The sequence below is a fragment of the Pelmatolapia mariae genome, linkage group LG23 (genome assembly GCF_036321145.2).
Source record: "Pelmatolapia mariae isolate MD_Pm_ZW linkage group LG23, Pm_UMD_F_2, whole genome shotgun sequence".
NCBI classification, from domain to species: Eukaryota; Metazoa; Chordata; class Actinopteri; order Cichliformes; family Cichlidae; genus Pelmatolapia; species Pelmatolapia mariae.
The window spans coordinates 516379-588467 of NC_086246.1; the positions used below are offsets into that span (position 1 = coordinate 516379).

Sequence of the window (72089 nt, forward strand, 5' to 3'; positions counted from 1 at the left end):
GTACAGTGACCTGTCACTCCATCGGTCTATGGTAATGGTAGAGCCTGAACCTGAAAGCGCTGAGGGTGGGTCTAGCTTCATGAATCAGATCGGGTTGTAGGCCCAGTATCGCATTTGAACAATGTCATTTTTGTACACAAGTTCTATTGTCCATCTCTGGTGTTGGTCGAAGATGCGGTTGCCATTGAATTGCATAATATAGGACAACCCGGAACCGCTTCTCTTCAAGAGACACTTGCTGGTATATGTGCCGTATGTAGCCTTGATGAACGCTTCCTCGGGATTGATCACAGTCTCTTGTCCAGCCCCAGACGGTGGCGTTCGAAATACCAGATCTTGTAGGATGGTGCAGGTCATTGTGCTGTCCGGGCACATTTGGAGAAACGGACACTGGTGGTCATTTGCAGTCGTGTAGACAACTAAAACAAGCCGTATGATGAACAAAGGTTGTGTGTATTAGATTTGAGCTGATGTATACCCCGTGTGGTCCCAGTGAACAGCGCAAAGCCAGCCAACCTGTAGGTTGGGAGCCGCCAACCTGCAGCGACCGTTTTGTATTCAGCGGCGGTTGCGCACATTGATGCGGTGCATGTTCTGAGGTTACTATTGACCTACGCTTTAACTCTTTGTTACGATGGAGTTCACCACACGTCTGCGTGTTGTTGTTTTTATTTGATGTTGAGCTGTGTATTGTGCATGTAGAAAATAAACAACCTTTGAAGCATTTTGCGTTGTCAGTGAAAGCTGTCTTTATTTTCATTTGTTTGATGAAAGACACCACAATTACACAGCGTGATTTATTGCAACACTACACACAGCTCTTCGTTAGGTTGGGAGTAGCCGACCTGTAGGTTGGGGGCCGCCGACCTGCGGGTTGGGAGCCGCCGACCTGCGGGTTGGGAGCCGGCGACCTGCAGCACTGTCCTCGCCGACCCGCAGGTTGGGAGCCGCCGAGCTGCAGCGCAAAGCCGGCCGACCTGCAGCATAACCTTCCCAATCTCTAGTACAACCTTCCCATCCCGTAGCACAACCTCGCTGAGAAACCGCCCTTACATTCACCGTTGTATTGTTGTATAATTGTGATAACCAATACCCTGACCAATAAACCTCGTCGACAACCAGGAACATGACTGATACTGTTCCGCGACTGAGAGAATCATAGCTGTGAAGCCAAAAGGTATAGTCTCTCTAGTAGCTTGCTGTTGTAGTCCCTAGCTACTGCACGCGGCCAGGAGTAGAGTGATATTTACAAGGTGTCAACGGTCCATACTGTGTCGCGGTAGTAGCTAGTTAGTTTTCTCTGTACATTCCGATATGACGGTCGACAGGCCCAAGGTCGTGCTTAGTATTGGACAATGTTACCTTCCTGATATTGACAGGGACACCGCTGTGATTGACAATGTCACTGTGCCTCGGAACAGGAAAGCTCTATTTCTATCAGTTTCCAACGAAGTCGTGCACGACAGTCTGTCGGACGAACTGTCCTCTGCGCTGTCCCGCGTCAAAAAGAGCTACATTCCTCGTTGTGTGGAACATTCCACTCGAAGCATGCTTCATAAACACGTACCGGTGAACAGGCGTGTCATGGATGTCGGGTTGCGCAAAATACGCACACAGCGCAGAACTCCAGATCTCGCGCGCATGTTAGACAGTGGACGCTGTGACTGTAGCCGCAGGAGTGGCTACGACATGCCATGTCGAGGACAATGTTATGCGGCGTATGCCTGCTACTACAATCACGCAGAAACACACCCATTCGTCACAAGCAAAAACGATCACAGTTACTATTTCGCACACTTGTTCCCACAGTTGGGTAAAGTCGAATGTATGAGCAAAGAAATGAAACAGGAGTACGGTGGTAGGGATCAGTTTGAGCTCATAGCGGATATGGTCTTTACAATCTTGACAAGACGCCACTTTGGCGAACGAGATGCAATATATATGGGTTTACAAGAAGTTGTAGATGGGAGTCAAGGCAACGCATCTTCGTCTCTCGGACACCACCTGCCAGACATACATTCACAGCTATGCGGGACAGTGTGCGACGACGGCCAACGGGAGTACGCCAGCATAAAGGTGTACTACACGGCTGTAGTTAAACACCTGTTCTGTGACACCTTGGCAATAACTAGACTGTTTCAAGCCTCGACCACCTTTAATTACATCATAACAAACACCGCACCTAGATACACATTTGAACGTATCATGCTGTTGAACATCACCGGTCCCGGGGAAGGTAAAAGCTACGCTAACAACGTGCTGGAGTATCAATTTCACACGGTGAGGGATTGCATTGAGAGGCTAACGTCGTTCACGGTGCAGGCCTTCAAGTACAAGCAGAACAGGAATGCTTGCGTGGTGATGATAGACGATGCTCACATAACACACGAGAAAAACACCAAATCTATCGACAGAGAACCGAACGTCATCCCCAACACGTTCAAAAATCTGTTGGACACCAGCACCCTAGAAAGCGACGTCGTGACCAAAGACCCCATGACAGGCAAAATCGCCACGGTGAAAGTCTAAGCTGTTCACAACTGTGGGTTTGTGTGGAACACAAACACCATGGGGTTCATGAGCGACGCCTGGGCGGACCTGTGTCTGAAAATCGAATCTGAACATCCTAAAGAGGTCAGTCGGCACTCGAAGCACTGTACAAATTAGGGACGTGGTGGAGAAGCGGAAGATGGATCGCATCACAGCACTCTGTCTATACAGACAGAATCTAATACAGTCTGCTACGATGATGGCGGACTCCGAGGTTGTGCAATTCAGCGCTAGAGACGCGTGCGTCGTCGCGTTTTACGAGACGCACATCGAGTTCGCGGGGATGGTGGGCTGGAGGGTTGCTTTCTCCATAAACCAGCTAGTGTTCGCGGAGGCGATGAAGCTGGCTTGTCATTTTGTGTTTGACATTTGGATCCCTCCCTGGAGTCGTATTCCCGATAAGGCCGACTACCGGGATTGTGAATCGTTCACAAGGACACTGAAAGAAAACTGAGAACGCTGAACAAGCTGTCGTTCGGACAAATATGCTTAGAGACCAACGCCATGTACAAACTGTGCACTGCGGCCTGTCTTCCGGATATATGTCCTCGCGCCCTCGACTCACAGGGAAGGTTTGCTTGTAAGGTGTTGGGATACGTTTTAACACAAGTGTACGAACAGAAGCTCAAGACGACTATCAAAAACGGCACCCTGTCTGTTTCGGAGATAGAGGACATGTTTTTCTCAGCAGAGCACAACAAGGACGACAATGGCACTGCGCACGAGATGCTCATGTTGTGTTCGACGTGTAAAGTGCCGGCGAGGTCTGCTGTCAACAGCGAGGTGAAGACGCGTAAATTGTGCACGTACAGATTGTCCCATAGCCAGTGTTAACACTAGAATTACTGAGCCTTTTTCCCCTGGTGCAAGTCCCTACTACTAGATTTACTAGCCTGCGCAGATTTGCGTAAATTCCCCCCGACCTTAACACCTCTCGGCACCCCGCTGAGATTTTCACAGGTCTTCAGCTCCATTGTTCTCCTGCTTTTGTTGTGCAAACAAACCCTCCCCCAACCCCTAACCATGAGAGATTCAGGTCTTTCCTTCCCTGCAAGGCTACTTTCCTTCCTTACCTGCAGCGTACTATACACCATGGTAGCTTCTATGTGCAATATTTCTCATATGCAATATTAGTTCTTGTCAATCCTTGTCACTACATTGGATGCCTGGCCATAAACATATATACACAGAGTTGTACCTTATATAATATGCAGAAAGTCTAGTTATACACACAGACACATCTATATCATATATATATATATATATACATATAGATAGATAGATAGATAGATAGATAGATAGATAGATAGATAGATAGATGTGTGTGTGTGTGTGTGTGTGTACATACACCAATATTTTTGAATACTCGTGTCCATATATATGTTTCCAGATTGTTTGCATAGTGCACTTTCTATACCGTGCTCTGTCCACTTTTTTGCAATGACAATGCAGATTTTCCACTTGTGGGACAAATAAATGCAGATTTGCTGTGTGTGTGTGTGTTTGTGCAACATTGGCATTTGTTTACTCAGATCCAAGGCAGGCCAAACCTCTGTGTTACAACCTACATACAAAAGACACACATTCACAATATATGGGTACACAAGTCTGTTTTATTTCAAAGTGTTTCAAACTTTACAGCGTTTGCAGACCCAGTGTCCATCATCCCTGCATTTGGCACAGGTGAACTTCTGACATGTTGCACAGGTAAACCTGCTGCGATTCCTGTTGCAGCTCTCTTGCACCTGGCACTGCGTTGTCTTTACAGTCCCCGGCACAGCAGCTGCAGCAGCCTGCCTCTGTGCTAATATTTCCTTGTGCTGCATGAATCGGCAACGAAGTTGCTGAGCTAGAAGACTCAGAAACAATCTTCTTTTGCCTGTCCACCCTGTACATGCCTTGTACAAAATGTAGGCATTCACTGCCGCCAGGTCCAGCATATTGTAGAAAACCGCTACTGGCCACCTGCGTGTTGCTGATCTTACAGAATACATCCATGCCATTTGGTCCAGCACGTCTACACCACACTGTAAAAGCAGAGAGAGAGAGTCATGAGTATATGTTTTTTTCTATAGGCCTGTATAGCACACATCAGAAAACATTGTAGCACTGGTGTAAAATTGTACACACATTCACATACCTTCATGTGGTTATAGTCTGTTATCGTGTTGGGTTTCCTCTTTCTGCCGTCACCGATCGTCACGTCTTGGTGCATGGAACTTAGAACACACACAGTCTTGTTTTTTTTAGGTGCATAAATTGTCAAGGAGACACTGCCACTTCTAAGCACTGAAGTGGAGAATACCTCTCGCATTGCAGTATCTTTTGCAAGTTGAGGAAGTTCACGCCGGACTTTATTCACCGTGCCCAGTAACGTTGTTTTACGCTGCAGCAGTTTGTGCGACAGTAACAGTGAAGTAAAGAAATTATCCGTTGTGACATTTCTCCCATCATCCAAAAACGGCTCCATCAGTTTCATGACCACGTTCTCTGCCAGTCTCTCTCCCTTCTGATGACTGGGGTCCTTTCCCAAGTAAGGAGATGCACTGCAGACATATTTGGTGTCCAAATCCGTGGCCATCCAGAACTTGATCCCAAATTTGTCTGGCTTAGTTGCCATATACTGTGTGAATGGACAACGAACCTTGGTAGGGAACAGCTGTTCCCTACCAAGGTTCGTAGGGAAGCTGGCAACAACGGTCGTGCATTCAGTATAGCTGTGACTTCCGCAAGAAATGTGGTCAAAATCTCATGAGTAAGTTGAAGCATTTCTACCAGACATTTCTGAAAGTTGTAACACAGAGGTTTGGCCTGCCTTGGATCTGAGCAACTCTGAGTGAGCAAATGCAAATGTGCCAGGCCTCAAGGATAATGGGTGGTTTGCACAACAAAAGCTGTAGGAGAAACAAGCTGACGACCTGTGAAAATCTCAGCAGGGGTGCTTAACACCTCGGGACTTGCACAAGAAAATAAAAAAGCCAGTAATTCTAGGGGGTGTTGGGTTTAGGGAAGTTACGCAAATTTGCGCAGGATAGTAAACCTAGTGTTAAGGTTCAAAATTGGAGAAAAGGAGTACGGAGGGCTCTCAAGCAAATGACAAGACTGGTCCAGAGATATGATCAAAGCGACGATTTATTGGTTACATGCATGGAGTTCAGCACCGAGTAACTTCAGCATTGAACTGACGTACAATAATCATAACAAAGCCTTTATAGGGGTGAAACAGTACAGCCCCTCTCCTGTTGTTGTCAGGCAGATCCAGTAAAACATACGTCAATCCAAAACCACAACTGTTCAGTTAACTTTTGACACAGTTTAAAAGAACATCGAGTCTCGTCTCCATCCAGGTGTCGTCCCACAAACGGCTCTTATCACTAAGACATCTGATGTCTTCTGGGAACAAACTGACAGTCTCGGCACAATATGCAAATACAGCAAAACACATCTTAACTTCTTACCTACTAAAATGATTCTACTCCTCTGTTTTTGTATGGGTGTATGGGTGTATGTGTGTGTGTGTGTGTGTGTGTGTGTGTGTGTGTGCTCTGCGTATGTGTCATGACCTTTTCTGCATCTCGGCTCATCTCACACCTGCAGTCATCCTGAGACAGAAGGCCCGCACGTACACAGGCTGAAACTATATGTGTAAGTTCTAGATTAAATGTCACACTCAAATGATGCTACTCAAAACATAAATGAAACTGCTTAACTCTTAAAACTTAAAACTTAACTCTAAAGAATATAAGTAATAAAGGATAATCAAATAACTGAAAAATATGACATGTAAGCCGGTGTTGCAATTTCTTTCAGAGCTCCGTCATCCTCACCATGTATTGGCTGATCATTATCACCTGCCAAGAGTTTCTGACCCTCACTTGACCAAGAGCAACAGCTCCTTTAATAAGCACAATGCAATCATGTATAAAAGATTAAAATCATTTTCATTATAAAGGGATTTTCCCCAGGTTATCAAGATGTTTGCTCATGTCACCTACAGTCTAACTTTTGAAAGTTACTAAGGACAGCATGCTCGTTTAGAGGTTGCAAATTATATAATGACAGGGGCAGTTTATCTGACCCGATACCAGCTTCCCTCTCACGTAAAGAGAGGTCGGGCGAAGGTGAATAAAAAAGTGAGCAGTGTCACGTTGTCACTTGAAATGCTGTACGACATGCTAGCAACGTACGCACCCAAGTCTCATGCTGCATTCTGGTCTCAAGTCACCTCGGCTATGCTCGATTCTTACGAGCAGAGCGTCGACGAAGAGAAATGTGAGAATGCTATGGGACAGTGTTGCGAGGACGCGAACGAGCAACCTCCGCAGTGTCCTAGTCGGTCATTCACATTAGACTTCACAGAGGGTGAAGTCTGGTGTTGGAAGCTACAGGGGTGTGAAGGCATTGGACGGGCTAACCTTTCACAGATGCGTGCTGGGCGGCGAGATGTTTCAGTGCTCGGCGCCTTTGTATTACGGAGCTGTTTTACTCGAAGCACTGGGGTTCATCTTTTGATTAACCCTCTGGGGTCGCCGGACGCGCCGGCGCGTCAAAATCACATGAATAATTTAAGACGACACAGCTGTAAACGCTGTTCCCACATGGAAAACTGGACTGATGCACCTCCTGCAGTCAGACCTGCAGCGTTTAGGCCTGTGGTGTTCTCCTCTGTCTTATACTGAACACAAACTACATTTTTTGGACTGGCACAAATAATTTGTGTGCCTTCTTATTTGATGCAGCACACCTGATTGTTCTGTAAATAGTTTTAAATGGTTATATAAAAAACGCCTGAGGCCTTGGCTGCATTTTTAGGTAAATAGTACCATATAACTTTGTTGTTTGCAAAACTTTGTACATTTCTAAAAATTTCTATTTGCATTTCAAGTTATGAAAATGATTTGTTAAACATGTTCGTGAGTTTTACAGTAAAAAATATAACTTTTTTCTACTCGGATTTTGAATTTTTTGTCTGAATTTAGATCAACTGTGCTAATGTAGTATACCAAAATGAAGACATAACTCAAATTTCAGATATTTGAGGTTGTGCTCAAAATAATGATACCAAGCAAGGCAAGAAAAACATATTTTAAAGGTGAAATATAGAGGTAAAATCAAAAGTAGTAAAAAACTGCCAATTATACCCTGGACCCCAGAGGGTTAAATGTGTCTGTGCACACTACATCTTGTTGTTGTTGTTGTTGTGGTATATACTTTCCACAAAATAAAGTGTCGCTGCTTCCTTACTACACACATCTAGGTTGTTTCTTTGTTGTATGAAATGTACACTTCACATACAGGCAGTGTACTGAGCAGGACAAAGAAGAAGGACAAGAATGTGCAGAAGACCAACACACCTCAACATCAAGGAGATTCAATACAAAAGTCAGAGTACAGCTTTTTGGCGAATTCATTTACACAAAGAACATATACACACTTGTACACCATATATACACATTTACACCGCTTCCCTGGTAGCTACACGCTGGTACTTTTGCTCATAGCGCGCAGAGTACCGTTGGACCTTCGGTTGACGATTATATACAACACAGGGTTTGACGGGCAATACAAATGACCGACACCAGTGCAAATGTTCAACACTGTCGTTACTTTGCAATGTCTATGTGAACAAAAGTACAGCACACTGACGATCCACGGTGTCCAACAGCACACGAACGATGCAACAGTGACCATCGGCAATATCTTTGCCCTTTTGTATGTGCATCTTACGCGCTTCCCCAGCGCAGTGTTTTGTAGATACAAAAACCCCGCATGTTCGCCAGACACCGTTACACGTAACAACGATGAACCGCAAGAGAATGCCTGCGTTAAAGCCGCTCGTGACGAATGGCAAAGACATGTTCGCGGCAAAACTCTCGCCCATGTCCGGTGCCGCAGCATTGTCCATGGCGAGATTCACAGGCCCCCTCGGAATCTCAAATGCTGTCATAACATCTCTCATCGTCGGGTTCCTGACACTACCAAATAACATCATGTATTTCCTGGACCATAAACATTCGTCCAAGCTGACGCACGACGACGACAGTAACCAAGAGCACAGATACGCTTACATTCACGTTGGGATTGCACTGGTCGTCCTAGGGTTCCTTGCTATGGTGGTGAGCATAGTGCTAAGTTACTTCGCCGCAATCAGCAAACGGAAGGTCGATGCTTCGGCTGGCACTTCTAACAACCCTGTCACACGGAGCACCATGACTGTTTACGCTGGCTTGGGGATGATGAACGTGGAACTGTTTATGGCTGTGATCGCCGGTTGCATGGAGTTGCTATATCGTCCCCTTACCAGTAACGAGCATAGGTCGCATAACGTTGAAGGTGCTATCGCGGTGTTCAACATCATCATATACGTGATGTACGTGGTCACCATGATACTCACAGCGACTGTACTGCGAGGGAAACATGAAAAAGAACATACTGACTCTGACCCCGTGGACATGACGGACGTCGTGACCAACGTGTCAGCGCAGCAAGAATATGTCACTAGAGGTGCAAACCTGTACAATTCACCGACTGGTTATATGATGTAGTGCTATTGTGATTTGTTTATTTGTTGTGTGGAACTGAGCAATAAAAACTCACCGGCATATGCACGGCCTCACGCTCTCTTTTTATTGATGTTGGTTTACATGTGGAAGTCTAAGGACCTTGGAAAGAAAAGCGTCTGGACTTCTTTGAGTTGCTTGAAGACTTCTTATCTTCCTTCTGTGATTCTCTAATGTTATTTTTCCATTTAGAAAATTCACAAAATACACCAAGACCTGGTTTCTGATGTCATGTAGCTCTTCCTTTGTAATCCCACTCCCTTCACACCGTTTTTCTGCTTTCCAACTTCCCTCTTTCACTGATGTCTCAGATCTCATCTGTAAGTCAAAAGGTTCTACTTAACTATACCCCATTCCTACAGTTTTGGTCAAGGCATGTCTACCCTCTCTTCTTCCCCTCACATGTGCTAGTGTCTGTTCTTTACTTACCACTGTAACTGTTCCTGCTTCCCTTAAAATTGCTGCCTTCACCCCAGTGTTGAATTAAACTGGTCTAGATCCTAATGATTTTGATCATTTATGTCCTATTTCCAATCTACCATTCCTTTCAAAAATTCTTGAGAAGACAGTTGCCACACAGCTCCACTCACATGTAACTAATAATGAGCTGTGTTCCAGTTCCAGTCTGGTTTTCGCCCTTCTCATAGCAGAGAAACAGCGCTTATGAAAATAATCTTCTTATGGAACCTGACTCCGGTTTAGTTTCCATTCTTTTTCTCCTCCATCTGACTGCTGCTTTCGACACTATTTCTCACTCCATCCTCCTTAGTAGGTTAGTCTCCATCGGTCTCTCCCATACTCTGCTAGCCTGGTTTAAAACATACTTGTCTGATCACAGACATTTGAGATTGACTCAAATCCTTTACTTACCAGTCCTTTCCTCCTCCTCCTTCAAGCAACTTAAAGAAGTCCAGACGCTTTTCTTTGCAAAATCCTTTGACTTCGATCAAGGACGTGTATACGTTACACAAGCTCATGGGATTTTGAAAAGGACTACTGGATAACAACCTGCCACTGGAGCGGTTCACCGAGACGTACCGGGAACTGCAATGTGTCGCACTGGCAAAGTTTGCGAAAGTGTACGACTCTAAGCTAACCGAAGACAAGCACCTGAACAAACGACACTCATGCGTCACCGCGAGCCCCGAATTGTGTGCGACCTGCAGTGCTTTGTTTCAAAAGCTAAGGGTGTCGACCAAGTCTTCTGAGCAGTCTCCCATGCAAGACGCCCCTCTGTTTCTGGGCGTCAATGTTATCATGGTGGACGAATACGGCCTGATGACCGCGAACCTGTTGGAACGTACGTTACGTTGCATGGAGTTGTTTTACAGACCAGGAAAGGGACCCTTGGTTATTTTCTCGGAGAGTGTTTCACAGCTACAGCCGGTGGGTTCTTCTACACGGATATGGGAAGACGGCAGATTCGAGGTGTTGTTAGCACACTGCACGCCACTGTTTGTCAACAGAAGGCAATTCCAAGACCCCAAGTACGCCGAGGCTGTGACATATCTTCAATTCAACACTGTGACAGAGCAATCCAGATGGATATTCACCAGCCAAGCGACTATCAGCGAACGAGATGCGATGAACCCTACGTACCATCCGGAGAGGCTGCGTCATCAGGATAAACAGCAGAGGGAATACACGGCGGCATACATCACGCGTTACACGAAAGACGTACGCACCGGAGACAGGTTTCTCAAGGTTACACGTCGCGGCGCCTCGCACAAAGGCCCTAGCGCCTGGTAGGAGGTTCTGAAACAGGCCGCTCAGGCACTGCCGAAACTATTCTCACTACCGCCGTACCGGCCGGGTGTTCGGCCTACGGAGAGGGATTATTTCACCGTGGATCGACTCTGGATTCCCTGTAGAACGGGATACAAATAGCAAGCAGCCGAAGGCCCAGCTCTCTTCTGCCTTCCAAAGAGTCTCCGCGGCAGGCGAACGAGGCAAAAGTCAGCGACCCCGAGGGCGTGATAGTCGACATTACATTAAAACCGAGTCAGGGATTCAACGTGTTTCACGTGAGGGGAACACAGAGCGGCACGGTCTACAGAGTGAGTCCCTCTGAGTGACACTGTCACAACTGGCTGGTGGCCACCCACCCGCTGGCGTGTTTGTTGGCCATGAACACATACGACTGTCAAGGCTGTACAGTTCTCGGTCAGGTGCTGTACCACCCCCCTAAGTACTTTGCGAGCTCACCTATTAAACCCTCGGTGTATGTGGTGTTGACCAGGGTGGTGAATCGAGAAAACCTACAGATGACAAACTGTAACTTTGCTAACAAGGTCGGACGTGTTGATTTTTACAACGACAACCTGGTGACGTATCGTAAGAGAGTGGAGATGAACTACTCGTGCTGAAAGGGTGCTTGTGTGGGGTTTTTGTTTTTGTTTTTTTACAAGGCCGAAATGGATGGATGGATCGTCAAAGTGTCGCACCAGTACAACTGCACTAGAAGTACTTACGGCGGTGGCAATCGTATTGACTCGGCCTAACCTTACACAGCGACCGCACAGCTGCGATCGCACTCTGGCTAACAGGTTGTTATTCAAAGATTGAAGTGTCCACGGATAGCGCTAGCAAGCCATGTCTTCCACACGAGTACATCGACCTATATGGATCTACACGCACGGTCTCACTGAGCGGAAAACCCCCTCCAAGGATGATCCTTTCAGCAGTTACAAATACAATTCAACGACCAATGACTTACCCGGAGGATTTTTCCACTTTGTTCGCGACGGAGACCTATATATGCCTACGCTACATGGACTGAACGCGTAATACATTCAAACTCTAAAGGATGTGGCCATGTGCTCCGCCAACAGTTCCACGGCCAGTAGGCCATTTCTCAACACGCCTCACATGTACGAATTCGAACTGATCAACACGGGCCACGAGCAATTGCAAAAGGCGACCGATTCACCGTACAGCTACCAAATCAACGCGACAGGACCGCTCAGTTGGAAGCGCCCTTGGACCCCGGGTATGATCTACACGTCAATAAGGGCATATGGGTAGGATTGCTGGCCACTAGGCGGGTGAACACCGAAACAGGAGGAGACTGCATCGAAGTGTTGCTACGTGCTATAAAGGACGACGAGGCGTTCGACGCGTTCGAGCTCATGTTGCCTTACACGCCAAATAGCACGCTATCGATGCTTACCCTGGTAGCCAAGGGAGGTGGCTACCACCATGTACCAGAGCCGCGTCGTGCGAATGCAGCGGATGCCGCGAACAGAGAATTCAATCAGTTGAACGTTGAAGCAGTTATCGACAACACTCACATCAAACAATATTTGAGAACTGTGTTACGCCATGCCCTGACCATAGTGGAAAGCGTCCAGGGGTTTGCCTGCGGACAAGTTATTAGAGCTTGTAAAGGATACACAACTAGTCCTATTCATACCGGGGAGAGGTTCTGTGCACAGCTGAATGTAAACTGTTGGCTTTCGTGACAAACACATTTGTGTGCTACCAATATAAATGTATGTATGTGCATGTGTATGTGTTGTGTGAAAAGGAGGATGTTTTTTCTATTTTTCAGGTTCTATTCATAACCAGTATTATCACCACTATCATCATTCATCATTATCATTTCATCAAAGCATTTATTGAATCTGTTGATGTTATATTATAATGTGTATTTTAGGGGGAGCCTAATCACATATTAATGGCAGAATAATCTTTCATTGCAGGTTTAACTGCATTCATGTAATCCATAGTGTTCATTAGAGAGTTGTTAATTGGGGGGTTGAAGTTATGGGGAAGTGAGAAAGTTAAGCTAAAGTTAAGATGACTCCATATCTGTTTACAATACAACACATCACTTATAATAAAGTTTACAGCATGGAGGCCTGTGAGCCCAGCACAGCTTGCTGCAGGGGAATCTGGAGGAGAAGACACACATAGTGGGGGCCTGTTCATACACACACAGTTTCTCAACTTGTTTTGCTCAAAACTGCTACGTGACTTGTCCAGTGTACGTGACTGTTTACTAGACAGAGAACATCTGGAGTAGGGAGTAAAGGGTGTTAAGGGTCCGATGTACTGGAGTGTTCTTAGATTACGAGAATTGATACCTAGATTTCCAGTTAATCCAAGTGTTTTGACGCATATTATTCGTCATCAACTGTTATATATACCACTCCTTATTTTTGTTCGGGGGAGACTGCCTTGAAAAGTGTAACGATACGCTTCTTCCCCACATATATATGTGTTTAATAAAATCACTATTTTGACATCTACTGGGACTCTGCAGTCGTTTGTCTTTTCCTCAAAATACGAACCGCGACAGTTGATCTCAAGAATAAACGACATGAAAACAACCCACATGTGTTGAGTGTACTTTATTCACATTGCGAGATACACCATCCACTTAGCGTGTCACGTCAACTGAACTGTGCGAGTAATTCTTGATGTAACTTGGGTCGAGTCGATAGGGATGGCCGTGAGACAGCCGATCGCCTTGTAGGCTTTTGCGATGGCTTTTCGATTTCTGTTTCAGGCGGTGCTCCACGGACCTGTCCTTTGGCCCCACTGTTTCCTCTGGGGCTTCTCGTTGCTCTGAGTTGACATGGGTACAGTCTTGGGTTGTGCTCAGTGGACTGTCGAGCTTGGAACGCTCGGACGGTTCCCCGCTGCTGGTGCTTGTGCTGCTACTGCTCTGCAGATAGCCTTTTGTGTCCTCTGTATGTAATGCTTGTAACCATCGAGATGTCAGCGGTTGCGTCGCAAAACCCCAGCGGTGTAATCGCACTTTGTCTTTCAGGGTCTTAGAATACCAGGGATTTAGGTCCCAGGGTAAGGATTCGTCATTGTCGTCCAATACAGTGGGCCTGCATCGTAGTCCGGTGAATGTGCCGCAGTTGTGGTAGGAGGATGCGATGCCCAGGTGCCATCTGCCTTTCTGTGTGTCACCGGTCATGATGCTGGTGTCACCCTGAACTCACGTACTTACAGATAGCACTTACCGAACCACAGTATAGCATTCACCAATACCAGGGCACGCAGAGTTAATGCTATGAAATCCAACAGCGGCTCCTTGTACCTTTGAATGCCACTGGCCATGGTGCCAGGTGATCTGTAAGCACGTACTTGCAGAAAGTACTCGACACTCATACCAGGGGCCCGCAGAGTTAATGTGGTGGAATCCAAGAGCTGCTCCGTATTGTGAGCACAGGTTTCAGATTACACCGTATCCGGGCACTTTCATTGTAGTAGTACTATCTGCGTGAATCTGATGATCACCACGTACATCGCAATTGCTGGGATGCCAACAACAGGGCAGATGAATCTGTCACTGGATTAAACGCCAGATGAGCCGTATTGTAGAGCAGTAGGAGCAGTGATAGGATAGACCAACGGACAGGGGCCGGATTGTACTCGTCTCGACTTATTATCGGCATCTCCTTCTGTCTACGGAATGCATTGTGCTCACGTCGTTCGTCGAAAGTGGTGTGCAATGCACGATCTTCTCTGCAAAGTGCTAAAACCTCTGCGTTACCCGTTGTCGCTACGGCAGAGTATTGCAATTGCCTGGTCGTCTCGCTTAGCATCTTAAGTTCCATGGTGCAAAAGGACCACATGGCTTTCAGTTCTTCTAGAAGAAATAGTATCCTATATCCGTAGTACCAGTCGTCCAACGCTGGAGCGGTTGCCAATGTCCACAAGGCATGCATGCTACATAATCCAATGGCGCACATTTGCATTTTTACCATAACTCCCATTATGGTGCTCTCTTGCCATTTCTGCGCGTAACGCTCGTTATATGTGCCTAAACAGCCGGACGAATCCAATTGCGTTAATCCACACAAACATACCGATCGTCCACACGTACAGGTGTGACTCCACTGCGTCGGCGGGAGTAGATTTGCCTTCGTGGCAGGTCCTCCAATACAGCCACGTGCACATGTAGGCCACGAGCAATTGAAAGCATAGTGCAAACGAAGATGTTTTAGATACGCCGAAATCAGGATGCAAGCGGCCTTTGTTGTGGTCATAGTCGTTTCGTCTCGAGACGCACGTGGCACCGATGTACAAACCCCAAATCAGGGCTGTGCACACCGATAGCGACCAGATCGCAGCTACTCCGCTCAGCAACTCCCAACTGTACAAACGCAGAGCGTGGGCAACTATAGTGATAAGAGTAACACATGTTGAAAGTAACCGTAAGACCATGTACAACTTTAGCTTCCAAAAGCGGACCTGTTCGTGCATGGTATAGCCAACATACCACAGGAGGGAGGTATAACGGGTGAATGGCCGACGTCGTCATGTTTTTATTCAGTATGACAGATAGCACTAACTCCTGATCGGGTAAATGCACTCTGGGAACCATGGTTGTTCTCGCAATGCACGTTTTGGGGTGTTATCACCGTGAATTAATACCGCGTTGACCACAGTCAACAGGCATGCCTTAAGAGTCTAGCTGAATCTGCTGTGTTGCCGGATAACTCAGAGTCCTGGTAGCGAGAAACCCCAGTATCAGCTACAGCGACCATCGTCTGGAATCCGACGTGATCTGAGCAACGCCACAAGCAAGATCCAGTGCATCGGAAGGTATGGCCATGTTCAGTCCCGATGTGCACATAGTAGCATCGTCCGCTATTCCAAAGGTAATCGCAAGGGAGCTCGCCCTCGTCTACGGCCCACACGAGAGTGAGGGTGACACCCGCGTGGTCTTCTAGAAGAACGCGCTTCCCCGAAGAAGACGATTTGGCCACCAGGTACAATTTTATAGCTGACAGAGCGCCCTTGTTGCGGGGCACGGTCGTAGCCTGAACCTCGCCCTTCTGACACATATCGCCGAGGACGGATCCGATCGAACCTACCAGCTGTAGCACCTCTTTCACTAGATGCGGCCTAGCTATGATACAGTGTATTGCAAACCAAAGGTGTTCGCTTGACACCGGAATGTTTTTGTATGCCATGTTCATCAAGTCAGCTCTGCGGATGTCGAGAAAGCGAGCTGAGCGGGAAGCGTCGTCGCATCTGATCATTTCGTGGAAGCGACTCAATGATTTGTTCCATTCTGACACCAGAAAGTGTATTGGCATAGGAGGAACGTACAGCTCTTCCATACCGGCGTACCCGCACATCAACCTTTTTGCCATCACGCTGCTGGGTTCCGCGACGTTACTGCTGTACAGGTCCACGATACCACAGTGCTGCCCGTCCCCGGGTCTGACCGACATGAACCTCACACACATGTCTCCAACGTTCGGCCCCGAGGAAACGCCGTCCATTTTTTATTTATTTTTTTATTTAACCTTTATTTAACCAGGAATGTCCCATTGAGATTAAAAACCTCTTTTCCAAGGGAGTCCAAGATTAAAAATTACACAAAACAATTACACATTATTGAAGCAGTCTGTAGGCCTTTGAGTTTAGTTTTAAAAACCTTTAAAGACAACAATTCAGTCAGTTTCCAGTCTTTCTGTGACAGGTGTTGGGTCTAAACTCAGACCCCGCTGTATCCAGGACTTATTCCCATGAAAGAAAAACAAGGCAACAGCGATCGATCGTTTTTACTTGCGCAAGGGAGGCCTTTGGTCAAGAACCAGCTCTTGGAGCTCACGCTCCTAACCTGTCTCCAGCCCAAAGTCCTTCAAAGAGCAGCTTCCCTCGCAGCTATTTATTGACAAACTGTTACAGTTCACACAATAGTTTACAACACGTACCTCCCCTCTTAACCCCCCTTGGTTACAAAGACGAGGCATGTATATGTGTGTGTGTGTGTGTGTGTGTGTGTGTGTGTGTGTGTGTGTGTGTGTGTGTGTGTGTGTGTGTGTGAGAGAGACCTCCTGCTGGGCAGGAAGCTTACATCAAACAGACCTTCCAGATAGGATGTGTCTGTAATCAAACATTACAGCCCCTCACCCAAAAACTCAAGAATCTGGGGAGGGGGACTGTGGAATTGCTTTACAATGTAGAAATGGATGGTAAGCATAAAAATGACAAACATTTAACAATTCACTCTAACATTCCCTCCTGTTTTGTTATTTTTATGCTCCAAACTATTCCTATGTAGTATATTCTTATCCATGCACCTCTTGCTTAACATTTTCAGTGCAGGCGTCATTCATACACAGGCTTCTGTCATATCATTCATTTCAGTCAATTCATACTGTTGTAAAAGTACATAATTAACAAATGTATTAGAAATCACCTTAGTTCGCATTGATCTTATACAAGGTAAAATGCATCCTATACATAAGCAAATCAAATGTCAACAGTCCAAAAACAGGAATTAATATTTTCAAAAGAAGATGCCACCAAGGACCAGACCTTAACCAAGTTATCCAGCCTTGTGGTGCATCTACTCCTGTCGTGCGATTCATTATGTATTCCTGCAAGTAAACAACTGAATGTAACAGTCAAACAAGAAGAATCAACATTCTCAAAAATCATATGCCACTACAATTCAACTGTATACAGACATAGACATTCAAACACATCAGTTGACTTTATCGTTTGTCCATGTGGCTCTCAGCTAACTTCAAAGCTGTAGCCTGGTCAACACCCTTCTTTATGACTTTATCAACCCCCCAAATCTTCTCACTGTAGGCATCCTGTGGGGGTTAGAGTCAACTAGTAAATTATCCACATTTACAACTCTTCTCCTGTCCTGTTGTCACCACAGGAAAAGATTTGTAAAGGAAATTGGATCAAGCTGTTTTGATCTTCTTGGCTCAAAGCCTCAACCAGCTTACAGAAGTGTTCATGATGCAAATGTAGACAAAAGGCTTCTCTGTTTGCATCCTTCTTGCAGAGGACACAAAGAATACGTGATGTTGCACAAATTCCATGGTACTTGGACTAATCCATTGCCCTTCATACACATAGGCAACTGGCCTTTTCCAGTTCGTTTAGCTGTTCAATGTCCTGCAGCAAGTCAGACACTTTGAGTCAGACTATCAAGTCTGTCTTACCAGAGCAGTTCACCTTTCCAGCTACTGGTGAATCAACCGTCCATTCAGGTTCAGAAGTTGAAAAGTTGGCAGTGTTCCAAGTATGTTCACTCCTGGATGTGTTGCCAAGGCAACCAAACAAACTGTCTCGCTCTCAGTGATGCTATATGGCCACAGTCCAAAAGAATGTGTAGACAGTGGCATCAAAAGCATAACCACTGGTCTCGTTCTTTATGTGAGCGGTTGTGTTCACAAACTGCCACCAGTAGTTTGTTGAAAACCCATACGGGTACTGGGTGTGATTTGCTTTGTCCCAGTGCGCTTCCTGTCATCCCACTCTGGGTCCACAGGCACAAGAAGGCGCACAGCACATTCCCAGCCATTCTGATGAGTACCTGTGGCTCAGTTGGTTTCTTCACCGGATTGAGACGAGGGGCCCTGGAGGCTTTCCCCCCCCTTTGTACCCGGTCTTCCTGCCACTTACCCCGAGCTGGCCTGGATGTGTGTCACCTTCTTGCAGTGCGCTTGATGTATCCAAGTAATCCTTTCAGCAATCTTCACTGCTGTGGTTGTCGTCAGCAGCATCCGATAAGGACCTTTCCACCGTGAACTGGACCAGCACTTCCTCTCCATGGCCTTGTCAACGTCCAATCTCCAGACTTCAGACTCTGCTCCTGCGGAGAACAGAATCATCTGGCAGATCATGTGTTCTCAAGACTTCTTCATTTTTAAACATTTTAAGCATCTAATCTGCTAATATGCTCTCTCTTCTGCTCTTCTATCATCACTACAGAAGACTAGACTCTAAATGCTCTAACATATATAATCTCAACGAGTCAGACCATTCTCTGTTGGAGTAATCCGCATGTACATTCATATACATCTTAACTAATACTATACCGTTTAACCATGTCCTGCGTCTCTTCCTAAGTCTTAACTTTACTGTTCCATTAGTTCTCTCTATCAACCCTGCACTTTGTGGGTGATATAAACAATGATATTTTTAGTGTTATCCCTAGATGTTGTGCCATTAATCTAATCACTTCATTTACAAAGTGTGGACCATTATCACTATAAATGGTCTCGGGAATCCCATGTTCCAAATGATATTCTTACATATTGCTTTGGCAACCGAAATGGCATCTGCTTCCCTAGTTGGGACGCTTTCTACCCACTTTGAAAAGGACACACTATCACTAAACAGTACTTATAGTTATTACAGTTGGACAGCTCTATAAAGTCCATGTGAATAACTTGAAATGGGTGACTAGGTCTGGGGAATTTCCCTCTCTTAGGTCTCAAATTACCCCGAGAATTATGCTTGAACATATCATACATGACCTACAAAAAAGTTTTTTTAAGGGTATTTAATCTTAAAGTATAAACTACTCATTATCTCCCTCCTGTTGCGACATGGCAAAGCCCATGGCGCAAAATAGCAGCAGTCCTATATAAATTCTTAGGCAGTATTGGGTTATCACACAGATAACAAACACCATCCTGCAAGCTCGCTCCTTCTGTAGATCACATTTTTTTTCCTGCAGTAGGTGAGTGGCCCTGCATGTCTACCAGTGCATCCCGCATAATAGCCAACGTCTGTTGGTGTTGCATTGCTAAAACGTTAACACCATGTTCTCATAAAGTTGCCTCTTTTGCGATCTTATGTGCAAAAGCATTCTCTAATGCAACTGGATCTTTCCCTCACATGTGTGCTACATATTTACAAACGGCAATTCTACTGGGTAAAAATTCTGCCTCCAGCAGATTTTGCAAGAGTTTGGCGTGTTCTACAGGTTTCCCTGTAGAGGCTGTCACACCTCGTCTCACCCACTGCATCACAAAGAAATATAATGTAGCAAATGCATACTGGCTAACAGTGTATATTGTCACATCTTATTTCTCTGCAGCTTTACACGCTTCCATTAAAGCTAGCATCCCTGCTGCTCAAGCAAATATGAAACATGCTAGTTGTCCTGTACAGATAACTTTCTCACTATCTACTACAGTAAAACCTGTTTTAGTCTGTCCCTCTGCTGCTGTAAAGCTCAAACCATCAACAAACCAAACCTTTCCCTCACCAAGTGGCACAGCTATTAAGTCATCCCTCAGCTTACACCCCTTCTCTACGTGCTGTCTACACTCATGAGAAGTGCCCTCTTCTTTCGTTGACAAAAGGTGTAACGGATTCAGAATTGTGCATCACTTTATGGTTATGTATGGTTATAAGAGTAACAGTAACATTAAAAGTGTTTTGTAGGTGACAGAAATGTAATTTTAGTCTGCAGTAGTAGACATCTACCTCGTGTTGAACTAACAATGTCAAAAGGTGAAAAACTATATCCTGAAACATATTACAGCTTAAGCTGCTGCACATACTGATCTCACGCATGGAAGTAAAGCACAAGCAACTAGAGCTAATCTGGTAGGATAGTAAGTTACTGTCTTCACTTGTGGAAAAAGTGCTGTTAGGTATTTCGCAGTCACCTGGCATTTGTGCTGTTCACAGAACCACAAGTCCATCGCTGGACCTCCTCTGTGCTGTCACTTTTTGGAGCCTGGCACGCTCCCTCAAGCTCTCATGATTCAACATTGCTGAAGATTTTAAAGGCAGAGCACGTCGTACACCTTAGTTGTCTTCCTCAATGTCAACGTCGAAACTCTTTTATCTTATTTAAGATTTTGCTGTGCAGAGTCTCCTCATGACGATCTCCTGGAAGCTCAGTAGCACAGCTCTCTGTGCTGAAGGCGATCTCTGATCCTCCTGAAGACTCTCTCCAGGCCTCAGCTTCCATCTTATGGACGATCCTCTCAGTCACTCCATCTCGTCATGGCACCTCACGACACCTGCAAATCAAAATGACACTCCTCTCGCCACATGGCTTCTGCCATGTGTCAACTCCCCAACGAGACATGTACAAGAATGTTGCACAGTCTCCCTAAAACAATCTCCAGGGTTTGTCCCTTGGAGCAGCTTCACTCCAACCTGTAACCCTGTGTAAAAACATTAGTCAGCAATTAAATGTTTAGCTTGTCTAACTCCCAGCTCCACCTGGAGCTTGTATCCTGGAAGACAAAGTCTTTAAATCAAACTTCACATTTTCAACCAATAAAGTAATAAAGTATTCAGCATAAAAGACAAATATCATGTGCAGGTTTTCTCCAGTCATTAAATCACTCTTATTATTATCATAATTTGTCCCAAATCATGAATCATCCCAATTTATTCCATAATTTAATCGGTGACTTTCCATAAGCAATGTCACTCCACTTACTATGAGCTCAATAGTGGCCAGCTAGTGAGCCCATATTAAACTATTCTGTAACCACTGCACAGTTGTTCAATTGTCACTTGTCTGTCTGTGCTGAATCCTTTACAAGCACTCTTAAAGAAAAACAAACATTAGCCAAACACACGATTCATCCTGGTGGTCAGGCGTCGGCCATCCAGATTCCAGAGATGCTGTAAAAAGAAGTAGCACTGGTCTCAAACACAGTGTCACACTGTATTCACTTCTCCCTTGTAACATTCATATTTTCTCCACAACACAGTGTAATTTCATCATCAACACACAGCCTGTAACCACAGTTTTCTTCACACAAAATCTCAGTAATCCTGTGATAGAAAAACATCATTAAGATGTGTCCTGCTATAAATCACATGATCGAATCACATGATTAACCATCTGCTGTAAAAAGAAAGGTAAATGTTAGCGCTGCGCATTCGTGTACACTCTTTCTCACAGTAATTTCTGTAAGCAACACAAGGTAGTGAATAACACACCCATGGTGAATTCACAGACACAGAAAATTTTAAACTAAAAGGTTAAATTTGCAGAGTTCACATAGTCATGTGACCCAAGTTTCCTCCTGTGGTCTCCTTCTGCTCCTGCAATAGAGACACACACAGAGATGCATCCACACCTTTGTCAGGTGGGGGTTAACTTCACACAATGGTGTTAAGTCAGTCAGTCTTGTCAGCTTTTGTCAGTCAGTCTTTCCACTCATTTTTTATTTGCTGATAGTGGAAATTATCGTTTCATTTCAGCAAAATGACATCATTTCAAAAGGAAAAGAAAAACTTTAGAATCGGATTACCTCGGTGAATCCTTTTTGGCAGGGACTTGTTTTCTGATTGTCCCAAATAAGTGGCTTTCTCCCAAGCCCATTTTAATTTTTGGAGAAGCGCACTTTTGCAACAGTTTTCTCGACGACGAGTCGTATAGCTCTTCTGTTCTAATCGTGCATATCTGCTCAAACAGAGATCATCAAACGAAACTTTCAGTGCACCATGAAAGTAACAAAATAAAAAGAAAGGAAATAAAATAAAGGAAAGCAAAGGAAAGAAAGGCCTTGTTTAAGTCATGACACGTGTTTTTCATGCCAGGGGGATAAATCGTTCCAAACCTAATTGGCAGGCTCAACTTAGTAACAAAAGACAAATCAACAGCCAGTTTAATCTCAAACATTCATCCAATCAGCCACACACACAACATACAGCATAACCCTGTTGTCTCTGCACATAATAAGTTTCTTCTCATGTAACCAAATGTGTGCCATGGTAAAACTTCTTCACACACCAGAAACTCACAATCAGCTCACTCAGCTCACTCATGTAAGACCCCTCATCAGCATTCTGTTTTCTCCTCTATGATGCAGTCATCTGTCCTCCTATAATATTCAGTCCACTAGTCTATGTATCACTTTCATCTTACTAGTGACTTGGACAAGATGACAAACAGAATCTCATGCTTAAGATGCTGTCTGGTCTTCATGAGTATCATTTATTGTGTATACATGTAGGGTTAGTATAGTTAATGTATTTTCTGTATGTTTTTGTGTTCCTCTCATCACATTTTCATTAATCTCATCACTGCTTAAAACAACACACATCTCTCTCTCTCTCTCTCTCTCTCTCTCAAAAACAGAAAGTACATTACAGCTGTTTCAGGCTGAGAAACACCAAACACTCTTCGTGTTATCATTCACCAACACAACTATGTTATTTCTTTGTCCGCTGGGCAGGTGACCTGCAGAATCACGTCTGCCCCAGCTGGATACCTTCACACACACCGTGACCTCAGACACGCTCACACTCACTTCTGCTTAGAGCACAATTTCACTTCATTCGTCAACGATCCACACACCACGTGCTGCCCAATAAAAACTTTGCAGTGTATTTCATCCTCTTTCAAGGCAGACTTACTCAGTTTAGTCTCCGATACAAGACAACAATCAGCCACACTCACGCAGACCACGTCTGGCCCACACACACACAACATAGGCCTATCGCTTGCGTCTGCACGCACAGCTCTCATGGACCTGCGTCCTAAACGCACAGTCCAACGCACTCCCGTGCTCGCGTGAAACCGCGCAGCTACGGAGCCGTGTCTTTAGTAGCCTGCGACTTTCCCGCACGGCTGGCGCACTCCCGTACCTGCGAGAAACCGCACGGTCACGTAGCCGCTCTCTATTGTTTTAGGTTCGCGTGTAACCCGCGCAACCAGCGCTCTCCTGGACCCGCGTCTACCCGCGCAGTCTCAGTGACGCATAAGGCCTTTTCTACTCACTGTTCGTGTTGTTTTTGTTCATGGGAAGAGTCTCTGGTTCCCGTCAATCGCCATCCATCCCGTGGGGAGTTCAGGCGCAAACTGTCCGGCCTGGAACAAAGCAAAGTACCAGGGCTTTCGTCAATCGTCCCAGACGATGGCTGCTAGCAGACTGCGGTGGCGTCCTCTCCCTCTCCTCGGTGAATGCGATGTGTTAGGCTCCGGCTCTCGAAGGACCAAATAAATGTTGGGTCTAAACTCAGACCCCGCTGTATCCAGGACTTATTCCCATGAAAGAAAAACAAGGCAACAGTGATCGATCGTTTTTACTTGCGCAAGGGAGGCCTTTGGTCAAGAACCAGCTCTTGGAGCTCACGCTCCTAACCTGTCTCCAGCCCAAAGTCCTTCAAAGAGCAGCTTCCCTCGCAGCTATTTATTGACAAATTGTTACAGTTCACACAATAGTTTACAACACGTACCTCCCCTCTTAACCCCCCTTGGTTACAAAGACGAGGCATGTATATGTGTGTGTGTGTGTGTGTGTGTGTGTGTGTGTGTGTGTGTGTGTGTGTGTGTGTGTGTGTGTGAGAGAGACCTCCTGCTGGGCAGGAAGCTTACATCAAACAGACCTTCCAGATAGGATGTGTCTGTAATCAAACATTACAGCCCCTCACCCAAAAACTCAAGAATCTGGGGAGGGGGACTGTGGAATTGCTTTACAATGTAGAAATGGATGGTAAGCATAAAAATGACAAACATTTAACAATTCACTCTAACAACAGGTTCCACGAAAAGGGCGCAGAGTGGACAAAGGCTTTCTTACCCAACTCTGTGCGGACAAGGGGAACAGACAGCAGCAGCTGATCACTTGAACGCAAGGAGTAAGAACTACTATTTGTCCTTGTGAGCAAAGTACAAATATAAGGAGGCAACAATCCAAGCATAGCTTTGTAAATAAAAGTGTACCAATGCCTCTGTCGTCTAATGGCCAAAGAAGGCCAATTTACTCTTAAGTACAAGTCACAATGATGGGTCAGATATCTACAATTGGTGATAAACCTCAAGGAAGCATGATACATCGTATCCAACATTAGAAGACATGAAGAAGAAGCGTTCATATACAGAATGTCACCATAATCTAACACAGATAAAAAGGTTGCAGTGACAAGACGTTTTTTTGCTGCAAAAGAAAAACACTGTTTATTACGGGAAAAAAAACGAAGTTTCAGCCTCAGTTTCTTTACAAGTCTCTCTATATGTGGTTTAAAGGTAAAGGAGTCATCTATCCAGACACCAAGGTATTTAGTCCATGACGTGGCACTCGTAAAACCGTAAGCTACAGCGCAAACGATCTGGCGTCCTCAGAGATCACAATAGATGGCAACGTCTACAAGTACAGATCAAACGAACACGGACGATCGTCTACCATGGAACCTCGACTGTGTCCGGTTCTCACGCTGGCCGCGGCGTGCAGCATCGCAAGCAATTCGGCCGAGACAGACAAGGAGCGTCTCGGTAACATAACAGGCTTTTACCTCACGTCTGCTACTAGGGTTTCTGATCACTTCTACATTGCCGGGAATCTAGTGGGGACCAAAGGACTCCTGAGTGTGAACTACAGACCAGCTATAGTCAATCTCAATGATCCGACATGGCTTGAACTGCCTATGTACACAGAGGGTCTATGGTGCTGAAGAGTGTCTAGAAAGCCCCGCGTCTGACGGACCTCAGATCGGTCCTTGGAGGGTAAACTACACGACAAAAGTCCTGTGTTTATTGCATTTTAATTGCTGCTGGTGGTGTGTGTGTAACCTTATATCAATGCATATTTGCAGTATTCTCACAGCTGTTTTGCAGTTAAATCAGAATCCTGCAGTAGCTACATCACTGTGCACCTACATTAATAATAAATGTGTTTCGTCTATCTGAAATCAAAGGAATTGTTGTAAGCATTCTGCCACGCTGTTGTTCTTTCCCTGTGCTACCCACCACCTACGCGTAATACCATCAACTAACTGGTTCGGCTTGTTATGTTTTCACTGCCTTTCGTGCCCACAAAGTCCATGAAATCTCGACTGAACAAATTTTAGGAACACATAGGAGCACACACACGAAAGTGGATATACAACACAGCACGGTCCTCACCGACCCACAGGTCGGTCCTAGCCGACCTGCAGTTAGGCCCTCGCCGACTCACAGCACAGCCCCCACCAACTCGCAGGTCGGACCTCGCTAAACCACAGGCGTTTTGACGACGAAGAATAAAGCCAGCTATTTGGAATGTTATGCAGCTGATTTGTGTGAGTGCTATTGTTTGGAATCCATGGACAGCAAGGTCGTGGTACCTGTACAGAGATACCATGGTAATGCGTTCTTCGTTAAAACATGCCCGAGAGGTACGGGGCGCAATACTCCAACATATGATAACATTAGCGTCAAGGGACCCGTGAACATTGGAATCCACCCAAACCTCTGTAAATCGGATGCCTACCCATGTTCACCCGAGTGGGAACTCACCTCATCGTCGACCGACATTGTAGTGTCCACATGCAGTGGGAGTGTGCGTTTGAGAGACACGTACCAGATTACGGCAAAAGGTAACGCTGCGGTAACTGACAACCTGGAATTACTTCCAAAAGGCCAAGCTAAACATGATGAACTGCGAGTGCACCTTAACAAGGACGAAGGCTCCTGTGTCGTCTACACTGCCTGCGAGGACCCAGATCAGCACGACCACGGCGTATGCATTCTCGCCTCTAACTTCATAGAACCGAATGGCAGATCGGTGGGGGGGGAACTCGTGGTGATGGAAAGAACTGGGTACGCGAAACTCCTACCCCAGCCTGGGGTGAACATTGAGGTAACTGGCTCCACGGCAGTGCACTTTTACATATGCCCCATCACCCCGGAGTTACAATGTCAATATAACAAGTTCTGGTATTCCCTTAACCCTGTTAGCGAAAAATGGTTCCGACCCCCAGCTAATGTGGAGACGCGCAGGGTGGAAAGCCCCGGTCAGTCGGCCCGTGGGGGGCTAACGATTTGCAGAGGAGATGCGTCTGTGTTCATAACGGCAGCAGGCAGGCTTCACATTAGCGGACCTGTGTGGGTGTACAATGGTAAGCGCACGGACAAAGAGAGCCGTCGGTGCCGTGGAGTCAGAACGGTGGTTGTGTTTGAGTGAATGTCTTCCTTTTGTCAGTGTGATCTCCCAAACATATGACCAATATACAATATATGTTGGTCATGCAAAGAGCACATCTGTTGTTACTACCCCAGACTGTACATAAACCCAAATAAAGTTTGTCTTGTACGTACTATAAACCGAGTCTGTGACTGTTTTGGTGTTTAACAGCACACACTGTTTTTTATTTATTTGACAAATGGTGATTACAATGTCAACACATACATGTACAAACATCACAATGCGAGCAAACACATGCCTATTCTCTCGCTAACAACTTAGTAGAATACAGGTGCGCGAGACTATGTCTATGCGTGACACATGTTACACTGAAAGATACAACCTGACCGTTTCTCCGCGTGCACACTGTGAACACACAGGATTAGGACATTAGCAGCTAGCGTGACCGCAAGGCTTGATGTAAATCTTAGCCTTAGCACAATCCGAACAGACATCCTGTGACACGCTACTCATACGGAAGAACCGGTACCACGTCCACCGGATGTTACAGTAGAAACACCTTCGCATCCCTGACACTGTCACGCTTTTCAGGATGCAATTCTCATGTGTGTCCACAGTTAAACACACACTTGTGTGTCCATTCGTAACAACAGGGACACGTGTATAGATCCGTAGGTCTTCCGATTGACACAGGAGGCATAGAGGACGTTGACGGTTGGGGTTCATTGAAAGATGCGTCGATTGTTGCCTGCAACACGGACGGTCCGTCAACGTCGATTACCTCCTGCGGCATGGACGGTCCATCCGCCCTGTAGCTCCCAGGCTCAGGTCTTTGTACCGTGGCGGGCACTGTAGCAGAAGACCCCCGCCGGGGAGGTAGCCCCATTTCACGTCGGGTATAATCATCCATGTGAGGTGTACGCGTGGTCTCCCACAAGTAAGGACATGTAGTGGGCACGGTTCCATTGTAGCTTTGGATCTGTAAGCCGAATGTCGGCTCAGTGGAAGACCTTTCGGCGTAATCCGTGTCTCTTGGATCGGGGCCGGTGAAGTCTACGGTGTTGATAAAGTAAGCGGCCCCGCGATGAAGTTCTCAGTCTAGACTGTCTTGAAGCGATAACTTTGAACACAACATCTTGTTGTACAGTGGTAACCAGGAGAGGAAGTTTTTTTGTAGTTTTTCACAGTAGGAAAATAGCTTCCGTTCGGGCACCAATGCGTGCACCACCGCCAGCGTCTTGGTTCGATCATACTGTCCGCATTTCCATTTGCTTACATGGAAACGCTTCACGGCCGGGGGTAATGCCCGCTTGGAGTCCAGGCTCGTGGGCTGTACAATACCGGCCATGATGTGCTTATTTGCCAAGGACATGACTGTAGACACAGCGCAAGTCTGCTGTCCTCTGCTGTCCTGTTAACAAGCTCCTGCTCCGGGTCGGCCGGCTGTGCGCTGCAGGTCGGTGGATACTCTTCTGCTGTACTACACTCCTCCAGGATATAAGCCTTGTCTTTACACCAACTTACACACACACACACACACGACCGACTGTCAATACAATGCGTTGGTTTGCTGCGATTGCTACTCTTGGCCTTGTCCTAGTGGGACCTGTGTTGGCTCAGCCTGCGTGGAAATCTCCGTGTCCACCACTAGACTGCAGGCCTCCTGTGTTGTCTCATCTGATCACAGACGGTAGCAGGCGGCTGACAGTGATACACCGGTACACTGAAAAAAATGTGTACTACAAGCCAGAGGTTGCAGTGATATCGGAGGTTATGTGTGGAACTGAAGAACACCAATGTATACTTGAATACGACAAAGACGATGGGACCCAACGGAGTAGTAGTAGCTGGCGTTATGGGGCTATGAAGTGTGATGTGGAACTCACAAGCCCTGATGCGTTACAACACAATTGCAGGGTACATCTTAATATAGCTGGCATACGAGAAACAAACAGCCGTGCCAGTCCGCAATGTGGAGTAAAGATGGCCAGCCCCACTCTGTCCGTAAATTTGGACAAAGTGACTTTGGGTCCATTTTCTACGGTTTGGGCTGTGAACTATACCGTGGAGATTGAATGGACCGTCACCGGTGCCGATGAGCCGAGCCAGGTGCATACCGTCCAATGTGAGAATGGCAAGAGTTGTGTAGCTCACATCCAAGATCTTCGGACCTTAAACTACACCATTAGAGCACACGTCCGACCGCAACAGAACACCGCAGGCATACTGTGGAGTGAGTGGAGCAGGGTTCTGTCTTGGTCTGCGACCTGTACACACCCTGTACGTTTCCAATGTAACAGGGATGACCAGAGTGGAATCCACTGTGTGTATCGATGTTTTCCACCCGCACAGGACACTAGTTTGATACTGCAGGTCACATGCGGGACCGAACGTCGTCAGTGCACGATGAAGTCTAGAGTGCACGGTGACATTTTCAGCTGGAGGACTTCTGGGTACTACACAGTGTCACGTTGCTGTGCTGTTCAACCACGAAGAAGCAGACGATGGCACAATGTCCATCTAATGTGCAACTATGATTCGTCTATATCAAATCACCCAAGGAGTTCATACAGACGTGATAACATTTCATTCGTATCAACAAGATACCATGCTTTGTGAAAACAGTTACTAACACTGTGGTTGTGTTACTAAATGAAAATAAAACATGCTCCTGTCAATGCACGTTGTACGATATACTGTGTAACTGTTTGAAATTAAACACTTGGCAATGACAACAGATTGTTTGTGTCTCCACGCACACGAACACAACCAATCGCACATGCATTCGTTGTAACGCTAGTACACAGTGTACAATCCTGACCGTGGTCTATGTTGCAGATGGTCACTGACCTCTGACTGTATGCAGCACAAACCACGACAATAATTACCTTACAAATAAATCTCATTGACAGATGGTATTAACCATACTATATGTGTGTATGGGCAAGTCCTGACATGTAAACAGGGCGCTTTATATGCTCATTCTGTGATTTTCGCGACAAGGAGCAATGGCCCTACAGTGGCGATGTGCGGGTTTGACGTTTGTTCTTGCTCTGGCTTACATGGACCTGTATCAGGCTTAGTAAATTTAACAGAATGTAATGTTCAACCTTAAGTGACGTTGTTACTTATTGTACATTTGTTGCTTAGTACAGTCTAGGAGAGTGTCTGTTTTATTACGCTATTACGTTAACCTCACTGCAGCCATACACTTCCCTGTAGCTGCATTTACACCGGGACGCTGCGCTTGCCCCAGGACTCAGGCAGTCAAAGGCAGACTGTTGGATTTCCAAGTCTTCCAACAGCGGTCAAGTTGTCACAGAGAGGAGTTGGTGTAAGTTTCCAAGTGCGTCTTTGCACATTTTACAGTTCGAGCTTGATCTACAAAACTGTGATTGATATTATACGTTTCTTGCCTCAGTGTCACCAGGATAAACCCAGACAATTCTGCCCAGCTGTTGTGCATGTCCACTGAGGGGGTTAGAGGCAAGCGGATGTTATCGTGCTGGGAAAGGTGAGCTAGGTGCACACGCTGAACCTCGCGCGAGTCTGTCCGATGTGCAAAATACATATTGGTAGAATGCTTATCTCATGGACCATTCATATCTGACAACGTTCCTTCTCACCGTTTGTTTTGTAGCATAAACAGAAACGAGAGTCACATGTTTGAGTGCCTGCACGCACAGCCGATCCGTAAACCATCCCCACCTACCCCTACAACTCCCTGTACCGGGTGAACGGTACATATCCGAGGCCGATGAAATGAACTGTGAGCTGTGTTGACTTGTCTGTTCCCTTTTGTTGTAACCATACCATATCTACAAAGGCATTACATCGCAATGTGTGAGCTGACGGTTCAATGTGTCTGTGACAACTCTTATGTGTAATGACGTCTGTTTTGTCATGTGGACGGTCGCTGAAATAAAACTGTGTACACAATCTTATGTGCAACCAACCATGTCTATGACTGTGTGTTTCACAACAACACTGAACCACTTACCTCTTTCTAGTCTCTGCTAAAACCCCACCCATGGTTAAACTGAATACATAAAAAACCGAACCCCTGGTTCTACGTTCACCGGCATTCGAACAAGTCACACCGTCATAAGCAGACATAGGAGTTTTGCAGAGGATAGCACCATAACACGAATACACTGAGATGAACCCGACCGGACAGCTAGTGCTCTTGGACGGTGCGCACTGATCAGCAACTTCTAATGCAAAACGCCAGGTCTACTTGGACACGTTCGCAGAGTTTGCCAAGACGGTCGAGCCGTTTACTGTAACTTTCAAAGTCATGATGTCTGACTTTTGTCTGTATAGACACTCGCTGACTGCTACGGGGAACATCAGCTGGTGTTTGGCTATGCTCCGTTACATGCAAGAACGCCCCATTGACCATGCCGAGTGCGCCAAGGATTTTTATGTCACCGCCAGGACAATTGCAAGGTTTGTTGACAAGTTACACGAGGCTTCGGGCGATCCCAGATGCAAAGGCCACGACAATGCGGGATTGTCCGAAGACGATTACGAAATTTGGTTCACCCTTGAAATGGACCACGACTTCACGGTGAGAGTCAAGGTAGAGCCTACTGCTAAGTGTCCCAGCGAGACCGCTCGCATCTTGAGACAAGGTGTTGTGGACATCGACCCAGTCTGGAATATCATGATGGAGGTAACGGGCTATATCTGTGTATGAATGTGAGCGTGAATGAATAATGTCATTGTAAAGCGCTTTGGGTGCCTTGAAAAGCGCTATATAAATCCAATGCATTATTGTCATTATTATTATATCTGCCTATACGCTCTGGACGCAGAGCTAATGGCCTCCGATGCGGCTGACAATGCTGAGAAGCAAACTGCCTCCAAGAGCACGGACACCGCAGCCAACCGAGCCATCGCCGAGCCCGACGACACCACCAATGCATTGCGGCTGAACCAAGCTGCCTCTAAGAGCACCGACACTGATGACAAGCCAGCCATCGCTGAGCCCGACGACATCAACGTATTGCAGCTTAGGAATCACAAAGTCCTCAGAATGCCGGCTAACGCGAGACGCGGCGCTCTGCATTAACCTCCTCTCTAGCATAACCTTGTTCACCAAGCGTACAAACAACTCACATAAAATGTTGTAGTCTTTGTTTATTGTCAACAATAAAACAATCATGAACAAAAGCATGCAACATTTGTGTTCTTTCAGGCAATGTAACAATACAGCACACATGCACGCATTTCACACGTCGGTTGTTATCATCTTTCACAAAATACGTTCGGAGAACGTCTTCTTGTTCTTCTCCTTCGTGGAAAGCATGATCAGCAGTCTCCTAAAAATGCTAATGAAATCCATGAACAAGGTCACACAGTGCCAGATGTAGTCCTTGTCCCCGCTCTCTGCTTTGTCGATAATGAGCTGAGTGTCAAACAGGACAAAGCCGCACATGACGAGCAGTCCCAGGTATGTGTTCGCCTCAAACAGAAGCATAGATCCGAAGAACACGTTCGTCAGATACACCAGTAACAGAATAGAACAGCTGGACATGAGTGTGCCTCGGAGGAACAGGTGGCCCCTGTGTGTGTCGTACAAGGCGCTGAGAGTGAAGCAGATGAAAATCACAGAGGTTCCCACGAAGGCGGTCGCAATGACATTCAGATCGACAGCGATGACACTGTCCAGTATGGGTCCAAGGCTAAAACCTGTGAGCAATGCAAATCCTTCAAGGAAAGCAAGTCTTTTCCTTTCTGTCTCAGGGTTATGGGGGGTCACGGCAAACCAGATAAAAAACCCCAGTGAGGAGAGGGTAGCCACCGCAAGACCGATCAACAACCCCAGGACTGCGAGGGGGGACACCGCACTCACTGTAACCAGGCGTGTGTCCAGATAGATGTAGACGTAGGACCCGACAGCAGCCAGACACATGTGGTGTCTGAAAACACAAACCTGTACATATATACAGGACTGCTCCTCTGTCACCGAGAGAAGTGTTATCTGCAGGGCAATGGCAAACATATGACATAGACGTCACACGTTTCTTGTGATTCATGTTTATTGTGGCACACTGCACAAAGCGGCAATCGTAGTACATAGGAAACATGGCAGGATGTTATATTTGTCTTTCCGCGGCGTTGCTGATACACACTTGTATAAGTCCCTTCTTCTGTGTACGTTGTGTTAGTGTGTACATTCAACATACCCGGGGACGGAAAGGCGGCCTCTGCTGGCCGCGCACCATAGAGCCTGCGCGAAAATGCAGTTATTTCAACTAGGCGGATCACTGCCAGGAAGGAGAGGCGTGGCTCGTCCGGGATTGCCCTTAGGGCCGTGCGCAACAGGGTAGTGCGTTTTAAAAACGCACCCCCTGAGGCCGTGATGGTGTTGATGATGATGATGATGATAGTGATAGGGTGTGGGGGGGTCGCTAGGACCCCCTCGGGGCATATGTGTTATGATGATGAATAGTGTGGGTTGGGGGTCGCTAGGACACAGTTGGTGCACACGTACACTCGGCACTCGTGGCACAGGATCTTGGTCTTGACGTCTTTGCTCCTGGGACACACGCGGCACCTTTGCCTCTTGACCGGAGAGCAGTCGTGCGGCGTAGCATCGGCGGCGGTGGCGGTGGTGGTATGAGTAGTACGAGCAGCAGCAGCAGTAGTAGCAGCATCGGCATCAGCATCATCAGCCTCAGTAGTAGTACCTCGGGCAGCGACTCGGCCTCCTCCTCCTCCTCCTTCTCCTCCTCCTCCTTCTCCTCCTCGCACTAACGCCCTGGCTTCGATCATGGGGCGCGCGAGCGCTTTGCCCAGCCGCTCGAGGAAGAGACTTCGTTTGTTGAGCTTGCCCGCCATCCAGTCAGGGTGAATTTCCCTCCAGAGCACGAACGCGTTACAACATTATAAAGGGCCACGGGCCAGCTGCAGGTCTTTCTTCTGCAGCTGTACATGCTCATGACCTTGTCCGGGTTTTCGATGCCTCCCTTGGTGCGGTTGTAATGCAGCACCAAGGGAGGTTTGCCACCTCCGCCGTTGCCGCTGCTGCTTCTGTTGCTGTTGCTTTTGCTGCTGCTGCGGCTAGGCCGGGGCTTGGGGCCGGAGGTGGTGGTAGCTAGGAGCGGTGGTGAGGAGCAGCACGTTCTTGTTCTTTTTGGCCACGTAGGAGAGGATGATCGTGTCTGGCCCTCTTCCTCCTCCTCCTCCTCCTCTTCTCGGTCCCGCGGAGCCGCCGAGTACTACGGATTCCACGGAGCCCACGGCCCTGCCCTTGACGCAGCGCAGCTCTCTGGGGATCTCGGGTCTGTTCGCTCGCAGAGTGCCCAGCACCGTGTGGCCTCTTTCGCGAAAGAGCATGTCGGCGAGCTCGTGCGAGTTGAAAAAGTTGTCGCACGTGACGTTGCGTCCCGGCGCCAGTCCCTCGGTGAGGTCCACGACCACTCAAGTGGCCAGGTGCTTTTCGGGAGGGCCGCGCTTGTCGGGCTTGCCGGTGTAGACCTGCATCTTCCACGCGTAGCTAGAACACGCGTCGCACGCCACCCATATCTTGATCCCGTACCTGGCCGGTTTGCTGGGCATGTAGTGTCTGAACGGACACCTTCCTGATAGCGAGAGAGAGAGAGAGAGGCAGACGTAGAGGGAGATAGAGAGAGGTGTGGGAAAGTGGGGAGAGATTGGGGCAGAAACGGACAAAGAGACGTGAGTTTGACAGAGAGCACACGTGAAAGCGTGGAAGATAAAGTCATTTAAAAAGCACAAACGCAGAACCCAACACAAATACAACAAAGCAAGCTAGCGTTGTCATCGTTCCCGCTCCTCTTCCTCCTCTCATCCCCGAGTCACGCACGCACACAACACACACACAACACACACCACGTACGTACCACTGAACGGCACCAGTCTCTCGTCGACAGTGACCTCCGGTCCCGGGCGGTACATGGCGGGCAGCCTCGCGCACCACTCGTCCCACACGGCTCTGATGGGGGCCAGTTTGTCGTAGCCGTGGCCGCCCTCACCTCGCCTGGCTCGTCTGGCCTCTCTGTCGTCGAAGCGCAGCGCGCTCGAGTAAGCTCGAAAGATCTTGAGCGCCATCGCGGCTCTGAACACGGACCTGCCGCTCTCGGCGTCCCACAGGCTCTCGTAGGCCTCTCGCCGGGACCTGTACATGCTGGCGAGCACGAGCAGCCCCACGTAGGCCCGGAACTCGACGCGGCCCATGGGCTTCCACCCATCAATGGCGGGCCTGCGCCTGTCCGCTTCCAGGTTGGTCATGGCGATCACCGAGTCCTCTATCTCTGGCGGAAAGTAGGCCATAAACGAGGAGGCCTCGTCTCGCGCCGCCGACACGGCCTCTTCGGTGGGGCCTCGTCCTCGCAGGTTGAGGTCGTCGTCTTCTTCTTCTTCTTCTATTTCTTCTTCTTCTTCTTCATAGTCTGTTTTCTTCTTCATCGTCATCGTCATAATCATCAGCGAGGACGTCTTCTTCTTTTTCTTCTTCTTCTTCTTCATCGTCATAGTCATAATCATTGGCTACATCTGCGTCACGGGTGTCACCGACAGTGCCGTGGCCGCGATCGCGTCCAGGATCATGAACGCCACTTGCAGCATGGCCGGCGTTGTCCTCTTGCCAAAGCTCCCAAGTCCCCCTCCCCGGTTCAGCGGCTGCTTCTTCCTCTCCCTCTGGGCGGTTCGACTCGCCTTGCGAGCCACCTTCCTGGCAGAGTTGCAACGCCATTTCATAGTCGTGCTCCTCTTTCGCCGCATACCTATGGTCCGCCACCCCATCGTTTTCGTCCTCCTGATCCTCCGAGTACCGCTCCTCCTCTGAGAGCGTTCGGGCTGTCGAGTCGTTATCCCCCTCGGCCTCTTGCTCTTCTTCCTCCTCCTCCTTCTCCTCCTCCTCCTCAGAGTTCTCATGCTGCTGCTTCTGCTGCTCTTGGTCTTCCTCGACCCCTAGACCGTCACAATAACAGAGCGACCGGAGCCGACCCCGCGTACACCAAACGCAATGTTGACGGTGATGTTGATGGTGAGCAGGAGGAGGAGGAGGAGGAGGACGACGATGACACCACCGGTGAAAGCGATCCGCCCGTGCCGACCTAAGTGCTCTTTGGGTCCCACGGTCTAGTGCGTGACATTGTCTTTGTCTTCTTATTTCTCGGTGGCACCTTGTTGTTGTTGTTGTTGTTGTACGGCGCGCGCTGGGACACCGCCTCTGTAACCAAACCCTGACACACTCTTATCACTTTGGCGCGCGACACGCTGCGCTTTCGTCGGCGTGTTTCTCGATCCCCTGTGCCCGTCTCTCTCTCTCTCTCTCTCTCTCTCTCTCTCTCTCCCATCCCCTCGGGGGGGATCTCGCGACCCCAACCGCCTTCCTCCCTCCGCGGGTGGGAACTGCATCCCCCGACCCCGCCGCTCCCCCTGGCGGGAGCATCAGGATTAACCACTTCAGATCTTCGTCTTGATGCATTCTAAATCATCCAGGAAAGTAAATCTCCAAAAGTTCAATCTGTTCATCTGGACGTAGCGTTTTGTGGGAGTGATTGTTCAATCAATGGTGATGGGAATTTGCATAATTATGATTAAGGAACTGACCTCACAGCCCATTGTTCCTCAGTGGGCTGGTTTCAGTCATTATGCAAATGTACTGTTTATAAGGTTTGGGGAAACCTGCAGTCAGCTGAGACTGAAGAAGTCACTTGGATGAGTGACGAAACGTTTCTCCCACAAAACGCTACGCCCAGATGAACAGATTCAACTTTTGGGCACTTCAGATCTTGCTAAACAAAATGCTCTTGCCTCAGTGGCAGCTTCTCTCATGAATTGCTTTGCTGAAGGATCCCAGATCGCTGGTACAGTTAGCACCCATGTGAAGTCAGAGGCTGTGAACTTTTTCTCTGGGTTGGCATTTATGATTTTCAGTGCATCTTCCTTCAGATACCACAGTGCTGCCGTAAACACCTTAAAGGCTGTCATTGACTTCCCATTTGCAGCTTTAATCATCACATCTCTGTTGAGTTTCTGGAGATGATTGACAATGTTAGCTTGTATGCATGCAATTCTGAGATTGTTAGTTTCACTAGTCTTGAAATAATGCAGGTGAGAGGCCAGTCCACAGAGATTTTTTTTTTTTTTTTTTACGTGGACTATTTTAGTCCATGAATCTTTTCACACTCTTAACTCTGACAGAGCCATTTCAATGATACCCAATGATTATTCTGTTTAGGTCTGTCGTTCATTTAGTAAATCTTAATGTCCATAGACTTGAATACTTGATTGCTTAAATTGCAACAATCGTCTGCAATTTATATTAGGAAGACCAGTAAAGATTTCTGCTTCATTGATGATCCAGGACAAGTTAACAGTCCGTAACAATGCTGAAAAACAGACAGCCATTCACATATACATTCACATCCATGGACTGTGGGAGGAAGCCACAAAACGTCCCCACAGAAAGACTCCTAGCTGTCCAGTTGATTAAAATCCAAGACTTTCTGGGGTCGTCTTATCAACAGTGTTAACCAACACACCACTATCCTGTCTTCAATTAATCAGACATGTTTAAAGAATCTGTTCTACCGATTTACGTGATTGGAATTCGTCCTATTCAGTGTTTGTAGAACATATGAAGAGAAGAGATTTTTAACTTACTTTACTATAGAGCGCCATTTTAAAGTTTTCAAAGAAGTAGTGTTTCTTTGCTTCTTCTCCATGCATGTTAATATAAGTTGTTTTGCTTTCATAACCAAACTGCAGAAATTCTTCATGTGCATCAAAAAGAATACAAGTTGGAGTTTTTGGGGTGTCCAGTCCATGCTCTTTTCCCCATCTCTTAAAAAAATGGTTCAATTACTTTCCCTTTGGGTCCAATATTGAAGGCATAGCCACTGTATGCTGTGCCAAAATCTATGGCTATGATACAGTCAAGTGACTCATTCATTGCTGAAACTAACCTGGCAAGTTGAAGAGATGAAAAAAAGCTCAAGTGCGAATAAGCAGCAGCCACAGAGTATTTATTCTTGTTCTTAGCCCCGCCCCATTTTTGTTCCTTTTTGCTCATAGTGGCCATGATACTTTTCAGCACAAAAGACTTTAAAAAAAGGACAACATTATAAATTCACTGATATTGATAAATAAAGGGTGAAATGACTACACATTCTAACACTATGACAGGAGCTATATACAAGGGCAATATTCAATTACACTGAGATGTGGGCTAAACACTATGGCGGTTACAAAGACTGAGAATTGACATGCACAAATGAGATACTGTGGCTATTTACACAATGGCAAACTAAGAGACTATAAACTATGATGTGTGGGCAAAATAGAGTGGGTAGTTATGCTAAGATTAGTTATCAGGGGGAAAGAGTCCAAGAGCGGGGACACCGGCAGGAGTAACTGGAGCTCGCTGAGAGGGGCAATCTGAGATACTGTTTGCAGGCAGAGGCACGCAGGAGGAGGAGGAGGTAATTTTTGTGATTAGTGGTACTGATTCGAGAGGCTTACAGTGTGCGCAGGGAGGCACACAGGTGGGGTGAATAATTCCGAGTGGAAGAGGAGATGTACAATAAAGTCCAGCGACCGGGTGTACTTGATTGTAGCCTACACCATTAAAGCAACTGTAATGGAGGACTGAATGTCCCGTGGATCACAACTAGGCACATGAAAAACACAAGGTAGGTAAAGGCAAGGATTTCTAAGCAAGACATGAAAATTAGCCGACACCAACCATGGTTAGTGCACATTCTGGCGGAGAGTTGTTGTCAGTGCTGGATTTAAATGCTGCAGCATAATTAACTCCAGAAGAGACGAGCCCTAACTCCGCCCTGGAGAGCAGGTGCAGCAGACTATGGAAAAACACTGGCACTCACCCGGACCATGACACATTTGAAAAACTTGACTTTAATTGCCATGTTGCAATACAGGTGTATGAAGACTGAGGGATTATCCTTTTATCCCTTGATAGAAATATGGAGCACATTCATATATGGGATACAGTTAGGTTTAGACATGGGCTGTCCACCATGGGCTGTCCACCAGTGTGTCCTCTGTTGTTGACTTGGCTGTCTCTGACCACTACTGTGTGTTTTTTAACATCACCGGTTTTATTCAGCGGGAGACCTCGGTGCGAACTGTGAGGAGGCGCTTTCTAACCTCTGAAGTGGCTGCAAATTTTACCAGGATTTTAGACGAATGCCTCCCTGTGATTCTACCTGCACCCTGTGATTTAATTTTTAATCATTATAACCTCAAACTGAAGAAAAGCCTTGACTCGGTTGCTCCACTCACCACCAAAAAGATTAACGTAAAACGTGTATCACCCTGGAGAAACGAAGAAGTCAAAAAACTCAAAAGAAATTGCAGGGCAGCAGAAAGGAGATGGAGGAAAAAAAAATGAAATCAACTATCAAATACTTTGCGAGCAACTTAAAATTTACAATAATACACTAAGGAATTCAAGAAATTCATACTTCGCCAAAATAATCAGTAATAACAAAAATAATCCCAAGGTCCTCTTCTCCACCATAGATCATTTATTTAACCCTGATTTTAACAGCTCCCAAAGAACCCCCATAGACTCACTCTGTGAGCAGTTTGCAGACCACTTCAGGGGAAAAATCAGCTCCATCAGATGTGATATTTTATCTTCTCGTGTTATGATTTTAAACACATCTGAAGGCTCGATTGTACCTGAGGAGACACTGGACAGCTTTGTCCTGGTTAATGCTGACAACCTTAAGAAAGTTTTCTCCACAGTGAGACCCACCACATGTCTTTTAGATCCAATCCCCTCTCCACTTTTTAAAACACTTTATGGATTTTTTGAAGCTGAGCTTTTATACATGATGAATTGCTGTCTTCAGTTGGGTGTCTTCCCTGCTGACTTTAAAACGGCGGTGGTGAGGCCCCTTCTGAAGAAGAGCAATTTGGATTGTAATGATTTTAATAATTACAGACCTGTATCCAACTTACCATTCTTAAGTAAAATTTTAGAAAAACTTGTTTTTACTCAGATTAATGATTTTCTGAATGATAAACAGATCCTAGAAATATTTCAGTCTGGATTTTGGGTGAACCACAGCACAGAGACCGCTCTCCTAAAGGTTTTAAATGATATTAGATGTAACTGGGACTCCCAAAAGCTCTCAGTCCTGGTGCTACTGGATCTAAGCGCAGCCTTTGATACAGTAGACCACACTATACTTTTAAACAGCCTGAAACACATGGTGAGCCTCTCTGGTGCTGTACACAACTGGTTCACTTCCTATCTCTCAGACAGAACTTTTATGGTGAGTATGGATACATGCTCCTCTAAGATCCATAAAATGACATGTGGTGTGCCTCAAGGGTCGGTTTTAAGCCCTGTACTTTTTAATTTGTATATGCTCCCTCTTGGAGGGGGTCATCAGGAGGCATGGAGTGAACTTCCACAGTTACGCTGATGATACTCAGCTGTATATCTCTGTGTCTCCTGATGACACCAGACCAATGGATGCCCTTTCTAACTGTATTTTAGATATAAAATCTTGGATGGCAGAAAACTTTTTACAGCTTAACCAGGACAAAACTGAAGTTTTAATCATCGGTCCTGAGGCTCAGAGAGAGAAACTCTTGTCTAAATTACAGGCATTTTCACTATGTCCTTCACTACAAGTGAAAAACCTGGGTGTTATTCTTGACTCTGAGCTTGGTTTTATCCCACATATTAAACATGTAACCAAAATTGGATTTTATCATCTAAAAAATATAGCCAGAGTCCGCCCTATTCTCTCTCGGGCCAACACGGAGATGCTGATGCATGCTTTTATTACCAGTCGCATTGATTACTGTAATGCCCTGCTCTCTGGTCTCCCCAAAAAGAATATTTCACCATTGCAACTTTTGCAAAACTATGCAGCTCGTGTGCTGACGAAGACCAGAGGGCGGGCCCACATTACACCGGTTTTACAATCGCTGCATTGGCTCCCCGTGTGTTTCAGGATCGATTTTAAAGTTCTTTTATTGGTTTTTAAATGTCTTAATGGTCTTGAGCCTTCTTATCTTTCAGATCTGCTTTTACCATATGAACCCTCGCGGACCCTGAGGTCCTCTGGTACTGGCCTTTTGATTGTCCCTAAAGTCAGGACACATACTCACGGAGAGGCAGCTTTTCAGTGGTATGGTCCTCGACTGTGGAACAGCCTGCCGGAGGAGCTCAGGGCCGCAGAGAACGTTCATGTTTTTAAAAACAGGATCAAGACCCACCTTTTTAATTTAGCTTTTAACTAACGCTTATTTATTTAATGCTTATTTATTCTATCATGTTATTCTATTTATATTATTCATTTAGTTTTACCTAATACCTATTGATTGTATTCTTATTCATTTTTTATCTTCTTACTCTGTTTATACTTATATTTATATTATATCCCACTCTTATTTATTTTATCTTTTTATCCTGTTTATATTCTTATTAGGTCATATCTCCAGTGTTTCCTCGGAGGGGGTTCTCTGCACCGGGGCTGTGATCGACCGTGGCTGCTGGGGCCCTGTGGGTCCTCTGAGCCTGGCTGGGTGGCTTCTTTGCCTCCCTCCTGCTGTGTGCCCAGCCTGGAGGCTGCGGTCTGTGACCGGCTCCCGGTGCAGACGGCTCCCTGTGATAGTGTTTCCTCACTTGGCTAATGCGTACCCAGCCCAATTTTACTCTTTAGGTGTGTGTGTGTGCGTGTGTGTGGGGGGGGGGGGGTGTGTGTATCATGACCGCTTCTGTTAATGACAGTGCGGGGAATGAGTGGGAGGGTGGGGTGCTTTTAGGCATGTAAAGCACTTTGTGCTACAGTTTGTTTTGTATGAAAAGTGCTTTATAAATAAAGATTGATTGATTGATTGATTGATCATGACCTACACTGGATGAATTTGATGTATTTACCTACATCAAAGGCCCTTTATTCTTTGCTTGTGTCTCACATGTTGGGACATGGCTACAGCATCTTTCTTAAAATATTACGTAATTTTCTGTGGATTAGCAGGTTCTAAATTAAATAAGTAACAACAGGATTCTTGCCAGGAGTAGAACCAGGCATCCGTAGAGGGATTGTGGCTTAATCAAATGCACTTTTTTCTAAAACTACTTCCCTACTTCCATGTTATCACATGATTTTAGGGTGTTAAAACACCTTTATCTTCTATGTGAAACATTCATGATTTGGGCACACACGAATCAAGCCTCAGGGGGCCACACGATAATGCAAGCTTAAAGGGGAGATGAAATGCTAAACATATAAAGGCTAACTCACACCTTGAGCCCTGCTCTTAAAAACTGACATAGATGTAATTCTGTCTGTGATAGAGTCAGGGTCTAGGGTTATCCCAGGTCATCTCAGCATAGAGTTATAGGTGGTTAGGTTTAGGATTAACCTCAGGGTTGGGCTTTAGGGACTAGGTTAAATCCAGCACAGGTTTAAAACCGGTTAAGTTTATGATTAACTTAAGGGTCAGGATGTTACCTCATGAAATGCACAAAGAGGTTACATTATGATGATGATGATGATGGTAACCACAGCAACAATAAAAAAAACAGTAATTAGAGACAACTATATATATATTATAGGGACTTTATGCCCTTTAAAAATATTTTTCATTTAACCCTTTAGGGTGTGTAGTGTCTAATTTGGCAATCCAGACTCTCACTGGAGAGTTTGTGAGCATAAAATTAATAACGAGTAATGAGAGTGACTTCAGTAATACTTTCCAGGATTTCTATGTTAGGTAAATTGCCCAAAATATAGTGCTAAGTTATGTTGTCTGTAGAGGGGTTGGGAAAACTTAACTCCCTGTTAGGCTGTTTCCAAAAAGTGATAAACGTAATTAGGCCCTTTGATCAGGAAAAGCTAATTATGTCTGTAGTTAGCAAACAGTAGTTTTTGAGGGGGTCAGTTAATTAGTTTAACTAATAGAATTAGTTAAAGAGGGGGAACTGTTGAAGTTTAAATTTACCATCTTAAATGTTTACATGCTGATTACATTGCTTTATATAAGAAAGGTCTAACTCTGAGTACACTCTGTGCCAAAAAGTACAGACAGGAGACTGCATGCTTTAGCAGCTAGAATGAAGTGAAAGTGCAACCAACTAGGCTGTTTGATCGAAACTTAAAGTGTGGTGTGACATGAGAGCAAGTATATAAATACCTAGGCTTCTGTTTGTGCAGACCTTGGGTTGTGTGTTGTGTGCTAAGGTCTCCATATCCGCATATGTAAAATAAAGATCATTTTATAAAGTAAAAAGACGACTTTTGAGCCGTGTCTTTATTGGCCCAAAAGAATCCGAAAGACCTGGAATTTAAGACTGTATTCAAACAAAATCTCCTCTGCTGTGCTGTCCATCTGGGATTTGCCTGTATCACTGTGACCTTTGACAGATTCCCAGGCATGTGATAGGAAGTTTTTCTCCAGATATGTGTGTTTGTGTTCTTTTTCCTTAACACATTATACCTGTGCTGGGTGAATCTGGTCAGGCGTGTTTTACCTGTCTCACCAACATACTGGATGCCACATTTGCTGCATGTAATCAAATAAAAACAGATTTTAGAGTGTGAAGTACCTTTACAATGTGAGAGGAACACACTGGCATTTGAAAAGCTGCGCAACCATTTTTGATGCTGAAAAATTTGCCCCTCGTCTCTGAGTCTTGGCTCAGAGAGAGGTGAAACTTTTCCCTTGATGAGGAAATCCCTCAGGTTTCTGTTCCTTCTAAAGGCAGCAATTACCTTATTATCCCCCAGCATTTGGGTTTTCTGGACAAGAATTTGAAAGTGGTTTTTAATCACTCTGACCAATTTGCACTTGATGGGGCATATGTGACAATCACAGGCAGAATAGGAGATAAATCAGCGGGTTTATTCTGTATGAATTATTTAAGGCATTTCCTTAGAAAAGAGCAACAGTACCCTCTAGTGGCGAGAGCTGAAAAGAGAATTTGGTCGCTACTCTGAAGTCAGTTTGCTGGGTGCAGATTCTATAAAATCATAATAGTTGGCACTTAATCAAACCAGCAAACGTGTGCTTTGGATGAAAGCTCATTTTAAACAACAGAGCATGTGTGTCCTTGGGTTTAAAAAATACAATTAATTTACAATTTATGGGTCTGTGAGAAATTTGGGCCTTTGAAAGTGGTTGTATCCAAAAAGTCAATTGTGGTTTTGTTAATTGTAGATTTGAGTTTGATTGAAGCATTATGGTTATTAAGAGTGTTAAAAAAGGTTTCAAAATCATGTTCAGAATGTTGCCACACACCCCAGATATCATCAAGAAACCTGTAAAAATGTAATGTCTTTTTTTTTTTTTTTTTTACATATTTTGCCAGGGCCGCAGTTTCCCATTCAGCTATGAATATGTTGGCATATGCAGGGGCAAATTTCTTGCCCATGGCCGTCCCTTTTATCTGCAAAAAGAAGTCCCCGGTAAATTCAAAGTCGTTTCTGGTAAGATAAATTTCTAATAATTTTAATAATTCTTTGTATGGCCTTTTTTTCTCCGGATACCTATGGAAAATATTCCTAATTGCATTGATTCCTCCCTAACACCAATGTTAGTATAAAGGCTATCAGTATCAATAGAGGAAAAAAAAATGATTCAGCGGGCACTTCTATTTGTTTCACCTTTTCCACAAAGTCATATGTATCTTTAATGTAGTTGTCACGTTTTTATTTTGGACAAGGGATTTAAGAAATAGTCCAAATATTCTGCTGTATGGTAAGTTTCATTTTCACAGTCAGACATGATGGGATGGGCCGGGGGGGGGGGGAGGGGGGCATCCCATAAATGGTACAGATTGCTTAGCCGGGTCTTTGTGGGTTTTGGGCAACAGGTAAAACAGCCTTCCTCTTGGCTCAGAGGAGCCTAATAAATAGGTTTTTGTTTCAAATTAATGAATTTCTTTTGATATAAATTATTGATTATTTTCTCCACAATAGGTAATGTTTCCAAACAAATGGGTTTTCTTTAATTTTGAATAATATGTAGTATCATTTAGTTGTCTGTAGCCCTCCTGCAGATACTGATCTCTGTCTAGGATGACTACAGAACTCCCTTTATCTGCCGGTTTTATAATAATTTGTTTGTTTTCTCTTAGTTCTTTTAGAACTTTGGTTTCTTCTCCCGTCAAATTGGGTTTGATGCGATCAATATGAAAATGATTTTGAAAATATTCATAATCAGCTTTCACCAAGGTGGATACCTCAGGTGGAAGCTGACCTATGGGAGGAGACCAGTCAGATTTGGGAGTGAAAGGCTGGGGTTCTGTGTCAGGCTTGTCCCCATAATGTATGGCCAATTTGACTCTTCTGTGGTATTGTTGGATATCATATTTGCATTGCAATAAGAAACTTTTATTATAACTTTTTGTCGGAATAAAATTGAGGCCCCTATTCAACAGGGTCCGCTGAGCAGTGGAAGTGTGAAAGTTTTTGGAAAGATTAATGACACCACTGCTCACCCCCTCTCTTTTAGGAGGGCTTATGGGGATTCCCCATTTATATAATCATTCCAGTGTCTCAACATGCACATTGCTTTCTTATCAGTCCAGTGGATATTGTCCTTCTAGGTGTTGAACATCCAAACCTGAAATGAAAGTGTTCAAGTGCAACAATGTCTCCTCAGATTCAGAATGTGATAGAAATCCCTCTTCCAGGGCAGCTAGTGAGGGACACGTGTCTTTGACCTGGGAGCAAGGATGGCCCGTGCATTGGTGTCCCTATTTTATTTTTTCCCTAACCCTAACCCTAATCTAACAACACTCTTAAACTGAGACAGGCTGTTTTACAGCTGGTCAAAAGAAAAAAACAGAAATCAAAATTCCAAACATGAACTCAGTAATGAGTGGCTCCACCTTTATTATTGATCACTTCAAAAATTTGTAGCGTCATTTTTGTTGCAAGCGTTTCCATGAAGTGAGTGGGACTATTTCTCGAAGTGGTGAAGATGGCTGCACGAAGAGCATCTACTTCCCTTGCCATCCATCCCAAAAGGTTCTCAGCTGGATTTAGATCAGGGGAACATGCAGGATGGTCCAAAAGAGTGATGTTAGTCTCCTGGAAGAAGTCCCTCATCCTGCAGACATTTTGTACTGTAGCATTCTCCTGTTCAAAAACCCAGCCGTCACCACACAGACGAGGCCCCTCATTCATGAGTGATACACTCTGCAATATCTGGACATAGCCAGTGGCCGTTTGACGCCCCTGCACTTCCTGAAACTCCATTGTTCCACTAAAGAAGAAAGCACCCCAGACCATTATGGCTTCCTCCTCCACTGTGATGCGTAGAAATCATCTTAGGTGGGATTTGCTTGTAATGCCAGTAATGTTGGAAACCATCAAGGTTACATTTTTTCTCATCAGAGATTAAAACTTTCTTCCACTCTTAATGTCCCATGTTTGGTGCTCTTTTACATCCAAACGATCAGTTCTGTGGCATTCAAGGAAATGAGGCCTTTGAAGACTTTTTTTTGTTTTTGAAGCCCTTCAGTCTCAATTGCCGTCTGATGATTATGGAGCTGCAGTTGGCACCAGTAATTGACTTAATTTGGGTGGAGGATCATCCAGTGACAGCCAATTGATTGCTCCAGCTCAGTGCTGGTGACATTTTTTTGGGTCTTCCACTTGATGTTTTTGTTCCGTAACCCTCAGGATCATTAAACGAGTTCCAAATGACCATTGTACTGCGTCCCACCTTAGGAGTGGTGTTGTTTTTAACACCCTAAAATCATGTGATAACATGGAAGTAGGGAAGTAGTTTTAGAAAAAAGTGCATTTGATTAAGCCACAATCCCTCTACGGATGCCTGGTTCTACTCCTGGCAAGAATCCAGTTGTTACTTATTTAATTTAGAACCTGCTAATCCACAGAAAATTATGTAATATTTTAAGAAAGATGCTGTAGCCATGTCCCAACATGTGAGACACAAGCAAAGAATAAAGGGCCTTTGATGTAGGTAAATGCCTCAATTTCATCCAGTGTAGTTCATGATAAATGTCTAAATCTAACTTTATCCCATATATGAATGTGCTCCATATTTCTATCAAGGGATAAAAGGATAATCCCTCAGTCTTCATACACCTGTATTGCAACATGGCAATTAAAGTCAAGTTTTTCAAATGTGTCATGGTCCGGGTGAGTGCCAGTGTTTTTCCATAGTCTGCTGCACCTGCTCTCCAGGGCGGAGTTAGGGCTCGTCTCTTCTGGAGTTAATTATGCTGCAGCATTTAAATCCAGCACTGACAACAACTCTCCGCCAGAATGTGCACTAACCATGGTTGGTGTCGGCTAATTTTCATGTCTTGCTTAGAAATCCTTGCCTTTACCTACCTTGTGTTTTTCATGTGCCTAGTTGTGATCCACGGGACATTCAGTCCTCCATTACAGTTGCTTTAATGGTGTAGGCTACAATCAAGTACACCCGGTCGCTGGACTTTATTGTACATCTCCTCTTCCACTTGGAATTATTCACCCCACCTGTGTGCCTCCCTGCGCACACTGTAAGCCTCTCGAATCAGTACCACTAATCACGAAAATTACCTCCTCCTCCTCCTGCGTGCCTCTGCCTGCAAACAGTATCTCAGATTGCCCCTCTCAGCGAGCTCCAGTTACTCCTGCCGGTGTCCCCGCTCTTGGACTCTTTCCCCCTGATAACTAATCTTAGCATAACTACCCACTCTATTTTGCCCACACATCATAGTTTATAGTCTCTTAGTTTGCCATTGTGTAAATAGCCACAGTATCTCATTTGTGCATGTCAATTCTCAGTCTTTGTAACCGCCATAGTGTTTAGCCCACATCTCAGTGTAATTGAATATTGCCCTTGTATATAGCTCCTGTCATAGTGTTAGAATGTGTAGTCATTTCACCCTTTATTTATCAATATCAGTGAATTTATAATGTTGTCCTTTTTTTAAAGTCTTTTGTGCTGAAAAGTATCATGGCCACTATGAGCAAAAAGGAACAAAAATGGGGCGGGGCTAAGAACAAGAATAAATACTCTGTGGCTGCTGCTTATTCGCACTTGAGCTTTTTTTCATCTCTTCAACTTGCCAGGTTAGTTTCAGCAATGAATGAGTCACTTGACTGTATCATAGCCATAGATTTTGGCACAGCATACAGTGGCTATGCCTTCAATATTGGACCCAAAGGGAAAGAAATTGAACCCTTTTTGAAGAGATGGGGAAAAGAGCATGGACTGGACACCCCAAAAACTCCAACTTGTATTCTTTTTGATGAACATGAAGAATTTCTGCAGTTTGGTTATGAAAGCAAAACAACTTATATTAACATGCATGGAGTAGAAGCAAAGAAACACTACTTCTTTGAAAACTTTAAAATGGCGCTCTATAGTAAAGTAAGTTAAAAATCTCTTCTCTTCATATGTTCTACAAACACTGAATAGGACGAATTCCAATCACGTAAATCGGTAGAACAGATTCTTTAAACATGTCTGATTAATTGAAGACAGGATAGTGGTGTGTTGGTTAACACTGTTGATAAGACGACCCCAGAAAGTCTTGGATTTTAATCAACTGGACAGCTAGGAGTCTTTCTGTGGGGACGTTTTGTGGCTTCCTCCCACAGTCCATGGATGTGAATGTATATGTGAATGGCTGTCTGTTTTTCAGCATTGTTACGGACTGTTAACTTGTCCTGGATCATCAATGAAGCAGAAATCTTTACTGGTCTTCCTAATATAAATTGCAGACGATTGTTGCAATTTAAGCAATCAAGTATTCAAGTCTATGGACATTAAGATTTACTAAATGAACGACAGACCTAAACAGAATAATCATTGGGTATCATTGAAATGGCTCTGTCAGAGTTAAGAGTGTGAAAAGATTCATGGACTAAAATAGTCCACGTAAAAAAAAAAAAAAAAAATCTCTGTGGACTGGCCTCTCACCTGCATTATTTCAAGACTAGTGAAACTAACAATCTCAGAATTGCATGCATACAAGCTAACATTGTCAATCATCTCCAGAAACTCAACAGAGATGTGATGATTAAAGCTGCAAATGGGAAGTCAATGACAGCCTTTAAGGTGTTTACGGCAGCACTGTGGTATCTGAAGGAAGATGCACTGAAAATCATAAATGCCAACCCAGAGAAAAAGTTCACAGCCTCTGACTTCACATGGGTGCTAACTGTACCAGCGATCTGGGATCCTTCAGCAAAGCAATTCATGAGAGAAGCTGCCACTGAGGTAAGAGCATTTTGTTTAGCAAGATCTTAAATGCTTAAAACTGAACCCTGTGAACTTTTATTTCTTTTCAGGCAGGAATTGTGAAGGAAGAAAATGAAGAAAAGCTGATCATCGCACTGGAACCAGAGGCAGCCTCAGTTTGGTGTAAGAAACTGCCAGCTGATGGCTTCATCACACAGAACCATGATGGAGGATCACTGGATCAGTCTCCAGGAACACAGTACATGGTGGTGGACTGTGGAGGTACTGTATGTGGCTCTGTTACACTCTGATAGACATTCATCCCCAGACACCCTCTAAACAATTTTTGATAGAAGTTCTGCAGTGACATGTCACTTCCTGCGTCTTTCAGGGGGAACTATTGACATCACTGTTCATGAAGTCCTGGATGGAGGAGCCCTGAAGGAGCTGCACAAGGCCTCAGGAAATGATTTGGGGGGGAAAACTGTGGACAAAAAATTCAAAGAGTTCCTCAGAGAAATCTTCTGTCATGGTGTGTGGGATGAATATGAAGCAAACTTTCCCAGTGAGGTCCAGAAGATAATGAATGATTTTATGTATCTCAAACAAGTAGATGATGATGTTTACATGTCCTTCCCATTTAACCTGGGAAAACTGGCTCAGGAAAGACAGGAAATAGAAAAGTTCTTTGAATCAGTGCAAGGCGTTTCCTGGGATGAAGGATCCATGAAAATCTCCAAAGAGACACTGAGGTCTTTCTTTGCTGATAGTCTGAATGGCATCACTGACAGGCTCAGGCAAATTCTGAGCGAAGATCTAAACATCGAGTACATTCTATTAGTGGGGGGCTATGCTGAAAGCCAGATTCTACGTCAACATGTTATTGATCAGTTTGGTGATCAGTGTAAAGTTCTGTGTCCTTTTAGGCCCCAGGAAGCAATAGTAAGGGGAGCTCTAAAGTTTGGAACAAACCCGGGTTTGGTAGCATCTCGAAAAAGTGGCTTTACTTATGGGGTTGGTGTCAGTGAGCGTTTTGATGAGTCCAAGCACAGAGCAGACAAGAAATTCATGAACACAGAGGGTGTATGGTGCAGTGGCATTTTTAAGAAACTGGTGCAAATTGATGAGGATGTCTGCTGGAATGAAGCTAGATATCACACCTTATATCCCATAAAAGCGGATCAGACAAAGATGAGCTTTAGTTTTTATTGCACAGAGAAAGAAACTCCAAAGTATGTGGATGAGGATGGAATAGAGAAAATTGACTCCTTTGTTGTTGAAATGCCCAATATTACAGGAGGAACCAAACGTCAAGTCAAACTGAAAATAAAATTTGGCTTCACAGAAATGACAGCCACAGCCACTGACAAAGATTCTGGATCAACCCAATCAATCAAGCTGAACTTCATGACTAAATTGTAAAAATGTTTCAAAATCAATTCCTAGCCTCTATCACGCATCAGAGATAGATGTAGATGGCAGGAACAGTTTGACTTATACAGGGTTAGATGTTGTTATGAAAGCTAGTAGAAGAATCAAGACGAGGGACAGGCTTTTCCTTTTTCTAAGGTAGTGACATGGTAGATTGTGTTTTTTATCCATCTGAATTAAACTACTAATGATATATATTGACTATCATTTTAATGTAAACATTTAAAGATTTTCAGCAAGTTTTATTGTAGACATCTGCCTATGTTTTAAGTTCAGATACAAGTGAAGCATTTACAAAGAAATTCTTTAGAATTCAGGCCTCTAATGTTCTGATATTTTTATATTATTGACTAAAATCTTAAGCATTTTTGAGAGTTTAGTGGGGCTTTAAATTTTTACCTCTTTGCTTTTGAGATTTACTGTAAATAGAAACATTTCCCATTAAGGGGAAGCGTTTATTTCTTTCCTAATGCGATGCAGCACATTAATCCTCAATACGAAAATTTTCTTGCAACAGAAGATTATATGTACTTGACTTAAACTATGACAGTAAAAAATAAATAACAATACAAATTTTTGATATGTCAAACACATAGCAGCATAGAATATGAATGTTAAGATTTGTTGTCCATTTACTTAACTACTTAAGATAATGAACAATTTCCTCTTCTAATCTCAATGAGTTGAGTGTTACATGGTTTGGGACCTCTAACAGCAAAGGTCTACTCATGCTTCTTTGCTAGCTAAAATGGCCATTAACACTGAGACTGTCTGCTATGAGACAATCAAGAAACATCAAACTTTATGCGTAAAGATTTTTTCTGATTTGCATACATTTTGTATGATTCAATGTTTGAACATATATAACTGTGTCTTTGCTGGAAAATATTTGCTGTATGAAGCTTCAAAGTACTTTCAGGCCTTTTTTTTTTGCACATTGAAATCAGAGGCTATGTTGGAACAGGAATATCTCAAAAACTATTAAAGGTCCAAGCCTCAAATCTGCATTTGTCTTTCTTACGATCAAAACAAATTTGGATTTGTTTTGATGGGGATTTACTTACCTGGATGATTGAACATGCATCAAGACAAGAAGGTCAGATCTTTACTGAAAACTCCCAAGTCATGATACACAGGTGAGACAGAGGTCAAATCTCTCACGGCTTGAGGGATGAGCCGTGTAGAATTTAACAAAGGGCCCAAGATATGGATATCACATTGAAGTGAGGGGGCTTTATTGAGACTGAGTGATTAACACACAAAAGGTAAGTGTGGCAAGAAACTAAAACCTAAACGACGAACCTGAACACGAGTCGACACAATGATCAGGGAGAACAGCACAGGGAGAATTCACAGGATGCCGGAGGGAAATGATGCAGACAAACCAGCAACTAATAGAGGAAAACACAAGGCTTAAATACACAGAAGGAGAACGAGGGAATGAGATACAGAAGGAGAACACAGCTGGGAGTAATTGAAAAGACAAGAGACAGGGGAAGCAAAACTCAATACATTTGCATAGGACACAGACTTTCAAAGTAAAACAGGAGACATAACAGACGCGGACTTGACTAGGAGGGAACAGCAAACATGAAACACAGAAACAGAAACCAAAAGACTAGAAAAGATAAACAATCCAAGTACAATAATGATACAAAAACTCAAAACACTGGGTCACTGACCCAGGACCATGACGAAATCAGGAGGTTTTCAAGGCTTGGATGCCAGATTAAGCTTTGTGGTAGGGATGGCAGATTTGAAACAAGATTAATGGCAGCTGAGACTCCAACCAGAGATGCATCTTTTTTTTTTTTTTTTTTTTTTGCTTAGTCAAGGGTGTCTCAGCTCTATCACTGTCTGATGATCCTCAAAGACATGAACCATTTAGAGCAGACACAGGAAATGGATCTGGGAGAAGAACAAGACACAGGTTCCAGTAAGGTTGTGATGAATTAAATTTTCCTTGCAAATGAATTGATGCATCTAGGGCAGGGATGTCAAAGTCAAATACATCAGAGGGCCAAAAAAACTAATTTGCTACAAGCTGAGTGTCGGACTGGTTCAATGTTTATTAAAACATATTAAAATGATTGCACATAACCTATTGAACCAAGACCTAACACAGTGTACTGTATATTATTTAACGATTAAATGAATAATCCAATATTTTTTATGGCTCTGTCAGTAATTTCAAGTGAAAACAATTTTCAACAGGCTCACAGACAAAAACAAACTTCCTTCAAAGAAAAATCGCATGTCCTGTACATTAAATGAATAAAGCAATATTTTCTGATGGCTCTGTCAGTTATTTTGAAAGAAAACAATTTCAACAGGCAAACAGCAAAAAAGTAAATGTCATTTATAAACAAAATACGCTCCTTAATATCAAGATAAATGCAGAAATGAAATTGCATGCATTATAAACTGAAAGTGCAATATTGTGCTGCTCTGTGATCCTACCAATTACTGCTTTCCAATAGTAAAAAGAGAAAATTGAAAAAAAATAATCAAATCAGTTGTATTCATTCTCATGGCTCTTATCGGCAATTTTCTATTAACTGAAAAATAAATATAAATAAATAAAATACAATAAGATAAAATACAAAACTCTATGGCACACAGACAAAACAATAGTTCCTTCAAAGAAAAATCACATCTTGTAGAAATAAATGTAAAAAATTTAATTGATTTAAAAACTAAAAATACGTAAATGTTCTGCGATGCTCACTTGTCTGAGACTGAGCCTGATACTTGGTGGTGTCTCATCTTTTGTACGAGTTCATCAATGCTCGGGGTCAGGTTCTGAGCTGAGGAAGTCCTCAGGATTGAGTCAAGGTGTTTATCAGTAAGACGGCTCCGGTGTGATGTTTTGCTTAGCTTCATCAAAGAGAACAATTGTTCACACAGGTATGTGCTGCCAAACATGGAGATCGTCTGAGCAGCTTGGATGCGCAGCTGAGGCATTGTGTCGGGGATGAAACGTGCAAACTCAGTGGCACCCAATCTCTCATATTTTTCCCTCAGTGTGTCATTGCACTGGAGCTCAATCAACTCCATTTGGAGGTTTGCTGGTGCGCTTTCCACATCAACTCCAAAAGCATTGGCAAGTAGTTCAAACCTGTTTTTTTGAGCTTCAAAGTCAGCAAATCGGCGTCGGAACTCGGCGGCAAGTATGTTGAGTTTATCGGCAAACTGTGCACTTGGGAACAAAGCAGTAGAGAGCTTCTCTTTCATGGTCTGGCAGCTGGGGAAGTGGCTCAAGTTTTCTTTCTGCATCTGCGTCTGCCACAGACTCAGCTTGGTTTTGAACGCCTTCACCGTACTGTACAGATCAGAGATGACACGCCCCCGTCCCTGCAGTTGCAGGATCATCACATTCAGATGGCTTGTGATGTCGCACAGAAACGCCATTTCACACATAAATGTTTCATCTCGAAGCTCTGTTGTGTCATTCTCTTTGCTTTCCATGAACAGACAGATCTCCTCACGAAGCTCGAAACATCTTTGCAGCACCTTTCCCTGGCTTAGCCATTGCACATTTGTGTGATAGGGCAAGTCACCATACTCTTCCAGAAATGCCTTGAACTGGCGGTGATTTAAACCTTTGGCTCTGATGAAGTTAACTGCACGCGTTATGATGGTCATTACATGTTCCATTTTCAAGGCTTTGCCACATAAGGACTCCTGGTGTATTATGCAGTGATAAGCTGTCAGCTCCTCTGTGACATTTTCATCCTGCATCCTCTCACGTATCCTTGCCACCAATTCACTCCTGTGTCCACACATCGCAGGTTCTCCATCTGATGTCAATCCCACGAGTTTTTCCCAAGGCAGTCCCATCTCATTTACACATCTGGATACCTCTTCATACAGATCTTGTCCTGTAGTCGTGCCATGCATCGGACGTAACGCCAAAAACTCTTCTGTTACGGTCAGGCTGGAGTCCACTCCACAAATGAAAATTGACAACTGGGCAATGTCAGTTGTGTCAGTGCTCTCGTCCATACCAAGAGAATATGCAATGAAATCTTTTCCCTTTTCCACAAGCTGTTCTTTTAGATTGGAGGACAGCTGGTCTACACGTTGAGCAACGATGTTTCTGCTCAGGCTCACGTTTGAAAATAGCTGCCGTTTGTCCGTGAACATGTACTCTGCCTACCACCTGGCTTGAAATTCCCTGTGCTCACTGTACACCTTCCGCTTAGCCATTATTGGGGAGGGGAGTTGCTGAAAGTTGACATCTGCTGTGAATGCTGATGAATAATGAATGAATAATGAAGCCGAGCCCCGCTTCCGGCGCTGCAGTGAGTTCGCGGGCTTCTGTTGCATTGTGGGGAATGAAGTATTGGTGCGTGCAAAACCCCAGCTGGTGGCTGTGACCTGTGGGCCGATTCTAATACTAATCAAATACCAAATCTGGCCCGCGGGCCTTGACTTTGACACATGTGATCTAGGGAATGGACTTGGTCATTAGCAATAATTTTAAAAGGGATCAGTAGTCTGGGGAGGAACAAGTTATTAGAGATCCCACGTGCCAGTATATCCACATTTATTTGCCAGTACAATCATTTTCCCGAAAAGGACACATAGCAACAAACAATTGGCTGTTTTGTCCGTCTGAAGCCTAAGATGATCCCGCTGACTCTATTTTGATTGGATCATTCTATCAAGGTGACCTGTTTACAGGCAGGATTCATACGCAGGCCTATTAGTGTAATATTGTGTTTAATTAAAAATATTAAATAGGCTGGACTCAATTTTTATCAATTTGTTATTAGAACTCGATTTAAATAAGTTACCAGTACTTTTTATGCAAAAATGCTTATAAACTCAATTTATTTGAGTTGTCTTAACTTAGAAAAACTAAGTAAGCTGGAAGTTTTGCTTCTCAGTGCGGAAGGATGAAAGATGTGTTTTGAAAATGCCACATCACTACCGTCTTCCACCCTTGCGGATCAGTCCGCATGTTCATGGTTCCAGCATTTGTTATGGAATTGAGCAAACCTGGAGATATTATTGTTGTCATTGCTGTGGATCTTAACCTGATACACTGACTTGGTGAGTAAATGTTTACTCTTATTTAAACTGATTTTGTGGCTTCTCTTAGTTTAGCACCAGGTTTCTAATCTTGCTAGCTAGTTAGTGTTAGCCTTGCGTTGCTGCTGCCGCTGGGCTCATGTTACTTAAAAATTAACACCACGGCCTTAAAACCCTTACAGAAAACTATGTCTGTGAATTTTTCTGTTGATTGTTTGAAATAAAAAAGTGAGATAAGAGCCCAGGCAAAATTCTTCGGGAGGTGCAGCCGTTAGGGGTGGGGTAGGGTGGGGTGTGGAGGGTATTTTCAATCCATAGCCATAACTAACTAACTATATATATATATATATATTTCATGTTTAACGTGAGTAGCAAAAGAGTGCAGGGGGGTTGAAAAGAATACGCCAGGAGTTGGCTGTGCTCCCGGACTCTATCAAGCCTTGACCTCGCGGTCAGCTATCGCGCTGGTGGATAACAGAGAACCACTTTTGCAAATATGTGATATTTTGATAAATTAAGTAGATATTTGAGCATTACATAGCTACATTCTCACCTGAAAATATCTTAAAAGGTTTTTTCGTGACCCAGAAAGGGTAATCTGGGGAAAAGGAGGATCGCATTTGTCGGACCCTGTGCTTACTTGTAAGCGTGGCAATGGCGGAGGAGCACGGCTAAAAAACTTATTACTTTTTTTGAGTCACAAAATAAACTTTTAAGATATTTTCTGGCGAGAATGTAGCTGTGTAAAGTTCAAGTATCTGCTCGATTTAACAAGACATCAGATATTTGCAAAAATGGAGACGTCCATTTTTGAACATCTGTGGTATCTATTAATGTCAAATCTAGCCTTTATTTAACAACATAAGCAAACTCTATGTTACAATGATTGCACAGCCATTAAGGATCAAATCAGTTTCTGAAAAATGTTCTGCTTTTTCTCCCTCTGCTTGCTTCTTACTGTCTTTGAGGTTTGGGACCAGCACTCCTACTGTTGGACAGAAAGACATCAACTCAGTGGTAAGTATTTTGGTTTTCCAATATATTAGCAACTCTCAGTGACATTAATCAGGCTGAAGTTTAATCATACTTTAGATCAGCCTGTTTTACTTATTGTTTTGTTTGTGCTTTGGTTTGGGGAAGTTGTTTCTTTTCTGATCTTTTCCTGTCTTCTGTTATCAGACTTGAGATATGACTGCACTGTGCTGTTGCTGGTGACTCCAGTTAATTCTACAAGACATGCTGTGTAAGTAAACAAACAACAACAGTTTGGACTGCATTTCTTGAAAGATCACATCCCCCAAACTTAGTTTAGAGGGTCTACACTGTATATAGTGAAGTCTGCAAGTTTTCTAACAGCAAAATTTGTTTTGTGCTGTAGGATTAAAGAAATTATTTTACTGCTACTGTTCAGAACCATCATCTTTGTTGTTGCATTAATTATCATTCATCAAAGCATTTATTGAAGCTGTTGGCATTACGTTATAATTTGTATTACAGGTGTTATCATAATCACATATTAACATGTTTATTACAGGTGCAGTTATAACCACTTTAAATCATTGAGTTAAATCTATAATCTTAAAAGCATATATGCTGAGTATATTGTTACAGTAAAATAGTAGCTGAGCAAATGCCTGAGTCTATTCAACAACATGTTGCACTAGAGTTTACTTGACAACAGGTGACAGAAGGAGGACAAGTCCATGGGGACCTCAAAGGCCTGAGATCATCACCATATTTGGAAGAGGATGCCAGAAAGGGGAACTTCTGTGTCTGCACTTATCTCTTAAAATTGATCATGTCTGTAAAAGAGGCAAATAATGTTCTTAAGAATACCCTGATGTTATAAAAGCAATCTGAAGTGTATTTTGGGTGGAGATCTGATGCTGTTTGCATACATCTCCCCACGCTGCGTGTTTCATTAAAATCAATTGTTTGACCAAGCTCTTCTGGACCATCGTTGTTTTACTCTCGTCCTCAAATTAACAGTGCCCAAATCATTTTGCAGATCATTAGAATGAAAGTTATTGGCCATGTTTGCATAGCCCTTTTTAAAATGATGCTTTCATGACATTATTTTATGTTGGGTGGTGGTCAGGGCTATCCAGACTGACAATTGGGACATTGAATGTCACCTCTCCGGTGGGGAGGGAGCCTGAGATTGTCTAAGCTATATGAAATGCAGAAAAAAAATGTTTTCAGAGAGCAAATAAGTTCGTGTTTTTCCAAAAAAATATGATTGTTTGCTTGCAGGACACCAGGAGAGATGAGTCCTCCGTCACAGATGATGTGGTCAGTGAAGCCTGCAGGTTCAAGCTCACTGCATCTCCAAACCACATCCACTGCCACTGTACTTAAGGGAAGTTAAAGACTTTGTTCTGCACCTACCTTTGGATCACTTCGATCCATGACAGTCATTCAGGCAGTAATGCCTGGACTGGAAACAAGCATCCTTAAAACATTGCAACATTCCAGCTCCCGTGTTGTAATGAAAAACAAATGTGTTGTTTAAATCAGAGACTGCAATTGTGACAGAACAATAAATATTTTATTTTGATTATATAAGTGAGTACAAAACAAACTTGTGGTAGGCCTAAACTTATTTTCAGAATAATTACATCTGAGACTTTGTTTCATTGTAAGATTATAACCGTGATGGCAATATAATTGTTTATCCAGTATGTTGGCTGTTATATTTTGTTGTCTTTGAAAATAAATGATGGGCTGATTTTAACATCATTACAAAAAGTGTTGTTAATTATTTTTAATCATATTCAGGTTACCACAAATTGTTTTTTCATTTAGTTGAACTTGAAATGTTTGTCAGTAGGTAAACAATTAGTATTGTACAGTCAGAAATAGGGATGGGTATCGTTTAGGTTTTATCCGATACCGGTGCCAAACCGGTATTTTTGAAACGGTGCCGGTGCTTAAATGGTGCTCAAACCGGTGCTTAAAGAATGGAGAACACAAAATTGGTCCAAAAACCTCTCATGTTCAGCTGTTGTTTTTTTTTTTTTTTTTTGCAAAAAGATAACAATGTTAGCCTTTTCTGCAGCTATAGGGCATATATGGTATCACTCTTGGTTGGAAGCAGTGCTTAATCAATGGAAAAAACACAAACTTTGTCGAAATACCTATCATATTTAACTGTTTTCCAGTTTTTCTTTGGTCATTTTAGCCTTTTTGGCCAGGGTGAAGGGAGTATCTGCCATCAAACAAGAAGACAGCCGCATGTAACTACGACGGTGTTTGCTAGTTCACCTTACATGCATTAATGTAATAATGTGGTTAGCGTACTCAACGTTAATTACACACGAACAACACTAAGCTACTCACGCAGAGAAGAACGGCTGCTGCTGCCATCATCGGTCATCATTTCTGCTATGCTGACAGGGCTAGGGGCCAGGACTCTACTCTTCGGGTTTTTGGGGGATGTTGCTAACCCCAGGTCCGATAACAGGCACCACACCCGCAGTAGATGTGCACGGTGTGAGGTCTCACAGCAAGCTATCAAACACGGCGCATTTCTCGGCTTTAAAAAAAACCGCTATGCGTCGCCAGGTGATTCATCGGATTTGAGGTGTTACCTCCTTTGACAGTATCACAGTATCAGCTTAAAGCACTTGTTGCAGGCTGCTGAGTTTGCATCTTTTGCTGCGAAGTACAGCCAGACTTTTGACGGCTTCGCCTTGGGCATTTTTAATCTGTAGCTCTGCTCTAAAAGAACGTACGTACCTGGACCCGCCTACTATCCTCGGAAACGTAAAATGATTGGCTAGAATTTTCTCAGGGAAAAAAGCACCGAAATAAAGGACCGAAATGTGCGCTGCTTTTCGGTCTGGTTACTACCGTTTATGTCAGAACCGGTACCATCATGGCACTGGACACCGGTACCCATCGCTAGTCAGAAATATCAAGTTATTCTTAATACTGCAGACTTGCAATGTATAAGTTGTCCTAACAGTGATCTTAAGTAAGCTTTACTTAGTTTTTTTTGAGGCAACGAGTTGTTTTTTTTTTTTTGAGTTCTGGGAACTAACAAGGCTGTACAGTGTACTCAAAATGAGTAAGTTGCCTAACTTGATCATCTTACGTAAACTTTTGCTCAATTTTTTTGAGGCAACGAGTTTCCATAAAATCTTTGAGTTCTGGGAACTAATTAGATTTTACAGTGTGCTGGAAGTGCAACGATCCAGCAAAGACTGATTCCCTGCTGCTTCCTTATGATGCAGGGCAATGCCAGCATAAGTTGCAGGGGCATGATTGCCATTAGATGTGTGCATCAGAATGTGGGACACTCCTCCAGTCCAGACAATACAAGTGAACCAGCATATGCTCATGTACAAACACAAACAGCGAAAGAGGAAGAAGGAAGACACAGACCAATACAAACCAAAAAGTGGCAGGTCGCACGGCTAGGACCCAGGAAACCATGACACATAAAAACTGAGAAATGAAAAATATTTTTTATTTTCAAGATCTGGGTCATAAAGAAAGAAGCACCGAAAACCCCCAGAATTTTATTATATTCATATTAGACTATTTACTGATAATTTTTTGTTGTACAACTAGTAGTATCTGCATAACTGTGTCATGGTCTGGGTGAGTCTGAGTAACTTTCCACAGCATCAGCTCTCCTCCTCTGCGTGGAACCTGACACAAGTTCAAAATATTGGGAATGGATACAGGAGGAAAAGAGGAAAAGAGGAAAACCAAAATAACAACACTGGTCCGGCCGGGTCAAGTCAAACGATGATTTTAATACACACGTGTGGGAGATGGGACACTGTACGCAGACAGCACCAGATCTCTCACCGAAAACCACACAACAATAGTTTTTATGAAAATCAGGGTATTGGAACGCCCCCTCATGCGTAAAGTAGGTACAATACAATCAGTGTTGACAACTTTTAACACATTAAAAGAACATCTTCTTCCCGAGGCCAGATCCTTCCCAGTAATCAATTAACTCTGCTTATCCCCTGGAACAAACAGTCTCTCCTGCAAGCATAATCAAACAGCTACAAGGCTTTGCAGATTGTTATTTAAATATTTGAACTCTCCCCTACACATGAGTTTAACTACTGCTTGTGTGTGTGCGTGTGTGCCTCGACCTCAGCATTCACTCTGTCTATAAGGACAGAGGCCAACTCTGCATGTGTGCAATAACCTAACTGAAACCATACATGTAATCTGTTGAATAAATGTTCTAATCAAATGCCACTACTCAAAGCTTAATAAAAAGAATATAAATGAATAAAGGATAATAATGAATAACATGATATATGTGTTTTGTAAGCGTGTTCTTTCTATAGCTCAAGATCCTTAACACAATAGATTGTTCAGTCCTCGCGCCGAACAAAGTTTCCGACCCTCCACTAGTTGACTGAGCCCCCCTCATTGGCAAGCACAAAAATACAATGCATGTGTATACAAAAGAATTATCACTGCACCTGTAATAGAAAATGTTAATATGGAATCATGACAATACCTGTAATACAAGTTGTAACATAAGGCCGACAGCCTAAAGAAATTCTCTAATGAAGTAACAATTAATGATGATACATAAATGAACTAATGAGTAATTATTGCCAATACACACTACTTTAAAGGTTAACAAAACATATATCTAAATAAAGGATCATAAAATAACATGACGTAAGTGTCTTGTAAGCATGTGCGGCCTTCTACGCTCTACGTCACTTCCCTCAATAGATCAGCCAGACATCCCACTGACTGTAGCTTTTAACCCTTACTGATGTGAGCACAACTCCATAATAAGCACCAAGCGGCAATATGTATAAAGATGATCATGGTTACACCTGCAATGAAAGATTATATGATTATACTAACACCTGTAAATAGAAGATTAACATGAGGTTATAACAATCACTGTAATACAAACGTTAATGTAATGTCAATAGCTTCAATAAATGCTTTAATGCAATGCTTATTATATGATTCTGATGTAATGATAAAATAACAGTAAAATATCCCTTCTCAAACCCTTTTTGCCCCTCCCCGTTCCTCAGCTGCAGACAATTATTCTGGCAGTATTTAGGAGCAGCACACACAATGAGTCTTCGCCAGATTGTCTGCTAACCTCATTGGTACCCGAATTCATCATCCAAACCCTGCCATAGCCGCACTTCTGGATTCCGGTCAGCTGTTGCCCAATTCTTTTCATGCAAATGGCCATTCACACCTACCTGCCTCCCTGCGCACCCATAAAGGACTCAGTACTCACCCGGACCTTGCCTCATCTCCACCTCCAGCTTATCCCCGCCTGCGAGCATGCAAGCGATCTCAGCCTATAAAACTGGGAAACTCTCAAAACTCCTTGGACCATTCTGATTATCCTCTCCTTCGTTTCAGTGACCCTGGTCTGCCACAGTTTCCACCTGCCCCACTCCAGTCCAGACCTCAGCAGTTTAGTGACCTGACAGTTCCATGCTTAGCCTAAGCCCAGCACTTCACAGACCCCACGTTTTTTGCACAGTATAATCTTGTTTTTGTCTTGAGTACCTAAGTTAGGAATTCTGGTAAATAAAATTTTTGTTTTTGCAAATCACTTCAAGCCTCCAGTCTTTTGGTTCTGCGCATGAGTCCATTTCACCTCACGGGCCTCTGAGCCATGACAAACTGCGTGGAATTTGAATGAAAACGAAAAATTTTTTTGGTTTTTGTGCCTAAGAATTTCTTGTTTAAAAGTTTTCTGCGGGTGTCTGTTAGTACTTTCATGAAATATAACTTAGTCACTAAAAGTTTTTATCATTATTATTATTATTATTGTGTGCTCAAATATGGGACTTTCCTGGAGTGGTGAACATTTGTTAACCTTTCCGTGGTGGAGCTGGTCTCCTCCACTCTGAGTCCTGCTGCATCGGTCCTGCTGCAGTAAACTACATTGCATATGACTATCTTGTAGTGTGCGAACAGCTGATCAATTGCGAATTGAAAGTTCATCCCTCATTGCTAGCGCTCATCATTGTCAGGCTTATCTTTGATCACCTGCACACGTTCACCTAAGTAAATTTTTGGTCCTTTCAATACATTACTCTTTTTTTGTTTGGTTTCTTTCAAGGATGACATTAGCATTACATTTGTTATACTCAAGACCAAGGAGCATGCTAGTGTGCAAATAGTGCTTTTGTAAGCAAGACATTCCTTGGTCACGCTGTTATTTACCACAGTTAGCGAACCCACAGCGTACAGCTGTTAATTCAGTTGGTAGAATACTTCTTTGCCCACTGTCTTTTGCTTAGTGATCTTGTGCTGTCTCTTGAGAAATTCTAACTGGTGAAGGATTTTGATGGGTTTGAGACTACCACATGCTTCAAGACAGTCCTCGGTCAAGAACATGCTTCCGCCAGGTCTGATCCTTACCATTTCATTGTTGTTAATGTTGTCATTGGAGTCCATTTGTTCACCTGCTTGCTTTTTGGGTCTGTAGGTGTGTTACACCAGCATTTGGGTTAGGGAAAAGAATCCATGAAGGTCTGCAGTTTTAGGTGGACCTCGCCAAGTATCGGTGCTCTACCAGCCGAATCGTAGAGCTCTGTCACCCTCATTCAGAACAAACTTTGACCTTCCTGCCCAAGAACAGGGCCTCTGTTGCCCCCGGTGCTATCGCAGATGTGATGGCTCTCCGTCCCTGCCACTCGGCAGTACACAACCACTGTCCTATCCATCTCGGGTCTCTTGAACAAGACAGTTGTTTCATGTCACTTCTTTTGGAAACCGAGGGCCAAAGCGTCATCAGATGAGCGAACACAGATTTCCCACTGTTATTGACAAATGAGTCCAGTAATGGGTAGCACTTGGGTGGGCGGTGTGTCTCCACCTACAAAACTGTGTTTCTTTATTTTGTTGTAAGTCTTTGAATGCCTTCTTACAGCATGTGGTTATGACAATGGTGCGGATGATCTTGCAAGCCACCTTAAGCATCTCCTCTCTTCCTTAGCGCACTATGATAATTACCTTACGGTCTGGAATACGTGTCAGCAGAGAGTTTCTTTGCCACAGCTAGTGTTCCTAGAACCAGTCTATGCACCCCAGTCCCTGAAGTGTCTGACGTCCCTTAAATAAGCGCTGGGGTGTACTGTACAGCAAGAAATTACAGGAAGTTAAGGAGTTTGTAAAACTTGACCAACTTCCCATCGTCGCCCACTCTCACTCTAGTCCTGTACGGCAATTTTATGTTGCTTTTTTTATTATGAAATTACCAAAGCCTTATCTTCCTCCTAAAGACCTAGAAAAATACAATGCCCTAACCCTAACCCTATAGACTGGCCAATGCATTTCTCTCTATTTGGGTCTTAATTCATCTCTCCATTGCTTACAGTTAGCTGCAATAGGTGTTAGAAGATATGGACACATCACTCCAGTTTTAGCAAATTTACACTGGCTCCCTGTCCATTATCATGTTGATTTTAAGATTCTTTTACCTTATTTCAAAATTTTAAATGGCATTCCTCAACATATATAACCCCCCAAAATTACTGAGATCATCTAGCCAGATGCTCTTAGTACTCGATTAAAGCATAGAGGAGATCAGGCCTTTGCAGTTGCAGTGCCTAGACTCTTGAATAACTTGCTCCTTGATAATCATACGTCAGCAATCCATACAGTGAGTCTTAAAAGTCACTTTTTTATGCTGACTGTTAATTCAAGTTCAGTTTGAGTACTATCAGGTTTTTTTCATGTTTGTTTTCTTTTTTTATGTAAAATATACTGTCTTTGCCTCATCTCATGTCTTATTTTTTTTGTATTTGTTTTTCTATTGATTTCTCTTGTTCATTAGCTAATTATGAGGCACTTTATTGCTTTTAAATGTGCTATAGAAATAAAATTGAAAATGACATTGACATTGTTGTCATCGTTGTACATGGATGTGAAAAAAACATTCAAATTTAATCTCAAGACAGCGACTGAGTATCGCAAATGTTGAAACTTGCCTCCCACAAAGTTCTAAATGGACAATAATGTGTTCATGGGGATGATCAAAAACATCAACCACGACCACCTCAACACGAACATGCGCATCATCATGACCATGTAGATCATCATGAACATGTAGATCATCATGGACATCATCATCATCATGGACATCATCATCCTTTCCATCTGACTCAGAATCATGTTCAGCATAACCATCAGTATCCAAGTCCACCATTATCCTTTTCACTGTACATTGTGTTATCGTTTTCACCACCGTCATCATCACCATCATCACCACCACCACCCCCATCATCGCTTTCGTCATTATCGTAGCCATCGTAGTCATCCTGCCTCCTTCCCAGATACCAAAACCTTTCTCTTCTAACTATCAGTCTGCCATCCTGGCACCTTTTCCAGTCATGTAGTTGCTTACCATTCCAAAACTTCCCATCAGAATCCTGAGTGAGCACCTCTGTTAACTCGAACCTCGTCCCCGACTCCCATCTGTACTTCAATTTGAACATTTTGGTGGAAAACAAGCTATGGTCCCTCTTGGACCATGGTATGGGTCTCCTCTAGGTTTCAGGACCTCGAATTACTACTGGCAGGCAGTTGACCTTGCAGAGGTCCTTGCAAATGGTTGCAACAAACAAATATCTCAAGATATTCAGTCCCTCTGTGGTTTGCCATGTCCAAGAGAGTCCTTACCACAGCGTGCAATCTGGGCTTCTGTCAGAAGAAAATTGTGTATGTGATCAGCTACATGAAATGTATTCTTTTATTTATCACTAAGCAAATGTCTACTTGACTTTTGACATGAAACCTTTCTGTGATAAACAACTTACAGCTTCCTCTTTCTGTAAGAACATCCAGATTTAGAAAAGGGGAACCTCAGCTCTGAGTTCTTAGAATAACTCCGTTATCTTTGTACACACACACACACAGACACAGAAAGGTATAAATAAAGAACACAGACAGTGATGAGACGCAGGTCGTGTGTCCATGACTGCCCTCGCGAGTGAAAGAAATCTGCAGTGTTTGTGTTTTCTAACTCAGGTGTCTCAACTGGACAACTGCAGGGTGATTTTTAGAAATCCCCTGTCACCTCCGATTTCAGAAATGTCCCAGGTCCCTGGATGTGAATGCAAGGTCAGGTTGAGGCATGAGTTTACGAGAATCAGTCCCTTGGACTTGGTCAGCATGGCTACTATGTCCTCTCTTGTACTGTTGGGATCTTTGCACGAAACCAGGCATTCTGTGTTCCTCATTATCAGAACCACGAAGGCAACATGTGTGTCTAACACTTAATCGTTTTGAGCCTCATTTTTGGGCCTTTCAAATTCGACTTGGTGACCGTGTTCACTCCTGTGTGTTGCAGGTAACTGTACACTGCGCATCAAATCCTTTTTTCACCGCTTTCCATTGACCTCTAGCCTAGAATTTCTTAGTAGGACATATTAGCATGTGAAAGCCCAATATGTCAAACCGTTTCCATTCCTTGGGATGTCACATTCAAGCCGTTCTGCAGCCTGATTCCAAACAATCAATTTCAGCCAGTACTCACACATGAGCACGTGTGAACTCCAACCACTCTTTGGTGCCCACAGACTTTGACAAAGACAAAAGCCTGCTTTATGGAAAGATAGAGGAGAATCGTACTTGTTTAAATCACAGCTCAGACAAGTGGAGTTGGGACTTCTACATGAATGATCTGTACTTTGAGGTTTGACACGACCTAGCTGTACAAAAGAATCTGTTTGGAGTGCGGGAAATTTCGGTGAAGACTCTGCTGTACGTGAGGTCTATACTTGTTTAGCAGTTGAGAAAGATGACCAGGGACCAAGGACAAATTCAACTCCGGCTAAGTCAGACTCAGTCCAAGCTCAGAGGATCTGTGACTCAGTCCTTGTACGTAGAGGTGGACCACTTATAACGTGTATGTCATGACACTTGTTGGGGTGTTACTCAGTGTCCTGGTACTAAAATAGTAATCACTAGATTATGTTTTTAAGATAATTGTGTGTTTTGTTTTATTTTTACTTTTGTCTTATGTTTTCATTTTTACTTTTGTTTTACTTTTTGTTGTGTATACCCCCAAACACAGGTGTACTTTCAACCAGCTGAGACTGAATAAGTCACTTGAATGAGTGAGAAAATGTTTTTCCCACTGAAAACTTAAAATCCTGCGGAACAGAATCAACCTTTTGGGATTTACTTACCCGGATGATTGAGCATGCATCAAGATATTACTATGAATCAGTGATGAACCAGTGATGAACCAGTGCGATGAACTAGTGATCCCTAACCTAACATGTTTATGTGTTATTCAATTCAATTTTATTTATATAGCGTTATGTGTACGTAATAAAAAGGAGAAAAAAATAGAAATATAGCATGTCAGTCTTTGCTCTTGTTTTTTTTTAATTGAACAGAAAGGATAAAGCCTGCATAACCATCATTTTGATCAAGTAGAAAAACACTGCATATGTATATAAAACTTTGATAACTGTTAAAGTTAACAGGTACTGTTAAAGTTCTTTTATAGAATTCATAGAAGAGTCTGGTACACAACTTTGTTAAGGGCCTTTTTGGTGAAGAGAAGAGCGGGTGCCTCAAAATGCCCATAAAAGACCTGGAAGATCATCTGAGGAAAACTTACTCTGAGGATCGGAGGCATGAGACAGTTACTATTCCGAGTGTTATGCCGGCTATCCAGGCACCTGAACACCAAATGGACATAAGACCACCTACAGGGAGTGAAGTGGAGTAGGTAGTGAAGCAGGAAAGAGCAGCATCGGCTCCAGGAGCTAATGGCATCTCATATAGGCTCTATAAAAAACACCTCACGAGTCCTCAAACACTTGTGGAAGCTGATGAAGGTAGCGTGGCAGAAAGGAGTAGTTCCAAAGGCTTGGCGAAGAGCACGGGGTATTCTGATCCCTAAGGAGAAGAACTCCTCATCCATCAGCCAGTGTCGCCAGATCAGCCTGATGAACGTAGAGGGAAAGATCTTCGTCAGTGTCTTGGCCCAAAGATCTACTTTCCTGCAAAGAAACAACTATATTGACACATCAGTGCAGAAGGCCGGCATCCGGGGCTTCTCGGGATGCCTGGAGCATGCCAGCGTCATCTGGCACCAGATTAAAACTGCCAAGAAAGAACAAAGAGACCTTCAAGTGGTCTTCTTAGACCTTGCCAAAGCCTTTGTGTCCATTCTGCATGAGATCTTGTGGATGGCCTTCAACTATTTCAGCGTATCAAAACAAATCACAGGACTGGTCAGGACCTACTTTAAGGATTTACAGTTTTGTGTGACAGCTGAGAACACCCCTACAGCCTGGCAGGACCTGGGAATTGGAGCTATGGCAGGCTGCACGATTTCCCCTCTTGCATTTATCATGGCAATGGAGTTGGTCATGCGGGCATCTCGGTGGGTAGTGGGAGTTGAGAAACTGAAGTCTTCCTCCCAGTAGAGCCTACATAGATGACATGACCATCATTACAACAACAAAACCATGTACTAGGCGATTGCTACAGAAGCTCTCGGAAAACATTGAACGGGCAAGAATGGAGTTTAAGCCAAGTAAATCTCGCAGCATCTCCCTCATAAAAGGAAAACTGACAGCAGAGCAATTCTATATCAGTGGAGAACAAATTCCAGCAGTCTTAGAGAAGCCCATAAAGAGCCTGGGACAGTGGTACAATGCAGACCTCAATGATACATGGCAAATAGATCAACCAAGGCAGAACTTGGCTAATGACCTCAAGCGGATTAACAACACCGCACTACTAGGGAAACTGAAGCTCTGGCTCTTCCAGTTTGGGTTATTACTGTCCTGATTCTTTGATTGAGGTGTGAGACAACCACTGGTCCAGATGAGTTCAGTCAAAACAATGATTTTATGGAACACACGCGTGGGAAGATGTACACCATCACATCGTCAGCATAAATCTCTGCTAGAAAGCACACTTCAAGTTGTTTTTGTATGTCAGGGTTTACGCCCCTTCTTGCGTCAAGCAGATACATAACATGCACAAATTACAGTTAATGACAGTTGCTGCATTTCCTTTGCTGACAACCTTTTACACACCTAACGAACAATTTTCATCCGTCTTCACTCCAGATGCTTCCTGCTGCTCATTCTCTTCACACTTATCTCTGGAACATCATGAGCACCTCCTGTACCAAAACTGTTGCTATGCAGGTACAAAATGCAGTTATATACCTTTGACCTAGAAATGAATCTACGGGTTGTCTGTGTCTGTAAGCGTGTTTGCATTGACCTTTGCTGCAAGTCTAAGTCACCTTTCACAGTAGATCATCTGAACAGTCCCTCGAGATGAAGTTTATGACCCTCAAAAGACTGAATGCTATCTCTTTATGAGCACATTTGCAATATGTATGAGAAAATGATTATGACTGCTTCACTTAATCAAAGTTTTACCGAAATGCCACTACTCAAGGTTAATAAAAATGTTATATTTCCCACATTACCCACACTACTGTGGCCTTTGACAATGTACAAGGTCTCACTCAGTCACGCCAATCGACTAAGAAGTGGCTCGGACTTCCCAAATGCCTCAGCAGCATCGGACTTTATAGCCATGGGATACTGGCATTGCCTATCCCTAGTCTGGTAGAGTTTAAATGCGCAAAAGTGAGGCTTGAGATGTCACTCACGGACTCCCGGGACCCAAAAGTGAGAGGCACTGCTCCCACACTAGCAATGGGGAGGAAGTGGACCCCAGCCACATCTGTGCTACAGGCCAAATCTGCTCTTCAAAGTCAGCATCATGGGTGACGTCCAACAGGCCGTTTCTATCCCTTTGAAGACGTGAGGCTCCATAAATGCTAAAGAGGTAAGTATTATTTCTCAATTGCAGTGAATAGATAGGAGAAAATAAACTGCAGTAAACTAAACAGAAGAAAGAATAAGAGAAATAAAAATTTTACATAAACCAGTGACACACTCCGGGGCCTGATCAACCCTGGCAGGGCCTCCTTGGATGAGGGTGTCTAGTGATAATGGTCGAAACACCCGATGAATCCAAGGTCCACTACTGACGATGTGTCCCAAATCTTAATATGATAATCTAGATCAGATCTCTAATTCCCCCCCCCCCCCCCCCCCCCACAAAAAAAAAAAAAAAGGGAGATTAGCTTGGGTAAAAGACCAAAAGTTGAAGCACACAACGATGTGTGCTGCTGGTAAAGTTTCTGGGCTGCCTTTCTTCATAACAGCCATTCCTTTAAGAGTCTTGCCATTTAAAGCAATGCATTATCAGGGACTACAACATCTAGTCCTTTTACTGAATCATAGAGGAGTCTGGTAAGTAGCAGTAGTGCCAGCGTTAAAAACTTAAGGATAAATTTGCAATAGCTTAGAGGACATGTGTTCCAGTCACCACCTATGTCTGTAGTACATGAGCTTGCTGCGAGTGTACTTGCATCCATGAGCCCTACAGCTGTAACCTTCCCAAACATCATTTTTGCGTTCTCTGGCACACTTATCAAAAGTCTGTGGTTGATTACATAGAGAGAGCTGCAGTTATCACGGCTGGGGAACAATTCTATAATGATTGCACTTTTCCAAACTTTTCAGACTGACTTAAAGAGTTAGACCTTTGGCTGTTGAAAGACGAACTAATCTACTACTGTCGAAGTGAGAAAGAGCATTGCGGTACATGTAGAGACCTGATGGAGACACTAAGATTGACAGACCATGGTAGCATCACAACTTGCAAGCGGTCACCACGTTGTCCATTTTGTAAGCACTGTACAAAATACAGGTGCTCCAACAACAACCACTTTTTAAACATTTGTTAATAGTATAACATAAAAATAGAAAGTATATTAGCACTTCAGAAGATTCTACATTCCTATACTGTATATACAGCTATATACCATGCAAACCAAGTTCTACTGCCTAATTATGCAATTGATTAATCACAGCCATTGTATTAATCATCCTGTGCCTACAATTTTGCTGGCCCATTTTTAAGATGTACAATTTCAGAGAACTGAGCATAGGCTTGAAGTTCCACCAGTTAGCAAAAAGGTTAGCCAAAGTCGATATCAATGTATGCGCTGTGAGTGAAGAAGTGCATCACTATACATCGAGTCAACAGTGAATCCACAAGGCAGGTTACAAACCGCAAATCTGGTTAACACTCCAGAAACGTCATCTGGAGACTTGAAATGGCAAGAGAATTGAAATATATGAGCAGGGCTTTGCTTTAGTATGCACTTCTTCTGGGACAATGTGTTATACTATATATAAATGTGAGCTCATTAGCATAATTCATATGCAAGACACTTTGAGGCTAAGGACACCAAGACCATACACTGGAAACTATTCTTGCATCACGTGATGGGATAAAATAACTCCCATTGCATGTAATTCTTAAATGCCTGCTATAATTGTACATATATGACATTAACAATTCGTATTACAATGGAGAAATATGGTTTTCAGAAAAAAATTCAGCTAGCCAATGGCAGAGCATTAGCTGTTCCAATTCATGCCTGTAACATGCCGCAGCACATCCTCCTTTATCCAGCGCAAAAGGCAATGCAGAAAAACAAATTTTCTATACCAAAATGATTTTATTTCTGTTCCGATATTAATGTTCCACAATTTTATTTTGGAGTAATGAGCCGGCATTTGCGCTCAAAGTTATGATTCCAAGATAGTGTAGGTTTGCAGCACCTCATGAGGAAACTGGTGGCACATGTACATACGTACGCACGTACACGATGTCAGTGTCAACTCAGATTGTTTAAAGGCAATGTCTCAAACTAATTCATATATTCAAGTACTGACAACTTTGTTCAAACTACTCAGAAAAAATAAAGGTTTATGAACTTATAACAGGTTTTTAAGTAGTTGCAACTCATTTGCTTTCTCAAACTATTACTATTGGTAGTATACTGGGGAGGGTACAAGAAGATCATTTGCAACCTTCACTAAAGTTGTTTCTGTGCTGTCATGGGACCTGGAAACTGACTGAAACTCTTCAAATAAGCCTCTTCAAGTGATTTTTTAGCTGTTTGACAACTACTCTTTCAAGAATTTTTGAGATGTGGCTTTTTAAGTAAAGATTTAACTACTGCCAGCTTGAAGGCCAGTGGTACATAGCTGATTATTAGGGATACGTTGGTCATATTTAAGATTGAAGCACTAATTAATGGCAAGACATCTTTGAGCAGTTTTGTAGGAATGGGGTCTAAAAAACATGTTGATGGTTTGGAGGAAGTAATTATTCAATTTAACTCAGAAAGATCAAATGGAGAAACATACTCTAAATGAATATCAATGGTACTGAAAGTAGCTGTAGATAATGTTACATTTGTGAGATGATCATGGGTAATTTTTTTCTCTAATGGTTAAAATTTTATTTGTGAAGAAGTTCATGATATCATTACTAATTAACATTAAAGGAATGGTTCGCTCAAAGGGGCTCTGAGTTTTTGTCCACCTGCCTACAGTTAGGGCTGGGTATCATCACTGATTTCTATAACTGATTATAGCAGACAACTTAGGTGTGTGTTTAAGAGTTATGCCAGAGAACCAATTACTTCTTTTTCACAGGAGCTAAAGTATCCAGAGTCACATGTAGTGAGGAGATAAAATTATTAACAAAATAATCGAACTCTATTGGAGTATCGTTCAGGTAGATGCACTGCTTTTGTGTGGGTACAAGTGAGTGAAGATGAAATCCTCAGCCTTTTGTAGTTGCAGGTGAACACGGGCAGCCATGTCATTGGTCCGCTGCGCCCGAGGTTCCT

At 43.8% G+C, this 72089-nt stretch overlaps 3 protein-coding genes across 3 annotated transcripts; 1 reads left to right on the forward strand and 2 right to left on the reverse strand.

Moving 5' to 3' along the window:
* Nucleotides 1–31973: 31973 nt before the first annotated feature.
* Nucleotides 31974–32946, reverse strand: LOC134620512 (probable Bax inhibitor 1). Its single transcript, XM_063466710.1, has 2 exons — nucleotides 32908–32946; nucleotides 31974–32702 (listed from the first exon to the last, which is right to left on the reverse strand). Exons 1-2 carry the CDS (start codon nucleotides 32944–32946, stop codon nucleotides 31974–31976), a joined length of 768 nt encoding a protein of 255 aa, XP_063322780.1.
* Nucleotides 32947–47788: 14842 nt separating this feature from the next.
* LOC134620513 (heat shock 70 kDa protein 12A-like) lies at nucleotides 47789–50311 on the forward strand. The gene is made up of 4 exons (XM_063466711.1): nucleotides 47789–48076; nucleotides 48707–48928; nucleotides 49000–49171; nucleotides 49281–50311. Exons 1-4 carry the CDS (start codon nucleotides 47789–47791, stop codon nucleotides 50309–50311), a joined length of 1713 nt encoding a protein of 570 aa, XP_063322781.1.
* Nucleotides 50312–53044: 2733 nt separating this feature from the next.
* LOC134620514 (general transcription factor II-I repeat domain-containing protein 2-like) lies at nucleotides 53045–54466 on the reverse strand. Its single transcript, XM_063466712.1, has one exon. The coding sequence runs from the start codon at nucleotides 54464–54466 to the stop codon at nucleotides 53045–53047; it is 1422 nt and encodes a 473-aa protein (XP_063322782.1).
* Between the last annotated feature and the right edge of the window lie 17623 nt (nucleotides 54467–72089).

Excerpts from the sequence above, each read along its gene's own strand:
- LOC134620513 (XM_063466711.1), top strand. The coding sequence starts at position 47,789 with ATGAATGAGTCACTTGACTGTATCATAGCCATAGATTTTGGCACAGCA. Across the intron at positions 48,077-48,706 it reads AAATGGCGCTCTATAGTAAA|AAACTCAACAGAGATGTGAT; the intron begins GTAAGTTAAAAA and ends AATCATCTCCAG. Across the intron at positions 49,172-49,280 it reads CATGGTGGTGGACTGTGGAG|GGGGAACTATTGACATCACT; the intron begins GTACTGTATGTG and ends TGCGTCTTTCAG.
- LOC134620512 (XM_063466710.1), bottom strand. The coding sequence starts at position 32,946 with ATGGTGCGCGGCCAGCAGAGGCCGCCTTTCCGTCCCCGG. Across the intron at positions 32,703-32,907 it reads GGCCGCCTTTCCGTCCCCGG|ATAACACTTCTCTCGGTGAC; the intron begins GTATGTTGAATG and ends ATTGCCCTGCAG.
- LOC134620514 (XM_063466712.1), bottom strand. The coding sequence starts at position 54,466 with ATGTTCACGGACAAACGGCAGCTATTTTCAAACGTGAGCCTGAGCAGA.